Below are 70,057 nucleotides of genomic sequence, written 5' to 3' on the forward strand. Positions count from 1 at the left end.
GGTTGGATAGTGTTCTCGAAGCCACCAACATGAGTCTGACCAAACTGCGGGAGGCAGTGGAAGACAGGAGTGCCTGGCGTGCTCTGGTCCATGGGGTCACGAAGAGTCGGACACGACTAAACAACTAAACGACAACAACTCCAGGCTGAAAAGGCAAGCGTCTCCTCCAACAAGATTCCCCCGAGAGCACTTCCGGTCTACAACGGAGCGCGTTTCCTGCACGCTCTCCCGAGAAGTCCCACCATAGAGGCGCTGCGCGATAGAGCGGCGTCCCACGGCCTCTGTAGAGAGTCGTGCCTTCTTCTTCCATTTTCTTTCTTTTTCAAACCGGAGAGGCAAGAGAGCACTAAGCGACTGTGCGATCGAAAGCCAACGGCCCCGGAAGGAGGAAGTGAGGTGAGCTTTCCAGAGAGGAGGGGAGAGGATGTGACTCGTGTTGCGCAGGCGGGAAAGTGCGTCTGGTGAGGGGGGGGATTCAAAGCGAGGGAGGGGGGGCAATTGTCTTCAGTTTAAGCGCGGTTGGTATGAGAAACTGAGGTAGTAGTAGCAGGAGCAGCAGCAGGAGTAGACGGCTGGTGTGCGCTGTTGCTGCTCCGTAAGTAGGCGAGTTTTGGCTCCCGCAAATAGACAACGTGCGTGTTGCGCTGTGGCGGCACTGAACATCTTGTGGGTTGGGGGCTCCTGGGTGCGGGGTTTGGTGTGTGTACTTCTTAGTAGGCATTGTGAGGCAGGGGTTGTTTTTAGCCGAGTTGGGTGAATAACAAGGCTAGAAGTCGTCTTCTTCCCGTCTCCCATGTATAAACAAACATTTTCTGCTTTCTCCCCAGGTTGTTCCCGCCCCACACCCACCAAGTGTTTTCTAGTCCTCTGTGTCTTCGTGTTCCCTTTGCTTCTGTTAGAACTAGATGGAGAAGATCCCACGTTCCAGGAAGGACTAAGGCATCTTGTCTTCTCCCTGCCTGGTTCCGTTTGCAAAACTTTCCCCTAAGAACAGCTCTGCACGGTTTGCTGGTGTGGCCTCAGCCCCTGCCATAGTGGGGTGAGGGGGGTGGAGGTGCTGTCAACATGGCGGATACATTGGAATTCAATGAAATATACCAGGAGGTGAAAGGATCGATGGTGAGTTAATGGGGTGGTGGTGGTAGCCTGAAAGGAGGAAAGTAACATATGTGAGGAACAAGCAGTATGTTTGGAGGAAGGTTGACCTGTTGGATGGGATGCCACCTTGCCACTTTAGAAACCTAGTGCTTTGGCACAAGTTTGTTGTATGATCTGTGGTGTTCTGGTGTGCCATCTTTTAAAAGGGAGTAAGAAATAATATTGCTCTGTCCCTTAAGGGTTCAGTGAGGTTAGCCGTGCAACAGTAGGGCCTATGAGAATACATCATTTAGGACGGTGAACAAATGTTTCAAGAGTGATGAAGCCCACATTTTTGCTTTGGACTCCCAAGAATTGTGGAGAAATAACTTTTTTGGGTTGCAAATGCTTTACTCACTAAAATGCATCCTGAGACTTAAGCTGGGTATGAAACGTGCCTTAAAGCCTTTTTATTATTCAGCATTGTTAATGCCACTGGGGGGATTGCTTGGCAGGCTGGTTGTATATCACTTGGGATTATTTCTGGATGCAAAACAACAAAGACTCTTGTGGCAAACTGAAAGACTAACAAATGCTGCTGAGCTAGAGTCTATAAATCTATATAAATGTGATTCCTAGCCACAAATCTCTGCTTAATTTAAAACTGAATATGAAGCAAGGTTCTAAGGCTGACTTCTAAGGAAGTAACATGTACTTAAATAAATAAACAGGGCTTTACTTCTTAGCAAATATGGTTAGGTTTGTGCTGTAAATATTTTCTTTTTTAAGAAAATAGATGTCTGGACACTTTACTGTAGAAGCAGGAAACTAGATCTGGCCACTAGGTTGGATCTATATTCCTCCCACTGCCAAAGCAAAGTTTGACAGATGGGGAGGCTACCCACCTGTCAGTCACTTGACATCACAGCAACATCAAGTCACTGGTGTTTGCCAAATGGTTAGAAATCAAACTGGGCCAAGGCACATCACTTAGCAAAGTGCTTAGAAAGCACACTGCAAGCCCCTCTTTGGGCCAGCCACATTTTTATCTTTTCTATCCCTGAAAGCATATAGCACATCAGGTGTAAGACAGGTGGGTGTGGCTTGCAGGCCAAATGGGGAGGCCTGGTAACCTAATTAGGTCTGTGGGTTGGAAGTTCCCCACTGCTGCTTTACTGAGTGGTTTAAGTCCCATTCCAAATGTTTGGGGAGAAAAGAATTATAGCGGAAGGAATTCTTGTAGTTGTCAGATAGTTGCCATAAACACCACATCATATGTCTTGTCCAACTTGTTCTAAATAGTATTTTAAAAGGGGAATTTGGTGGCAGTTTGAGGAATGAATGGAGCTGTTTTAGGAGAAGAGCCTATCAAGCTTTTGAGAGGCCACAGTGCTAAAGCACCTGCTAACCTTCTGTCTCTTGTGGGTCAGAATGATGGCCGCCTGCGGCTGAACCGTCAAGGTGTGATTTTCAAGAACAGTAAAACAGGAAAAGTGGACAATATCCAGGCATCAGAGTTGGCAGAGGGCATCTGGCGACGAGTGGCATTGGGACATGGTCTCAAACTCCTGACAAAGAACGGTCACGTCTACAAGTATGATGGGTTCAGAGAGACGGTAAGGTTCTTTTTGGAATGCGTTTGCTTCTGAGCATGATACAGTACAGCCCTCAGCAGGTCTGCCATTGGGTGTTTATTTTTGCCTGAAATTCCACCAGTTTGCATATCCAGTTTGGTCTTGCAAATGTGCCTTTTCTCTCTTGCCTTATGGTTGTGGGTTGCCTTAGTTGCAGGCTGTTATAAAGGAGATGCCGGTTCTACAGTGGGATTTCTAGTTCCATGCATCTCTTGTAGCATGCAATTCTTAACCCTTAGCTTATATAAAAAATACTTGTTAGTACAGTATTGGCATTATTTTGCTCTAGCCTGTGATATGTAGCTTATTTTAATTTCCAAGGTGCAGAAAGCTACTCGCAGCAAAAGGCTACTCTGTATACCACTGCCTTACTGGTGCATTAACTGACTGTTCCCTGATTATGTGTTTTCCTTCCTTAGGAGTTTGACAAACTCTCAGATTTCTTCAAGACCCACTTTCACTTAGACCTTGCTGAAAAAGACTTGTGTGTGAAGGGTTGGAACTGGGGGACAGTGAAGTTTGGAGGTACGTTTGAGTGTGGTGGGTGGTACCCCGACCCCAAGGGAAATTGGAACACTGTGTCTCGAAGACAGAACTAAGAGAAAAGAATGGAGAAGGTTGTTTTTGTTTTACTTTGGGTGGGAGAGTGACTGAGAATGTATTATTATTTTCTCTTGGAAGATACCTTGTTGGTCTTTTGCAGGGCAGCTCCTCTCTTTTGACATTGGTGAGCAGCCAGTTTTTGAGATCCCACTCAGTAATGTCTCCCAGTGTACAACTGGCAAGAATGAAGTGACGTTGGAGTTCCACCAGAATGATGACACTGAGGTGTCACTTATGGAGGTGCGCTTCTACGTGCCACCCACTCAGGAGGATGGCGTGGATCCCGTGGAGGTGAGTGAGAACTGAGCAGAGATGATGGTGGGGTGGGAGAGAGAGCATTAGTTGACAAAAACTTCATTCCAATCTTTCCTGCAGGCATTTGCCCAGAATGTATTATCCAAGGCAGACGTCATCCAGGCCACCGGAGATGCCATCTGCATCTTCCGAGAGCTGCAGTGCTTGACGCCTCGTGGTCGATATGACATCCGCATCTACCCTACCTTCCTGCACCTCCATGGCAAGACGTTTGACTACAAGATCCCCTACACCACTGTTCTGCGGCTTTTTCTGCTCCCCCATAAAGACCAACGCCAGATGTTCTTTGTGGTGAGTAGCAGTGGAATTGGGGGGAGGGGGTTGCTTGTCAGGAGTAAGAATGATGGTTACTATGAATGGATGCAGTAGGCTCCATTCATAGGCTCTCTTCCTTCTCCCCTTTGTGCTTTACGAGAGAGGCCAGGTACTTTCATCCCTTGACAACTTGGGACCAGTTAACATAAGAGATTTCTTTACTCCCACATGCACTCACTCAACTGCTTTGATCGGTGGAATTGGCACTATTGCGGGTGCCACATAATACCTGTTCCAGATTTGTAAGAACTTGATTGTTTAGTGTGGCAGCACCTGCACTTCTGAACTTCCTGCCTATTGAGATCAATCAGGAACCTTCTTTTTTTGGCACCTGCTAAAAACATTCTTGCTTACACAAACCTATCCTGGTGCATTGAAAGTTAGTATTTTAAGTTTTTTAAAAATATGGTTGTGGTTTTTTTCTTGATTTTCTTGTTTTATCTTTTTGTAAACCACTTGGAGGTATTTTACAATCAAATGATGTATAACTTTTATGAAATAAAGTTACAAAGTTACTTAAGTTACTAATTCAAAAACCAGAAACAAAGCAAATTATCAATTTTATGTTGCACTCTGGGGAGAAGAATCAAGGTGTCTTTCTACTCAGTACACAGTCAGTATCTCAGATAATATTTCAGGGATTGTTATGTATCCTGCCCCTTCCTATTCTTCTGCTCTGCCTTGGTTCCCTCCCTGCAAGCGTTCCGGGCATAAGGAGAGCTGGCCTGTTGTTTTAGCACTGTGTCAAGGTGTCGGGCCTTAGGGCTCTCTCATTCCTTCTAACTGCAGCAGGTGTGGATAGAGATGCAAGAGCTATTCCCTCAGCATTGCATAGTTGCACATTCCTCTCTTCCTATCAGATGGAGATAAAGCACATAATTTTTTCTTAGAAAACAGCAAGGTGGTCTTGTGGCACCTGCCATTCCAGACTGCACATCCGTCCAAGTTATTTGTTGCTTAGAAGGCCATTGGCCTTTAAGGCAGAAGGAAGTCAGAGCTTGCATGTCCAGTCTGGCACAGCATTGCCATTGTCTGACATGTTATTGCAAGCAGAGCAACTGCATATACAGCCTGGGGAGGTTTGGCCCTTGTCTGCTTACCTGTGAGCACCTGCAGTTCTAGGGGAGTGGTCATATCTAAAGCTAGACCATGCTATTTTGGAGAAGGCCACATATAGTGACATTCTGCATGGTTTGTTTCTTTGTTAATAAAAAAGACTATATGTCTCTTAACATTTCTGAAAGGGTGTGAGAACTATACTCAGTTTGATGCAGCAGTCAGATCCTGAAGATCCCCGAAAAGAAGTGCAAACTCTTATTCTCCTGGTTGAGTCTGTAGAGATTGCTGCTGTCTAAGATGGAAATTGGATTTCTGTCGCTGACTTAACTCAGGGGGAAAGGGCTTTAGAATGGGTAGGTTGTCCCTTATGAAAGGGAGATGCATGTGATACCAGCGTGGTGTGGGTGGGTTAGGCTGCATGGGAATGGTGCTTTTGGATCAGGGCTCCTGCTGAAGGTGAAGATTATCTCTGCTTCCTTCCAGATCAGCTTAGATCCTCCTATAAAGCAAGGCCAAACACGTTACCACTTTCTTATCCTACTCTTCTCAAAGGATGAGGACATCTCCTTGACCCTCAACATGAATGAGTGCGTACCATTCACAATATTGTATTCCTTACAGTGTATCTGTGTCTGATTCCCCTAGATGCTTTCTAAGCTTGACTCTACCCATCATGCCCAAGTGCTTTTTTGTCCCAGTTGCGCAGACTGCTGCAATTAATTGGTGTCGCAATCTTTGGAGTCTCTTGCATTTCCATTTCTGTCAAACTTGTTCTGTGTGTGTATATATGGAGAGAGAGAGAGAAAGAGACTGGCTTGCACAAGGAGACCTTATAGTTTCAGATTGGGATTCCAGCGCAACATTCTAACTTTAAGACTGCCAGTTCTAGTCTCCACCTCCTCCGTATTATTACCTTTCTCAACCCACACCCCCATGTGTGCATATATGCCCGTGCACACCCACACACAGATGACTCTCAGCTTATGTAGGGGCTATGTTCAGGGACTGTTAAAAACCATAAAAGGCACAGTGCAGCATTTACTGCACTTTCCCAAGGCCCCTGCAGACTGTCCCTGGACCTCAGAATGCTCTCCCAGAGTGAATGCAATGGCAGGTGGAATTGCTGACTGTGCTTTTTCAGCATAAAGCTGTGATCCCTCAAGTCAAATGTGCATAAGTTGTGAGTCAACTGTACATACATAAGCATGCACACGTAGTATTTCAAACATCTTTCAACAGCCCCTTGAGTCTGGCACTTTCTTAACTTCTATTCTCTCTCTCTCTCTCTCTCTCTCTCTCTCTCTCTCTCTCTCTCTCTCTCTCTCTCTAACAGGGATGAGGTAGAGAAGCGCTTTGAGGGTCGGCTCACCAAGAATATGTCTGGCTCCCTGTACGAGATGGTCAGCCGTGTCATGAAAGCTCTTGTCAACCGGAAGATCACCGTGCCTGGCAACTTCCAGGGGTGAGAAATGCCTCCATGCTGGGCTAGAGGAATCACAAACCATTCATTGGCTGTCATTGTTTGACCAGGGCGTGAATGAGAAGGGTATGGCCAAAACCAGGCATCCCCAAACTTCGGCCCTCCAGATGTTTTGGACTACAATTCCCATCTTCCCCAACCACTGGTCCTGTTAGCTGGGGATCATGGGAGTTGTAGGCCAAAACATCTGGAGGGCCGCAGTTTGGGGATGCCTGGCCAAAACTGAGGATGGCTCTTATTTCCTTGTTACAGGCATTCTGGGGCACAGTGCATCACTTGCTCCTATAAGGCTAGTTCAGGCCTCCTGTACCCTTTAGAGCGAGGCTTCATCTACGTGCACAAGCCACCCGTTCACGTTCGCTTTGACGAGATTTCTTTTGTGAACTTCGCCCGTGGGACCACAACCACACGCTCCTTCGACTTCGAAATAGAAACCAAGCAGGGAATGCAATACACTTTCAGCAGCATAGAGAGGTGAGTGAATGGAACGTAGCAGAACCATAGAGACACAAGTGTACTCACCAGCTTTTGATCTCAGCCACCTCTTTAGCTGTATAATATTTTCCATTGTGGTGGAAAGGGGCAGAATTGCCACTGCCCTTGAGCCCTTCCCATTCTGAAAGAATGCTGCTTGCATATGTGTGACCTATAATTTTCAGATGTTTTCATTTTAATAGCTGCATCATGCATATATTATTATTTATTAATTTGTTACCTGCCTTTCACTCTTAAGGTCCCAGGGCAGGTTGCAGCATTAAAAACAATATTCAAAACAATTTAAAACCATAAAACTAAGGTAGGTCCTAAAAACACAATATTTCATTCTCCAGTTCCCCCCCTCGCCCTCACAATATAGGATTTATTTTCCCTGGCAGCAACTGATTCACTGCTGTTCTGTGAAGTTTTGTCACAGGCAAGTGAGTATTAGTTTTGTGCGAGATGATTGCATCTATGGCTTCTCTTCCTTGCAGAGAAGAATATGGCAAACTATTTGACTTTGTGAATACCAAGAAGTTGAACATCAAGAACCGAGGACTGAAGGAGGTACCTGTTACAAGAGGGTGGGCAAGAGAGAGGACAGGGAAAGGCAACTACTGTCTGGTCCTGGTCCTGATCTACTGGGGAAGGGTGGGGGGTTCTCTGTCTCTCCGGAGCTTTCTCCCTTCTCAATTTCTGTTCTCTCCTTGTAGAAGAAAAAGGTCTGTGCGATTGTCCCCTCCTCTTCCTCCTCCTCTTGGTTCAGGTCTCCTCTGCATGGCTGTGGTGAACATTCCTAATCACCATAGTATAACCTTGCATGAACCACAGGCAAGGGGCAGCAGCCTGCTCTGCTCAAGAAGTGGCTTCCACCTAATCCACCTTACTAGCATGGTTCTTCCCTTCCTCTGAGGAGAGAAGGTGTGTTCTAGCAGACCCAGGAGACAGCATGCATTCAGTTCTTGAGGAATCTGCTCTGTGTGTGGGTGTTTAAAACAGAAGCCTTTTCTATACAGTATGTGTGCAATAGCATGCTGGGAGTTGTGGTTTTAGAATCTGCATGCTTCAGGTGTGGAAAGTGTTGAGAGAGACTGTCTTCTCAAATACTGGAGTTGGGAAGCTTCCATGGAATGCTTTGTTTATGTTTCTAGGGCATGAAGAGTGTGCCCTATGATGATTATGCTGGTTCGGATGAGGACTCACATGATGCTTACTTGGAGCGTATGAAGGAGGAGGGCAAGATTCGCGAGGAGCATGCAAATGACAGCAGTGAAGACTCCGGGGAGGAGACGGGTAAGCCATTTTTTGAAAAAATTCAGGGTTTTGTTTTTTAAATAATTGAGCAGTATATATCTTTTAAAAAATATGTTTATATTTATTTTTCCTGGCACAGAAGATACATTTTGAGAAAACCATTGTTACAACAGTAAACAACAAATAACTTATAATATTTCAAACTTTTTTCATGTTATATAATAAAGTTGTGTTTGATTACACTAAAAGATCATGCCACATTTTCCCATGAATGTTCGGTGGATTTCTGCCACGGTCTCAACAATTTATGTATTCAAGAAGCATTTGCCATACATTATAAAAGGAATGTGGATTGTGTCTGCCCTTTGCCGCTCCGACCTGACGTGTCAGTTTCTCAGCCAATGCTATTGATACACTTGTTAAGCCCAACACCAGTTTTCCAGCATCTGACTATCTCCATACAGGCAGCTGTCAATAGAAAGGCTAAGAGATCAACATTAGGGTAATTTTGAGTGGGTGGGATCATAAGCCAAATACTGCTAGTGCAGGAGACATTTCACTTGTTTTGTTGTATGTCAAGCTTATTTCTATATCTGCCCATGGTTTGCTCTTTTGACTGTTCATCAGTGACATCAAATGTTTTAGTTGAAAGGCATTGTTAGAAGTTTGGAGGTGTGGGATTCCAAATCTGCTGCTATGAACACTTCCACACATTGTTCTGGAGCCTAGTTGCACTTTCCCCCTTGGTGTATGAACACTGCCAAATTATAAATTGGGTATAATCATATTTGGGTATAATCATATATGTTTGGGTATAATCATATTTGGCAGCACTTGAAAGAAAAACAAAAATTTCAGAAGGATAGCTGCTGTAAAGATGGTTATGCATCCTGACCATGCTAAATGTAAGTTTTCCCAAGATCTACGATCCCATCATACTTGTAAAAGTAATGGTGTAAAGTTTGCTTTCTTTACAGCTGACAGATTTTTTGTTACCCGGGCTCCCAAATATTTTACTACCTTATAGCAGATTTAAAAACCTATCTGTTTTTGAATGATTGATTGGTCAGATGGAGAAATGTCCATTTACATTATTTCTGATTAGGATTTGCTGATTTTTAATCCAGACACTAGCATAATTTCTTAGTTCTTTCCTTTCAATAACACGGACATGGCAACTTTTGGATTCAATAGCATAATTGATACAATGTCTGCAAAAAGGCTTATTTTATGCATTTCCTTTGTTAGGTATTTAAATGTTATGAAATAAGTAAATGAACAAATAGCTTTTCTGCAGCCTGGAGATACAGAGATTGGCCTATTCTGTCTTTGGTTTGTGGCCAAATCCATTCCTGTTTGCCTTTTCATGCCTTACATTTCGTTCTCATCATTGTGGGATTTTCTTTTTCCAGATGAATCATTCAATCCTGTAGAGGAGGAAGAGGATGTGGCAGAAGAGTAAGTAAAATGCTTCAGCCTGCTGGAGATTGTGTTGTTGAATGCTGAATTGAGGGCTCTGTTAGGAATCAAAAGGCATGATCTTAATATTTTAATAAATACTGGGGGAAGCTGTGTGCTTGGAAGGGACCAGTATAACATTGAAGGGTGCAATAACATCTGGAACTGTGACCAGGTCTCTGCGGGTTTTCAATATGACTGTATGGAAGCAGGCAAATAAGATGATTAGAAGACTTCCAACAGAAGAAAGTTTCGGAGTGTATTGGAGTGATGACAATAGTAGGGTGAAATGGGAAGAAGAACAGATTGTTATAATGTTGTGAGGATCCATTTGGGGAGTAGGAAATGGAGGTTGTAGTTCATGCTGCATGAGCAGGTTTCCACTTTTGCAGAGGTGGCGTGCTTCCTTTTCTCTGTCTCCTGTCAACCCACCCAGATCTGCTCAGGATGGTCTCCAAAACCTCTTGAGCAATGGTGATGGTGTGCAGTCAGAGCTGCAAGGGGGAGGGGAAGTCCCACTGCATTAGTGGAGGCCGGTTCCACTCGCATAGCAGCATTACTGGGTGCAACCACTGGTTATCAAAATGAATGGGGAAATCTTGAGTCCTAAATTTAAGGCAACACTTTGCGACTCACTTTGACAGTCTTGTGCTTTTTATCTTCATCTGTGAAATATGCTGTCCTTTCATCAGTCTAAAATTGTACACAGGGTTGAATATTCAAGAAAACGTTGGGAGCTAGTAATCTGGGCGTGCTTTCACTTAATCTGCTGGAGAGCATCTTTCAGGGTGGGCAGTCATGACAATGGACCCATTCTATTTCAAATGCTTTAAGAACATCAGCTTACTTAAAAGGCTTGTCTCGTTGGTCTTTGAAGTATGAACATTGGGGCAGGTTAGGCAGATGAAGAGTATAAAAGGCAATTGTTTTTGATGTTTGCACGCAATGGTTAACAGTCAATTTATACCTGCTGCTTTGTGCGCTCTTGCCAGAATATTTTCTGACAAGTCTATGCAGGGGCTTATTGAAGTTCTATATTGTATGTCTAACAATTTTTAGCAGTCATGGTAGGGCTTCCAGTGTTTGTAAATTTTATAAGTTGTTTATTCTAATAGGGCTATACTGTATAGACCTATGTGTTTATGATATTTGTTACTGACTTTAATGATCCTGCGGCATACAGTCATTCTTGGGACGTACAAATTTATTTGCTGCATTTATTTCCCAGTTTTTCTGTAAGGAGCTGGAGATGGTGTTTAATATGGTTCTCCCCCTCCTTATTTAACTCCCACAGCAACTCTGTTAGGTAGGCTAGGCTGAGTGGGGATTTCTAGTCCACTACACCACACTAATGTAGTGTAACTGACACATGAGAGTTAAGCACAAAAAAAGTTAGGATGAGGACATTGTTGCTCAAGCTTGAGTGTGTGCCCTCGTTTGTGGGTTTAGGAAGCTGTGAACCCACCTGTTTCTGTGGGTGTCTTTTCCTTGTGACAGGTTTGACAGTAATGCCTCAGCCAGTTCGTCTAGCAACGAAGGAGACAGTGACGAGAAGAAGAAACCTGCCAAAAAAGCCAAAATCGTCAAAGAACGCAAGCCTCGCAAGAAGCCATCTGAGGTGAGAGCAACCAGGATGTGGAGATCATTGAATTCAAGGCCGCTCTCTTCCTGGCTTTCTTTGAGTGCTTCCTGTCAGAGCTGGAAGTGCCTGTGAGAAAACAAACAAGTGCACAGTCACAAATCAGCAGCCTTGCACTGGGCATTTCTTGGGAGTTCCTAAGAAACCAAACAAATCAGTGCAGTTTTGGAAGGTGCACTCTGTCATCTTGATTCCAAAGGGCATCCAAACAGAGGGGAACCTGCTCCTCGAACTCAGCGGTGCCCAAACACCTAGCAAGCAGACAAATCAGCAGTTGATATATTGACAAGGGACCGTATTTTGAACTGAATCGGGACCAGCAGTGTTAACTTGTGCCTGTGTTAGCTGAGACTGGAAGAACTGTTTTAAAACGCTTGAACACATTCAAACATGAATTGACTTTAGTAAAGCTATTGAGGGTACCTAAGGAGAGTGCACTGCCGAAATCTCTTCTTACATGGAGAGGTTAACAGGCCTTTTCCCTGTGAATCTGTTCACATAGGGGAGAGCTGTGGGGGGATGGACTTCGAAATTGAGGGATGGCACTGGGGGCCAAGTTGGTCCATGCTTATTAGTGGTACAGTGAATATGAAAACTAGTCTTGGGAATATAAGGGGGAAAGGGGCCAATGTTTCCTCATCCAGTAGAAGAGGATTTGGAGCAAAAACTGTCTGTTGCAATTTGCAGAGCTGCAGATTGCTGGAAGGGCAGTTGGCTACAGTCAAAAGTCAAGTTAGAGGTCTTTATGGAGGTGGCGTTGGTAGACAGAAAGGGATTTTCCCCGGAATCTGTGGAATAGGCAGGGCTTCCCTTTACTAGGAGGTGAAGTGTTGTGCTTTTTCTCTCTTCTCACCCTCCCTTTTCCCACAGAGTAAGAAAGGGAAAGACCCCAATGCCCCAAAGAGACCTTTGTCTGCTTACATGCTCTGGCTCAATGCTAACCGTGACAAGATCAGGGCAGAGTGTCCTGGCATGAGTGTCACTGATGTGTCCAAGAAGGCCGGAGAACTCTGGAAAGGAATGTCCAAAGAGAAGAAAGAGGTGGGTGATGAGTTGATAATGATAGCATTTTATGGGTGTGGAAGTGTGCCAGTAACTTTTGGGAGTTGTCTAGTTTAAAATGAAGGCTAAGGAGGGTGGAAGAAAGGCAGAATAGGGGTTTATGATTTGTTCACCTGAATGCCATTTGCTGGGGGGCAAACAGTGGGAGAGGGTTGTTGCTTTGTGGAGGTTTCTCTGAAGTGTCTTGGAAGGGTGGTAGTTCAGTGGTGGACCACATGCTTTCCACGTAGAAGGTCAGAGGTTCAATTCCTGCCATGCCAGACTGGGATTGGAAAGGATTTCTGCCTCAAACCCTGGAGAGTTGCTGCCAGTTGGTGTAGACAGGGCTGTCTCAAGCATGTCGGGCGCCGTGGTGCGGAGATCGCTCCGGCGCCGCACGACTCCGCCATGCGGCGCCCCCCTACCAGGCTGGCGCCCTGGTGCCACACCACCACCCAGACTACCCCTAGAGCCAGCCCTGGGTGTAGACAGTATTGAGATAGATGCACTAATGTTCTGCCTTTGTATAAGACAACTTCCTGTGTTTCTACTTGGCTGGCCACTATGAGAAATGGTTGTTAAACCAAATTGACTCCTGGTCTGATCCAGCAGGAATTCCCTAATGTCCCGAGACAGTTAAATCCTGTTTTAGCCTGATGATCATGCGTTTCCACTTGGTCACTAAATCCAGCTCTGGGTTTTTGAACCTCAGTTGAATCCATTTGGGCCTTGACCCACAGGCATAAGGAAAAGAACAATGGGCTTAAAATAAAACCTCGGGACTCTGCATTCCTTGAGTTTTTGGATTTCAGTTTCTATTGCATGGGATACACACGCTCCTGGCATTAGCAGAAATGGTGCATGAGTTGTTCTTTTTGTGGGTTACATGAGTAGTGAGTAAAATGTCCTCTTTTTGGATGAAGGAATGGGATCGCAAAGCTGAAGATGCCAAGAGGGACTACGAGAAGGCGATGAAGGACTACAATGAAGGAGGGAAGTCAGACAGCTCCAAGAAGTGAGTAGCTGCGTCCCTCCCCCACAAACAAGAAAACAGACTCCCTTCCTCATTTCTCCATAGTGCTTCTGTTGCCCCAAAGGGATTCTGCCAATTCTGCCATTACAGCGCACTATCTCTTTCTTCAAAATGAACAGGGAAAAACCCAAGAAGAAGAAAACGCCAGAGAAGCCAGGGAAAGGCAAGCCGGAGAAGAAGGCACCTGCATCTGCAAAATCATCTGTGAGCAAGAGCCCTTCCAAACAACTTGGAGAGAGTTTCAAGAGCAAGGAGTTTGTCTCCAGTGATGATAGCTCCTCAGGCGAGGACAAGAAGGAGGTGAGTGGCAATGCATTCTGTGGTGGCAATGCAGTGCCACTGCCAGTGAGCTCGGGAGGAGGGGAAGGAAAACATGCTCTATTCAGGTCAGAATCCTGTTGCCAGTTCTTGCTACAGAAGTGCAACCAATTCCCCCAATGGTGTTTTCATCACAAGTTATAGCATGGTCCTTTTGTGGCCACTAGAAATGGAAGAGTGCCTCTAACCGTGAACATGGCAATCCATAATCTTCCTACTTTCATTAGTCTGCACACACGAGACATTGCATTGCTTCATGTGTTTTAATTTGCCAAATAAGTATTTATGGAATTTGTATTTGAGAGCTAAGAACATTTTTCGTGGTCCGTAGTCTTATAGGACAGTGTCAGGAGGAAAAGGCATCAGGAAAGATATTGAGGCAGGGATGATAGGTGGAGAGCCATTGGAAGAACACTGGACGTCTGGTGTTGGTAAAAGGCACACCACTGCAAAGACCTGCTTAAAGCTCCCTTGGTTTCTAAGCCTTTGCTTTACTATGCTCTGCAACCATGAAGACTAGAAATTTGCTATTTTTAAGAATACCAAGCCAGTTATGTATAAGTGCTCAAGCTGGAGAACAATATTGACTTTAATGATACATCATATAAATTCTATTTTTTCCTGGTTTCTCCACGTTTTCCTGTCCGTTTACTGCCACTTGCTGAACCATATCCATTCCCATTACATTGTACACAGTCCTGTGTTTCTAGCATAGTAAATAAAAGCACATTGCAGGCTTTTCTGGATTTCCCCATCTTCATGCAGCTTAAACATCCTGTTTGCTCCATTTACTGTATGCTTTTACTGCAGTTGGCTGTTGAGCTGAAGCTTAATTGATCTGGTCCCAGTGGTACCCAGCAGCTCCCCTTTCTGGAGCTGATTCTGTTAGCTTAAACTCTAAGGCATGCAGCTAATCTTGAATCTTTCCCCTGCTCTTAACAATACCCATGCCTCTTTCTTTTCTAGGATTCTGATGAGGAGGAGATCGCCAGCACCCCACCCAGCTCAGCAGAATCTGCATCTGGTTCAGATTAGCAAGAAACACCCACACAAACACCCTGGTTCCCCACCCTTTTTACAGGTGTTGTGGTTGTTCTATTTGTGGAGGTGAGGCCGAGAGGACTTTGTTCCAGGCAGGATGGATGGAGACCTGATACCATTACAATGCTTCAGTTGTTCCCCCTCCCAGTATTGCAAGTTGTAGTCAGGGCCAGTTGTCCCGTCCAGAGAGAATGGATTGTGCTAAAAGAGAGAGGACAGAGAAAGGCCATCACCCCCGCCCCTTTTCTGCCTTCATGTTGCCATAGATGCATTGTGTCCTGTTAGATGGCTCAGTGGGTATGTGGCATACAGCTGGAAGATGGGGGCACTGTGTTGCTTCCTTGGTCAGATTCAGTTGATGTCTTTTGGTTTTTCTTTTTTAAGGTTCTCTTTGCATTTTTGTTTATCGTGGCTAACCGATTTAATAAAAACCAAGTGAATTTGGACGAGACTTGTTCTTGTGTGACACCCCACGCTGCAACAGCCTGGACAAATGAAAAGCATCTTCCAGCACGGAGGTGTATGTCAAATCAAATCAAACCAATTCTTCAGCAGCAGAGAAAGATCTGTGCACATGTGCGCAACCTGCACCAGTGATCTTTATGTAGAGTTTTGTACAGGAGCTGCATCTTATGCCTTGGGCCAACTGTAGTACCTTCCATTAGCAGCTGCACTAATTGTGTTTAAAGGGCCATTGCGCGCTGATGGGACGTGGCTAATGCAGGCAAGCAGTCAATAGAGATGAAACCTGGCAGTGCCCGAGATTCCATCAGCAATAACAGCATCCTTGAACTTTGCCAACATTAACACTTGGGACAGCATCTGGTCCCGATGGATAACTGCTGGCACTCTTTAAAGAAATGTGAGAGCTTCTGTGCTTTGCTTTTCCTTAAAGACGAAAGACGCTTACAGGCAGCTTCCTTTCCCCCTTCTCCTCTATTGGATCATCTTATATCAACCAGTATGGAGACAGAAGGAATAGAGGTGTACTTGAGCTGGCCTTGGATAGATTGCCAATGGCTGTTTCCTTGGCAGGGATGTTGCTCGGCAAGTGGCTCTCTGGGAATTCAGGAGCAGTATTAAAATGAGAAGGGGCTAATTAAAATTGAATTTGACCTAATGGCTCAACCCATGGAAGTCATCATCCTCTTTTGAGTATAACCGGCGTGCTGGGCCAAAACAAAGGGGTATTGTGCCCCCTAGACAGAGTGGGAGCCCTTTGGGAAACATAAAAGGAGGGCATGATGATCAAATCCATCATGTTTAATCTTTTGCATCCTGTATTGTTATTAGTCATGAGAGTTGCTGCTTTGGCTAACATTTGTATTTCTCTTTAGAAAGCCATTCATGCTGTTGGCCATCACTGTATCCCCTGGCAGTAGGTTTCATATTTTAAATATGCATTCTTTTGATTACTTTTATTTATCTTAAAACCAGCTATATATCCTTTCCAATGAAGAACTGTGAACTCTTGTTTTTTTAGAATGGGCAACCTTTCAAAATTCCTTACCCAGTACTTCTCATAACCTTATGTGCCAATCTTGCCCCGCCTCAACACTTCCCACCAAAACAAAGCTAAAATCCCCAAATGATTAACACTTTCTTTGTAAGGTACGGTAGGTGGGCTCCCCATGATCATTTTAGTCATCTTTTTTTCTTTCAACAGCTGTAGGGCACCCTTTGTATTGAGGTTCCCAGAACTGCACACACAATACCAAATGTGCGCACGTACCATAGGTTTTTTATATGATGGGAGCTGTGTTTTTAAATTTTCCTCATAACATTTAGTAAATATTATATTCATGTGCTCATCCTGAGGTTCTGACCAATTCAGACATCATTCTGTAGTTATGTATACTTAAAACCATAATAATCCACAGGGAGTAAAAACAGGCCTTACTAGGGTAGCAGTTCAATGTATTTAACCAAAGAATCCCGCCCCCTTCCCAGTTTTGCCTAAGAAATGTGTCTGATTTTAACCCCAAAAGGTATACGTGGGTAAGGTCTGCAGAATGCTCCTGCACCCAATCACTCAACCTATTCTGGCTTCTCTATGTGATTGCTTTTCTCTGACATTGGAAGTTATCTTGGCTGCATGAAAGCACTTTTTGGGAGGGGTAGCGGTGGAGAAGAAAGATTAGCTACAGACAGGGTAAACCACGGTCTAGTGGGGAACGAGGATTTCCAGCTCCCCTCATGCACATGCTTCTTTTGCTTTTCAAATAGTCCCCTGGCCTGTACATGATTAAGGAGAATGCCATATCAAGCGTAACACACCTGCCACAGTCACATCTAGTTAAGCTTTCAACCTATCCTTTTCACCGGTTTGTTCACTCGGAGGACTATGTGATTTCAATCCTTCCCAAACTCTGTAAATATGGAATAGCTCTTGCCCCCTTCTCACTAAAAAGTCGAGCTTTTACTTATGATTTCCTGTCCCTTTCCCACTTCACTACTCTAGTTCCCTCGACCCCACCAGCTTTTGCAAATTTAACTGCTAGGTGGCAATTAGTAGCAAGGTGGATTTTCTATCTAGCTCCATTACTGTTAAAGCAGCCTGAAGTTCTTTTTCCTGAAAGGACAGCTAATTTGAGCTAGGGGACTGAACCATGATCCAATTAGTGTGGATTACCGGTCCTCTGCCATCCATTAAAATGGCTGTGGGAACCTTTTTGAGAGCTGTCTTGCAATCACCTGTGAGTCAGACAGCATTTTCTGCTTTGAGATAATTGAATAAGCACTGAATTGTTTTACTGAGACCTGGTACGAAAGAATCTATCTCCTGCTTGTGCTAGGAATTGAGCGCAGGAGTGTTCCAAAGGGTCTGTAAGTAAGTTTGCAATTAAAGCCAGCAGCAAATTCCTATTTGCACACTTGGAAGCAACACAAAATGTAAAATTCCTGAGGTCCTTGTGTTTGCTTTGGCCAAGCTTACGTAAGTCATTTACTGGAAATGTGCATAGGCTGCCAAGAATAAATGGGGGGCCGGTTTCATCTACCTGTAGGCTACCCTGCAACTGTAGTACCTTACCTCATGCTGCTCTTTTGACTGAACAGCTGAGGTTGGCAAGCAAATGGCCAGCCTCCTATTCTGTGGTCCTAGCAGCCCTTTTATCCGATGGTCTTCCTGTTTTCTGTGTTTTTGCTGGACAGCAGCTTCCATGGAAGGAATTAACTAGTTTGGCTTGCCTTTGTGAGTGTTGGCTACTTAGGCATTGACCAGATGAAATAAAGGATAGGGTTCCAGTATTTCTAATACTTCCCAAGCAAATAGGAATTAGAGATTTTAGGGAGGTGGTATATATGTGGGAAGGGAGGTTGAATGATATAGCTAGAGACAGTTGTAGACAAATTCCTGAGCTGAGGTTATAGTGGACAATATACCATGGCAATATTTGCAAGGCAGTAATCCAGTCCTGTAGTCCTGTACTTGCAAATAAGTCATGGTTTTCAATGGAATTACTGTCCTAGCAAAGTTGTATAAGATTTGTAGCCCAAGAATAAAAGATGGGGGGGGGGATGGATGGATAGATTATGGATGAAGTAGATTGTTGTGTATAGAAGCTCACGAGCCAGTGTGGTGTAGTGGTTAAGCGTGGTAGACTCGTAATCTGGTGAACCAGGTTCGTGTCTCCGCTCCTCCACATGCAGCTGCTGGGTGACCTTGGGCTAGTCACACTTCTTTGAAGTCTCTCAGCCCCACTCACCTTACAGAGTGTTTGATGTGGGGGAGGAAGGGAAAGGAGAATGTTAGCCGCTTTGAGACTCCTTCGGGTAGTGATAAAGTGGGATATCAAATCTAAACTTCTTCATGACACAATTTTTGGGGTGCTGCTTTGGCCACCACACAGCTGTTCTGGGGATTTGTCTGTTTTTTTGTGAGAGTCTCTCAGTCTTTATTCATCCCCAAGAAGCATTCATAAACCCAAAACCTTGGGGGAAAGAGGATGCACAGGATAGATAATGCTTCACTTCTAGGTCTACTCGGTATCGTCAATAAACAATGGGATACCCATTTCAGTGTTAATAATGTGGGCCTGTTTCTGAAGGGGCATGTAAATTGATTAGTTCTGAATTCAAATTAGATGATTGATGGTTATCTAGAGCTGAGGTAGCTTTAATGCACTCTGAGCATGAGAGAATTGACTGCTGATTTAGAATACAGCTGTGCCTGCTTCCAAAAGAGAGAATTCAAATACTCCGTTTAAGATCAAAACTTGGGTGACAGAAGATCCTCTACCTTTCTCGCTGTCATCTATCTATGTATCTCTCTCTCTCTCTTCACCTCAGCATCTTTCCACATTTGCAGCAATGACTGTGAATGGTCTAGAATCTCTAACTATTTTAAGGGAAAGACCTATTTTAAGTTTTTCAGACCTGTATATGGCTCAAAAATATATCCTTTCTGTTCCTCATTAACTTTCCATGCTGTGGGAGTGTGAGAGAATAAATAACTAAAAGACCCAGCCAGCAAGAGTGCTGAGGATTCCTAATTGCTAATACCTTAATATTCTAGTTGAGTGTGACTATTACCGGTCTTAAGTCCCCATCTAGTGGCCAAAATAATAATTTTAAAGCTTACGCCCAAGAAAGCAAAAGCGTGAGGCCGGGAAAGCAGAGAGAGGAAGAGGGAAGAGAGGGCGAGAGCTCCAGGCTTGATGTCTGCTGGAATCCAAGGCTGCGGCTATGGAAGAAGCAGGAGGATGCTTTGGAGTGTTAATGCACTCAGGTTGTATGCATGTGTAAATAAACCACATATCATAAGGACACCACAGTCTCTGCTGTGCCTCCTTCCAAAAGGGAACACAAACTCAGCACAAGTGCCTGGAACCCCTGGAATCTTGCGCTGCTCAAAGATTAGGGTAGCATGCAACAGTATTTACCGGTAATTACTCCTCTGTTACATTTACAGTACTCCCTTTAGGGCAATGTACCTTGGAAGGGACACAGCTGCAGCCATTCCTGGAGGAAACTGATTGTTTAGACCAGTGATTCCCAATTAGCTGTGGACTCCGTTTTTCAAATGCCAAGCCATGGATTCCTTACTTTTGGAAATGTTTGATATCTCTATGGTAGTTTTTATTATGAGAATGGTGCTACGGACCTCCTGAGTGCATTACGTGCAACCCACCCCCCGGGGGGTCCGCAAACCACCAATTGGGAACCAATGATATAGACCCATTCCAATCTGGGTCCAGACCAGGGTTATCTGCCTTGATAACTCTGATGGATGGCCTCCAAGGGAAGAGTTGTAGACCACCAACATTTGGATAGCATCATGCTGGCCACCTAGGGTTCATGTTTGTAACTGAGCCCAATGATAACTTTTATGTCTTTTGAGACTGACAATAAAGGGTTTGGTCCTTTTTCCTCATCTGGGGCCATACTGTGGCACTGTCAACACGTCAGTAAGTTGGGGGTGTTAGGGCTGCATGTGTGCTTAAGTTTCCTAAACTGTGTGATCTACTAAAAAAGAAACACTCACCCCACCATCCTGCTTGGGCTGACCCATGAAATATAATGAACTAGTAATAAAGACATGTCTCTGTAGTGCAGGCATCCCCAAACTTTGGCCCGCCAGATGTTTTGGACTACAGTTCCCATCATCCCTGACCACTGGTCCTGTTAGCTAGGGATCATGGGAGTTGTAGGCCAAAACATCTGGAGGGCCGAAGTTTGGGGATGCCTGCTATAGTGTGTCTGATTTCCTAAGAGCTCTGCTGTATCAGAGCCAAGGGTACGCAGGTTCTAGCAGGCTGTTTGATGCACTGGCCAGCCACATGCTTCTGAAAAGCCCACAAGCAGACCCTGAAAGTAATAGCCAATCCCTGCTGTCTGTCCCGTACTACTTAACCTTCAAAAGTATACTGCTTATGAGCATAGAGGTGCCATTTAACTGTTGTGCCTACTAATTAACGAATCTACCCACAGATTTATCGGATCCCCCTTTAAAGCCATCTAAGGTTTTGGCTATCACTACATCCTGCGGTAGCAACTGCCATAAAATTAATTATGCATTCTGGGACGAAGTATTATTTTGCTTTCCTGACTCTGTGGCTGTGCTTTTGAGTGGCCCCAAGTTCCAGAGAGGAATATTGTGATATTTATTATGTTTGACTTTGGTATGGAAATTTGTTCCTATATGTTTGGATGTAGATCTCTTTTTACTTCATGTCATTGTACTTTGTTATGTTATAAATAAATAGATGTAAATAAATAAAATCACAGAATTGTAGAGTTGGAAGGGACCACGAGGGTCATTTAGTCCAACCCCCTGCAATGCAGGAATCTTCTGCCCAATGTATGGCTTGAACCCACAACCCAGAGATTAAGAATTTCATGTCCTGCCAACTGAGCTACCCCAGAAAAAAAAGGAAATTGAATATTTCTACCCACTTTCTACAAGCCAAGCTTCATTGTTTCAGATAGATCTCGGTCCTGCCCCTTTTCTTGTTTCTAAACAAAAAAACACCCATTTACCCTTTCCTCCTAGGGAAGGCACCACAGCAGCCACTTGCCCCCTGTTATCATCTGTATTACCCTTTGCTTTGCTTTTTCCAGCTACAGGCTCTACTTTTGCAGATGGAATAATTACAACTGTAAACAGTATCCTAAATGCACCCTTGCCATGAATTCATTGATTTATTTTAGAAAATTTCTGCACAGAAAGTCTGTAAAGTGGCCTCTAGTTTTAATACAAAACTACCATAAAATAATGAGATAAATAATATTTTTTATTATACTTGTTAACATGCTTGTTACATAAAGGTCTTTGGGTGACACCTGGCTTGAGAGCAGTACATGTGAAAAGGATCTAGGAGTCTTGGTAGACTACAAACTGGACACGAGTCAACAGTGTGATGCAGCAGCTAAAAAAGCCAATGCAATTCTGGGCTGTATCAATAGGAGTATAGCATCTAGATCAAGGGAAGTAATAGTAACACTGTATTCTGCTCTGGTCAGACCTCACCTGAGTACTGTGTCCAGTTCTGGGCACCACAGTTCAAGAAGGATACTGAAAAGCTGGAACGTGTCCAGAAGAGGGCAACCAAAATGGTCAAAGGCCTGGAAACAATGCCTTATGAGGAACGGCTTACGGAGCTGGGTATGTTTAGCCTGGAAAAAAGGTTAAGGGGTGATATGATAGCCTTTTTAAAATATATAGAAGGATGTCATATAGAGGAGGGAGAAAGGTTGTTTTCTGCTGCTCCAGAGAAGTGGACACGGAGCAATGGATTCAAACTACAAGAAAGAAGATTCCACCTAAACATTAGGGAGAACTTCCTGACAGTAAGAGCTGTTCGACAGTGGAATTTGCTGCCAAGGAGTGTGGTGGAGTCTCCTTCTTTGGAGGTCTCTAAGCGGAGGCTTGACGGCCATATGTCAGGAATGCTTTGATGGTGTTTCCTGCTTGGCAGGGGGTTGGACTGGATGGCCCTTGTGGTCTCTTCCAACTCTATGATTCTATGACTTATGGCACAGTTAAGAACAAACATAAAGACATTACTATGTCATTAACAAATTCGTACAAACATTGCTAAATCCAGAAAACACCTACAATTCACAGGTAAGTCTTTAGTTGGTGCCAAAAAGATGTCTGAGAAGGTGCCAGGTGAACCTTGCTAGGGAGAGCATTTTACAGGTGGGGAGCCACAACTGCAAATGTCCTTTTCATTGATATCACCCTCTCAGGCTCCTTCAGAGTGGGAATCTGGAAAATATTAAAGCAGCAGCATTAGAGGAGCAAAACGGAGGTAGGGTGGCCGTGGCTCAGGGCCCTAGATCTCCTGCTCCTCTTAAAAAACCCGAAACTTTTAAACATTGCTTTCAGGGTAGTTGGACCCACTGCAAAGTGCAGTGCTGGGGAGACCACAGCAACTTTCCATCTTATTTTGCAGAGTACTTTACAGTATACTAGGCCTATAAAATCTTGTTGGTCCCTCATTAACTCACAGTAAACCTGGGGACCAAGAGCCAGAGGTCCTCCACCATCACCTCTTAAAATCACCCCAAATTTGCATGCACAAACATATACAAATGTGTGCCACCATTCTGTGCCCCAGTCATTTAAGTACCTTACAAATCCCTGGGCCACAAACAACAAGCTAAACATAAAGAAAGACCACAAGCTTAACATGAGTGAATGGTGTGATGCAGCAGCAAAAAAACCTAGGCTGTATCAACAGAAGTATAGTGTCCACTGTTCAAAGGAAGTAATAGTCCCACTCTATTCTGTCTTGGTCAGACCACACCTGGGGTACTGTGTCCAGTTCTGGGCACCACAAATTAGGAAGGATGTTGACAAGCTGGAATGTGTGCAGAGGAGGCGACCAAGGTTATCAAGGATCTGTAAACCAAGCTTTATGAGAAATGGTTGAGGGAGTTGGGTATGTTTAGCCTGGAGAAGACTGAGAGGCGATATGATAGCCACCTTCAAAGATCTGACTGGCTGTCACGTGGAAGGTGCAGCTAGCTTGTTTTTGCTGCTCCAGAGGGTAGCATGTGAGTCAATGGATCCAGATTAAAAGGAAGGAGATTCCACTTAAACAAGATCTTTCTGGTGGTAAGGAGAACACACTATCTTGGGAAGAGATGGATGGACTATCCTTAATTGAAGTTTGCTAAACAGAGGTTGGGTGGCCATCTGTCAGGACTTTAGCTGCAGAAGGGACGTGTTATAAGAATTTTAAGGTCATATATATATATAATAATTGTTCATAAAACATGTACATGAATGTACAGAAACATGTCTGAAGCAGCACAGGAAGACAGGCCTGACTGACACCATTTTGACTCTCTCTCTCTGACCAGGTGTTCCTCTGCAAGGAAGAAGGGGGGTGGGGGGGAACCTTCTCATTGTCTCAGGAATTAAAGTGATAATCCCTGGCATCCTGATACCTGAGTGCCAGACAAAAGGGTGTGATTAACTTGGCTGGGAAACAGGGAAATGTAAATATCTCTCTTTTTTGTTGATTAGGTTTTGGGGGCAGGGGGCAGGGTCCAGACTGCTCAGATTACTGCCACCAGACCTCCCCTTTCATGATGTACCTATGATGAATCTAGGGAGGGCGGTCTTGGGCTACACCCCTTCTGTGACATATGGATGATGCTTCTGGGGGGTGGGCTGAAACCAATTTCAAATTTCTTTTTAAGGGCAGGACACCTTTGTTTGGGGTTCCTTCCTTGTTCTCCTGCGTGAGAGGAAGGACCCTGTTGCAACAGCGAAAATAAAAGTGCCTTGCTTCGTACGTCCTGGTTTGGTCTCTGTTATTTGATGGGCAGGAGACGCTTAAATTCGTCTGCCTGCCAGGATACCTGGACTCTACCTGGGTCAAGGATCTACTTATTCCTAGGACCGTGTAGCTCCGCAAATTTTTACAACAGTTGCGGGTGGCGTTGTGGTTTAAACCACAGAGCCTAGGGCTTGCCGATCAGAATGTCGGTGGTTCGAATGCCTGAGACTGTGTGAGCTCCCATTGCTTGGTCCCAGCTCCTGCCAACCTAGCAGTTCGAAAGCACGTCAAAGTGCAAGTAGATAAATAGGTACTGCTCTGGTGGGAAGGTAAATGGTGTGTTATGAAAAATGTACCCCAAAATGCGTTGCCTTTTAAGAAGGACAGACGCGGGTCGGAAGCTCCAAAATTTGCACTAAGTTCAGCTCCGCCGGGAAAATGACAGAGACCACACGATGCTGTCAGGAAAAACAAACTGATCCCTTTATTGCAGAATGCAAAGCTACAGCTGTAGGGTCCCTGCCTCTGGAAAAAAGGAAGGCCCCCTGGGAAATGGTAAAGTCCCTTTTTATGCCCTCCTGTCCCTGCGTGGAAATCTCTGGACTGGGAGGGAGGGGGAGACAAGGGCGACGGGTGGGGGATCGGATTAGCTGGGTGCGGAGATGACTTTTCCTTTCAGATGGAGAGATGTCAATCTCTCTTCTCCTGTCGTTGATGGTGCTCCCTGTTGTTTGGCAGGAAGGGCAATCAGTCGAGATGGGTGCAGAGGTGGGGCAGTTCCTGGCGATTTCCATGGGGTGGAAGTCCGCCCGGCAGTGTTTTCCTCCAGGCCATGGAAGGGTGGGCTACGTTGAGGATGGCAATTTATTTGAATAAAGTTGTTCCAGCTAATCCCTCTATTGTCCGTGTGTCCTTGAATGGGTATAGGGTGGTAGTAGGGCAAGGTTCAGGTGGGTTGGGATCATACAGGGTTCATACAGAAAATATACCTGGAAAACATACCTAATGCAGGGATTTCTAATTAAAAGGTAGCAGTCCTGACATATACAGTTCTAAGATATAAAACAGCAATTCTAATACAGAGGCAGCGGATAGAGATTTCATGGTAAGAGAACATATAATAGGCTGTATTATTAACTTGAGTAGAAAAGTTTAACTTTGGATTTGGGCGGTTTCCCCCCCCCCCTTCTTCTGGAAACATTGTTTTGTTCTGGGCGGAGGGGAGGTGGAGAGGGGAAATGTGTGAGTTTATGCTAACTGTTGTGCATATGCAGATCCTTAAGCCTTCCTTCAGGCAGGGTCGAGTCCTAGCTGGAGGGGTGGGGAGACAGGGAAGATGGCATTGAACAGGATTCTGGGTATTGCAGCTGTCAAATTCTGTCACCCCTCTCTGTTCATTAATAATGGTGTCCTGCAAACCCCCCCCCCAATATGATTTTATAACAATTTTATAACATGGTGTTTCCATGCGCTGCTCTGGTTCGCCAGAAGCGGCTTTGTCATGCTGGCCACATGACCTGGAAGCTGTACGCTGGCTCCCTCGGCCAATAGAGCGAGATGAGCGCTGCAACCCCAGAGTCGGTTACAACTGGACCTAATGGTCAGGGGTCCCTTTACCTTTAACCTTTACCTGCATTGCAGGGGGTTGAACTAAACGAAATTCCTTACAACTCTACAGTTCCAGGATTCTAAATGGGTCAGTTTAAAAATACATCGCTAGCAGCTCAGTCCTATCTATGTCTAGTCAGAAGAAAGCCCGCACTTACTTCCACGGGGGTTAAGTGTAGGATTGCAGCCTTAAAACGAGGTGGAATAAAAAAGAAAGGAAGAAAAAGTGCCACCTTGATCCAACGAGAGAGAGGCCGGACTGCACCTTTTGCAGGAGGGAGTTCCGTAATCTGCTTGCCATAATCTGATCTAGCAGTATTTCCCTAGCAGGAAGGCGTGATGATACTGCTGATCGTTTTATGCGTAACGCAATAGCCGAGCTGCTCAGCCCTTCTCTGCAAAGCTTCCCTCGGGGTGGAGCTTCAGTTTCGGAGTACATTGCAGCACAGGGGTCGAGAGGCTCGGCTCGACTTCGGAGTTGTTTGTTTAGTCGTGTCCGACTCTTTGTGACCGGAGTAGTGCTGTTAATTAGCCAATCACTTGCAACACGTGGGAAAAGCGGGAGAAAAGTTAAGGGAGGTGCGGATCCCGCGCCAGCAGGGACTCCTTTAAAGTTTTGATCCTCAGCCAAACCCAAAACAAAGGGAACCAACAACAAGAATGAAAAGCAATTGTTTATTGTGTGTACATAAAACCACATGACTTCAAGCTCCTTGTGAGTCCGGGATGGGTTGCAAGGGTGGGGGGAATTAACAATGGAGAAATATTTCACATGCCGGTGAGGGGGCTGCGGGCTGGAGAGTGGCGTGGGATTTCTCCAAAGCCCCGCCCGTTGGCCGTGCTCGTAAACCTCTTTTTTCCCCTTAAAAAGGCGGAGGCAGCGAGGTTCTCATAAAATGTGTAAGCCGAAGCTTCCTTGCAAGGCCAGCCTCGTTTGAGTCCCTGCAAGTCTCGGGAATGTGACACGTGGGGGTGGGTGGCTCTGTATTTGCATGCGTCATGAATATGCATCGAAGTGGGCGGGGCGAGCCTGGCCTTGATTTGAACGTCATGAATATGCACAGTGCGAAGATCTGCTGCGCCTATGTCGGGCCGTAGATCGCCGAGCCTGGTAAGGGAGTCTACGCAGAAGCCCCCGCGAGCGGGGAGGGCTGTGCATTTTCGCCCACATCCCGAGGTGGGGCTGGCAGGAGATCCTCCTGGGGGGGTGGCTGGGGGGGGGGGAGAAAGATGCGTGCGGGGGGAGGCGTGCGAAGGGAACGGACCGCGCGGATAAGGAGGTGGCGTCGGAGGGCCCTGGGGAAAGGAGCTTAAGGGGAGGAGGGCCAAGTGCCCCTTCTCGCCCCCCAAATCGGTAGATCGGGGGAGCTGTGGGTCCGCGTGCGGGTGGGTCGTCTTCGACTCAGCCCCTCGCCTGGGATTGAGTCGAGGCGAGTAATGGTGGCCGGGGCAGCAATTGTTCTTTGTAGCCCCTTCGCTGCTGCAGGGATTGTGGAAGGCCTGGCCTGGAGCCCCGACTGCAGGATGGTCTAAGGAGCGGGGATGGCGGATTGGTCGTAGAGGGAAGGCCAATTAGGACCATATGGAATGCCCAAATGCTCTTAAAGATAGCTTGTATGCCTCCTCTGCTGTAAGCGAGAGGCTGTCATTTACACTGGCCAGGGGTAACTGCCCTCGGGCCGTCTCCCTGCTTCCTCGCTTCTGCTAACTGGCACCCCTGTTCGTCTCCTTTGTATGCTTTCTGCTTAATGCGTCCTGAAGCTGCTCTCCACCCCCTTTTGGCTGGAGTTTCCCGCAGTTTTTGCCTCTTACCACTCCCTCCCTTTCTTGGCTGTGATTCCAAGAACACTCAACTTAGAAATACTTAGCTCCCTTTAAATCTTGCTGAAAACCAGTTACTGCACACAGGCTTTATGACCCTGAAGTACACCCTGTGACCTCTCCTTGTACCCATTTCTGCACCAACACAAAACACTGCCTCATGCCTGCTGAGCTCCCATCTTCTTTCATGATATTTCCTTGTTGCTTGTGAGACTAGTGGTCTGAACTGGGCTATGAGGACATTCTAAGCTGGCTTTTAAAATTCTGCCATTTGTGAGTGTTGGTTGTTGCTTATTGTTTACAATGAAACTTATTCTCTGTTGGGAGAAATCCACCCCTCTCTTGTACTTTAATCACATGTCAACATTCTCCCACATGCCTTCTGTTTCCTGTATTTCTGCACCATTCTTACCCCAATAGAATTATGACTTTCTTTGACCATTAACTACTAATCTAATGGCCACCTTTCCAATTGCTCTTTCCTATCTGCCCTGGTTTCTGCTTAGGATTCTTTCTTTGATCTTCTCTGTTTGGAAATAGGGAGCAATACAATTTTAGAATAAATTCATAATCTGTGCCTTGTAACAAGCCAGTTTTGTTTCACCAAGGGCCAAGTTTATCGAAATACATCTGCCCTTGTGCTGTTCTTTTCTACCGCTGCTCCTTGAGGAAGAGCCTCCTTTTTATTATTATTCTGTGATGGTTTTCTATCCATTATTTTTTGTTAACATGGTATGTGTGCATTCTTTGGACGTGCTGAGATTAATGTCCCCTTCATATGTGGACTGTGCAGACATAAAGTGGCGGACAATGACTGCTGCAAGGGTCTTAAAGGCAGAAAAGGCAGGGTGGCATGGGAAACAATAGCCCAAAGATGGCAAGGGATTTGTCTGGATTCATTGAGTTGATCACTATGGCAGCTGGGATCCTTTGAATTACATTGTAGTAAGTGTGTGCTGTCTTTTTACTTTATTCATTCCGTCGACTGCAAACTATCAGAATGCCATCAAATGCCAACAGTGCCCTTCAGCTTTCTATATTGGACAAACAGGCCAAACCCTACGCCAAAGGATAAAGGTAAAGGTAAAGGGACCCCTGACCATTAGGTCCAGTCGTGACCGACTCTGGGGTTGCGCGCTCATCTCGCATTATTGGCCGAGGGAGCCGGCATACAGCTTCCAGGTCATGTGGCCAGCATGACAAAGCTGCTTCTGGCGAACCAGAGCAGCACATGGAAACGCTGTTTACCTTCCCGCTGTAGCGGTTCCTATTTATCTATTTGCATTTTGACGTGCTTTCGAACTGCTAGGTTGGCAGGATAAATGGACATAAATCTGACATCAGGAATCACAAGACAGAGAAACCAGTAGGAGAACACTTCAATCTCCCAGGACATTCTATACAAGATCTCAAAGTAGCTGTTTTATTACAAAAGAATTTCAGAAATAGTCTGGAAAGAGAAGTTGTTATTACCAAACTTAAAACCATGGAGAGACCTGGTCTGAATAGAGACATTGGATTCTTATCTCATTTTACATGATAAAGCTATTTTTAGCCATCTCACCCCCTGGCTTTTTCCTGTAAGGCCAATTGCAGTCGTTAACAGTCGTCAACAGGTTCACCACACCTATCTGCCAATCACCCATTCCCACCACCCTTCTGAGTAATACCTCTCCCCACCCTCTCACTATATATAAGGGCCTGGTGACTTCTGTTTCAGTGTATCTGAAGAAGTGTGCATGCGCACCAATGACAAACATAGTTGGTCTCTAAGGTGCTACTGGAAGGAATTTTGTTGTTGTTGTTTCGACTATGGCAGACCAACACGGCTACCTACCTGTATCAGAATGCAAGTGCTGACGAAAAGCTGTGCAAGTGGTAGTCTGATTCAGTGCTAATTGCATAATGGGTAGTCCCTGCACAATGGAGCACCTTAAGAGAGAGTGGATAGGGAAAGTTGCACCCATATTACTCTCTACCCCCGCTAGAGCACCTACAATTGCTTCTGAGATACCTTTACTTGCTCAGCTCTTTCCCCATAAGAGCTCCCTTGACACCATTGTTTCTGATGTTCTATGGCGGAAGAAACATAGCTGTCAATTTCTCCCTTTTTTAAAAGGGAAATTCCCTTATGCTGAATAGGCTTCCTCGTCAGAAAAGGGAAAACTTGACAGCTATGGGAAGAAAGCAGTTTAACTGATTTTTGTTGTTGTTGCCAAGTTTCAACTCCTTGGAAATGCAATTCAGAGGCTTTACCATCTTCACCTCTGCAGTCCTATTGCATCAGTGCTGGGAATCTGGTTATCCATATGAGGAAATAGTGCTACTTCTACTGAAACATGAAATATTTGTGATACAGTTGCAGTGGAAGCTTTAAAAATGACTACAAACCAGCATTTTAAGAAAGTACTGTAGTATGATCCTGGCATGAGCCGGGAATGGGAATGCAGCCATTTGGGAGACTTGCTGTCTGGATTCTAAAGAACAAATGAGTAGGCAACTTGTATTTATACTGGGTAGAGGGGCTAATGTAGAGAAGCATGTTATTGAGGTCCCAGATCTAAACCCACCTGTGGCATTAGAGACCCTTTTGTTCATGGTGCACAGCTCTAGAGGAACAGAGCAGAGTTATATCCCAACTTGATTGTGAATTCCTAGTATGTTGGGAGAGTAGTCATTGATGCCTAGCCCAGCCATGCAGTGTTAGAAACTGAAATATGAAAAGGAGCTAAATGACACCTTAAACCTAATCTATGGGCACAACAACGGAATGTCTAGGCACACATTTTTATCACAAGAAAACAAAGCTGAAAATGAACAAACTGCAGCTAAAATCTTATGTTCATTTTTCACATGGTCTAGTCCAGGCATCCCCAAACTGCGGCCCTCCAGATGTTTTGGCCTACAATTCCCATCTTCCCCAACCACTGGTCCTGTTAGCTAGGGATCATGGGAGTTGTAGGCCAAAACATCTGGAGGGCCGCAGTTTGGGGATGCCTGGTCTAGTCCTTCCCCTACCCACCCCCTAATAGTCTTAAGAGGGTCTCTTCTCCTGTCTTCAGAGAGTAGCTGGAAGTGGGGAGGCAGAAAAAGGTCCTCCTTTCCTTCCATTCTGCAGTTTTAACCTGAAATATTAGGTGCAGTACTGTGCCCAGAACTCAGAAACTGCTCACGCTAATAAAATTCCCTGTCGCAAAATGCGCCTAGAACAATGGGAGTTTTGAAACTACAGCCATGGTGTGAGGTGTATAGTTTCTTCTTCATATACCTTCTGCTTGAGAAGTTTTGTATAATGACCTGGAGCCTCAGTTCTACTTTCTTGGTTCAGCTTTTGTACTTTCTTATTTTTGCATACACCTATTCGTGCCTTCAAGTCGGTAAGATATTTTCCTCCCACATCATGTCTGTTGTTCGTTCATCCCCTGGTTTTACCTTAACCAAATCCCTATTATTGTCTTTCTGAGTGCTTTCCTTCCTGTGACATTCCAGTTGAAAATCTCCGGGTTCGAAAGCTCAGCTGTAATATTATGTGCTTCTTTCTTCCTAAGCATTTTCTAATTCTGTTCTCTCTGTTCCTTTCTTGAAACAATTATGGATTATCTTTAATAATGCATCACTGTTAAAGTCTGGTTGGCATCTGTCTATCCCAGGAGACAATGGAGGAGTGTGCCTTTGGGGGTGAGGTCAAGTTGTTGGAAGGTTGCATCGCCTGCTGTGGCTGTGGGAGAGACATGTTTTGTTGCAGCTGGGGCAGAAAGTACCATTTGAGTACGGTATATATGCCCTTTTCTGTTAGGGACATCCTGACTTTGTAGAAAGTCCAGGTGCTGAAACTAGGTTTTGCAGCTATCTGAAAAGATCATAAATGGAATGTCACTTTATCTTATGGGTCTTGCAAGTTATTATTATTTTTTTAAATCAAGTGTGAAAGAATTCTCCTCTCAGGAGTTCCTCATAACATGAGATACACTCTTCGGAAAATATAAATTGTACTGTGATAATTTCCATTTCAGGACTGAGGCTGCAATCTTATACCTGCTTACCTGAGAGTGAGCCCCATTCAACTCAATAGGAGTTGCTTCTGAGTAGACATGTATATAGGATGGGTTGTCAGTCAGTGTCTAAATATAAAACTGTTTTTTTCATTATATTTCCCCCCCCCACTCACTTTAGAAGCCAAACGTAACCTCCCTCGCTTATCTTTTTTTGTTTGTTGGTTTAATAGCTTATTGTGTGTATGCATATGGGTTTTCTCAAGGCATATACTTCCTCTTTGAAAGCTGCTTTACTCTTGATTTTCCTGCATTGACATTGTTGTTTCTTCAGTACAGGAACAAGCATATACCATCTAATCTGACAAATGTTTCTTTATATGTACCCGTGGCGAAATGGTCATGCATTCATTTTCCCACATAGAAATAATGTTTGTGTAGATAACAAAACAATATGTTGGGCAGTTTTAACTGCTTGATGAAATACAGTTTGTGTACTTCCTTGTATTTTGTAGAAAGGACTTGTCTGTTTCAGGAGCCTCTTTGCCTGACAGGTTAAAAACCATAGTTCATCTATGAAGAAAAGTAAGAGAGCTGAGGAAATAGGATTGGACTGTTTCTGTGCCTTTTTAAAAATTCTACAGTACCTTTATTTAGTTTTACTAGTTCTGAATTTGGAGAGAGTCTCATCTTGTCTTGCAGATTTCATTGTGTGCCAGGTATTCACTGCATTAATAGATTTTGGATGGGGTTCCAGGCACCTTAATGTGTTGCTGGTTTTCAATGTCCACTGAGGTTTCATCGGCTCTCCTTCAGCTATCTTCTCCACTAAATGAAACTCTTTTCCCCCTTGCAGGGAATTCTGTATTCAGAAGCAATAGTTCACTCAGGAAGTTCTTGCTGAGTAGGATAAACGGAATGGTACCTCAGACACAGGCGTGTGCAAAGTTGCAATAAAGATTTAAGTAAAGGCAAATGAATAAGAGGGGAGAGAGGTTACATGAACAAGTAGCTTAGGCAAAAATAAGGTCTGGGGTTTGCAAACGTTGGGCTTAGGTGCCACCAGGCTAGAAGTAAGGGATGGGACTAAGGCTCTGTATCCTTGTAGAAATGAGATACGGCCTTTTTGTGGCAGCAGCCTGTCTGTAGAGAGACTAGTTCCATTTCGACAGGCAGGGGAACCATTCTTATTCTGCATGGCTTTTAATGGTTTTCAGTATATGATTGAAGCTTTTAGCTCTGTTCCTTTTAAGTTTTTGGGTTTCGTTTGGCATGTTCTTGTATGTATACTGCCTCGGGGGGCCCTTGTTAGGGCTGAAAAATGATGTTAAGAACATATTTTATGAATCAAAATCAAACTAGTCAAAGGAGGGGCCTAAGTAGAAAGAGCAGAGGCGGCTGAACTGCCTTCCCTCATCTGAGGCACTGTGCCTTTAAATCCCCCTCGCTTTGGAAGGAGAGGCTTGATGGCCCTATTTTGGCATAATGTATAGATGGAGGCTGAGGAGGGGGCTGTTTACAATCTTGTGGCTATGCCTTAAATTCGGCTCTCTTGTGTTGTTCCAGCTCTTTCCGTCATACTGAGGGAGGGGGGGAGTTATTGGTAGGCCCCCCTTCCTCCTGCCTCATTTATGGGGATCAGTTCTGTTAGAACAATCTCTTGAGGCACACACTCCTTGTAACCAAGATGCTGGCTTTGCTTTTCTTTTTTTAGCCAGGGTTTGGCCCTCTCCTGAAATCTAGCGGGAGGCCGTTGCCGTAGTGACAGGAGCAGGCCCCAGCTTTACCTCATTGAATTCCAGGGGCTGTGCCAAACGATTGAGAAATCTGGTGGGAGGGGGAAGTACTCCAGATGTTTGCTCCCTGCTCAGTATATCCGGGTTGGGAGTGTATACAGCTGGGATTGGGCTGAGCAGAAACTCGGCTTTGCTGCTGCGAAGGGGTGGGAGCAGAAAGGGACTTGGGAAGAGAAAGGGAGATTCTGACTGGAAAAGCAGCCAAGTGTTATGGCAAAGTGACGGGACCTGGCAAGAGAACCGAGGCAGCATAAGAGGGGAAGGAGTTGGCTGGGAAGGACAGGGCGTGACACAAAGGTGGAGCAGAGGTGGCCCTATGGAGAGCGGAGCAAGCCAGCTAGAAAGCCAAAGTTTTATAAGTTTGAGATTCCCATCCTTTAGCGTGCGTGACTCATGGCCTGGATATTTGTGGGAGACTTGCTTCCTTCACCCTTGTTCCAGCCTGCCCTGGGAGTGGCATAACATGATACATTCTCTCTCTCTGTGTGTGTGTGTCTGGGGGGGGGGGGAGAGAGAGAGACCCAGTGTGTATTTGAGAGATAAATTCCTCTCTCAAGGGAACAAAGGAGGATATTGGAAAACTTGCATTCTGGGAGGAAGCATCTATGGTCTGACGTTGGATTGGAGGTCTTTGCTATCTTTACAAGTTTTGCAGACTGCCTAAACTCCTTTTCCTGTATCCTAGGGGCTGACATTTATGCTGAGTTCAGAATCCCAGCCCGGTGATGTGATGGAGTCTAATCCTCAGTCGCTGTGCTCCCCATTTCCCTGTACTGCTGCTAATGGCCGGAGAGGACCCAAACAACTTGCAAGCAGTCCTGAGATAGGTATGCCTTGCATTGTGAGCCTTCAGCTCAGCAGAACTGAGTTGATTGTTTTAGAGAGCTAAATATGGGAGATGGTGTGCCAAGTTGCTAGGTATTTAAATTTTTCTGTTTATGTTGGGTGGTGGCGCACCAGAGAATGAAGAACGGAGTCAAATAGCAAGCAGAAGAATCACTTAATGCAGCTCTTGCGGGATTGTATCTCTTCATTCTGAATGTGTGAAAAACAAAACTTGGAAGCTGGTGTGTTCAGGAGAAGGCTAACCTAGAACGATTCTTTCTGATGTGTTTGTTTTCTGTGTGCATGGGAGATTCCTCTTTGCCCCAGGAGGCAGCCCTGCACCTACTGTATAGTTAAAGTGGCGTCATCCCTAAAAGTTGCACCACACAGTTCTGCTAATCATGTAAAGGCTCTGATCCCACCTGAGAACAGCGGGTGGTATTCAACTAAGTTATATTCAGAGCAGAGCTATTGAAATTAATAGAGCTAACTTAGTAATGTTATTACTTTCAGTGGGTCTACTCTGAATACTACCATTTGCAATTTAAATGCATTCCAAAAGCATTTTCATGGCTTCTGTTGGTAATCTTTATTACCACTATTTCTGGTTTAATGGATCCTCTAGCCCAGGGGTAGGCAACCTCAGGCCTGTAGGCCTGATGTGGCCCAATCGCCTTCTCACTCTGGCCCACGGAAGGTCTGGGAATCAGCGTGTTTTTACATGAGTAGAATGTGTCCTTTTATTTAAAATGCATCTCTGGGTTATTTGTGGGGCCTGCCTGGTGTTTTTACATGAGTAGAATGTGTGCTTTTATTTAAAATGCATCTCTGGGTTTTTTGTGGGGCATATATTTTTTTCCAAAATATAGTCCGGCCCACCACATGGTCTGAGGGACGGTGGACCGGCCCATAGCTGAAAAAGGTTGCTGACCCCTGTTCTAGCCTGACCTGTGTCCAAAGCTGCATGCAGTTCTAGTGGCTTCTCTGTTGCCTGCAAAATGGTTTGGAAATTTAGCAAGGATTGTTAGTAGAGCTCATTTTATTTTTATTTTTTGTGTGCTTAGGCAATGGATTGTCATCATTTTGATCCATATAATTTAGTTGCCCTGTGTTCTGGTTGAGCTCTGTATCAAATGCATCTTTCCCCACATCCTTTTTTCCTTAGGGGATGCACGTCCAAAGCCACCTGTGAAACCCAAGCCCTGTGTGCTGCCAAAGCCAGCCATGCCAGTGAAGCCTGTTCCTGGACAGCGTCAGGCTCTCTCTGAGGTGCCCTCTGCTGAAAAGATCAACTTGTTGGCTGGGCCCAAGCCATATAGTGGTGGGGCTGGCAATGCTGTTAAGCGTCTTTCTTTTGGTCTAAAGACCTCTCCAAGAGAAACTACCAATGGGAAGGAGGTTTTGTATCCATTTTCCACCACAGCCAAACCAGCTGGAGATGGAGAAGGAACTGGGCCTGCAAATAAATCAAGTGCTGTGGAGGGAGCATCCGGAGAGGAGCGTGGAGAGTCCTCCAGTGTTCGCAAGGGTGCTGTTCCCTTCAAAGTAATGCCAGTGTCAGTAGCAGCCAAACCAGAGCGTTTTCCTGGGACCACAGTAGAGGAGATTTTGGCCAAGATGGAGAAGCCTAACAAAGAAGGGGCAAGCAGCCCTGACAGGCCTCGGCTGGTACGCTCCTTCTTCAGCCAGGATGGTAGCACAGCTGTCCACCGGGGGCCTAAGAGTTTTGCTGCATTCCGGAGATGTTCCAGTGGAGAAGGGGGTGAAACAGAGTCAGAGGGTCCTGCTTGCAGAGCCTCTTGTGAAGTTGAGGACAGCATATTGTCAAGGAACAAGGAGGAAATCGCGAGCTCAAATGGTCAGCATCTGCCTGAATCTGAGCTACCAGCAAGAGCAACGGAGAGAAACTTAGATTTACTCTCTAAGGACAGGTGAGGTTCAGATTCAGTCCACATAATCTTAGAAGATCAGCTTTGCAATATATCACAGAGTGCCCTCTGTCAAGGACTGAGATGGGATGCAGGTCAGCAACTATAGAACAGTGCTAGGAAAATGAAAGCAATACAGTAAATGTGTCTAGAAGGTGACCTGCTGGGAGTTCTTTCTTTCACATTTGGCTCTAGCAGAGCTAAATTATTGTGATTTAAGAATGAAAACTGAGGGTTGGCATAACTGAAGGCTACATTCCTGGGCATTACACACATGGCAATAAATACCATTGAATTAATCACAACTTGAATTCATTGGCTAGAATTGGGCATGCTTCTCCCAACTATAGTTTCTGTGAAATCTCAGTAATCTTAAATCCTACGACGATATGAGTGGTAGCAACTCTTGGGATTTATTTTTAGGTGAGCAGTTGATCAGGCACACGTAACTGCTTTTAGAAGAACTCTGATGATGCTTGGAGCATTTCTACATTGTGGGGGTTGGATTAGATGATCCTTGGGGTTCCCCTCCTCCCTTTCATTATGTGATCCTAGTGTCAGGCCGAAAACCCTTTTGTGACAAAAGTAGCACACAATTCTGTTGAGCAGGCATTGGGGAAACGACCTTCTGATGTTGTTGGACTTGCAGCTTCAATCAAAAACTAGGTAACATGGCTAATGGTTGGATATTATATAGGATTTGTAGTCCAGCGACATCTGGAGGGCCACAGGTTTTCCATCCCTGCCTTAGAAATATGTTTTTTCCATCAGTAATCAGGCTTGTTTCCTGACAGTGATGTAATCTTTCTCTCAGCAGCTCCAGTCAACCTAGCATGAGCTGTGATGGAGGCCAACCTGGATATAGCAGTCTACTGTCTCCTCCTGGCGTGAGTTATCTGCAGCACGGCAATTCCTCCGCTGGGCTCTCTCCTTCCTGGCTGTCCTCTGTCTCAGGGGTATCTGCCACCTCTCTCCTTCCGGGCTCCCTCTCTGTAGGGTGCGTGTCTCCTTTCTCTACTAATGCTTCTCTTCAAGAAGAGATTGGTAGCCCAAGCAAACAATGCACTAGCTTGCACTGCTATGGGGTTTCCCAGGCCATATTTGTTGCTTTTTCAGTAACTGGGTATGTCCTTGTCAAAATCCCATGGGTTGGCTTACGTAGGTGCCCACGGTTTGAAAGATTCAGCCCCTAACCGCATGTGCAAGATGCGGTGACATTGACTCTGAGGAAGTCTTCATTTTTCTACAGTTTTGAAAAATCCAGAGCATAATCTTGCCATTTGACAGAGCACATAGCCCTCCCACTAACAGTCCCAATACTGCCTTACACTTTTGGAAGAGTTAGAAAATAAATGAGAAAAATGGAGCTGTGACCCTTCAGCTAGCTCTTTAGAGAGCAAACTCTGGCCTAGGCTAGCTAGCTAGCCTGAGCCTAGCCCAGGCAAAGTGTGGAAGCCTAATGCAGAATACCAGGCCCTTAGCTGGAGGGACTCAGGGACTCACTGTGACTCAGTGAATACAATTTGGTGACCTACCAGGTATGTATGAAGCAGATCCCAGCAGCTGGGCCTGTGGCCAGATAATGTAGCAGCGAAAGCACTATAACCTCTTGCTGCTTGTTCAGGGATGGGTGATGGTAATGATTAACTCCTTTTGCCTCTCCCAGATGAGGAGGGTGGGTGGGGAGGAAGGCCATCAGCCTATTGTGTGATCTACTTAGCTTAGTTCTTCCCTTTTCTGAAGCCTAGTTTGGGAGGAGGCAAGGTCCTGGGGTGGGGCATACAAGCTTGTTACTGCAACACACTGAATGATTTCTTCAGCCTCTTTTCCTCTTCCTCCTCCATTCTTTGAATTTCCTTTCCTTCTGGCTTTAATGATTGGGCAGAAATATTGTTGGGGAGGGTCTCGTGGGGTCTTGTAGTGAAACCAGAACTTCCAAGACATGAAGGTCTAGAAAAAGAGGGAAGAGTTTAGGATTGGAGGAGACATCCTTTATTCTTTGGGGCTGGAGGGGACAGATTAGGATGCTTGGGAAGGTTCCAGGGAGCGAGGAATCATATTTAAAAACCCCATTCTTCCCTTGTTTCTCTCCAGGTCTCTCTCCCCAAGACCTATCAACTCCTCACGAAGCTTTCTTCTCGAGTCACTCCTGGGTCCCCTGATGCCCCTGCTGAATCAGCCCAGTCCCCAGAGAGCCCACATTTCCCAGCAGATGTCCCAAGTACTGAAGCTCAGCTTCCCCCAGGCTCTCCTGATGTACCTGCTGAACCCCTCAGATCTCCTGTTGAGGTCTCCCTTGGTCATGCCCAGGCTCCAGGTTCCCCTGTTGCCCTATCTGATCCCTGCCCCCCAGGATCCCCCAGTGGTTTCCTAGGACACTCCTTGTCTTCAGGTCTTGGGGGCCTTTCTGCAAGATGTGCTGAGGTCTCTCTTCCCCCTGGGCCATCTGCCAGTTTGACTCATCCTCCTGCTGAGCACAGCCTGGCACCCCCCTGTGGTCTCCATGGAGTGTCGGAGTCCCCTGGCTCCCCAAGCACTCCTTCTGAGTACCTTGCTAGTTCTGATAAACCTCCTGGCTCTCCCTCTCATGCACAAGCCTCCCCCTTACCCTCCAGGGATAAGGATTCCCTCGACAATCAAGCACCAACATTACCACTTGAGGGTAAAGACCCCCAATTATCTCAGCTGGTTCTACGGCGTGCCTCAGAAGGGGTGTTGCAACCACGGGGTAAAAAAATGGACAAGGAGGAGCTGGGAGGATCTTTGGCTGCCTTGCCAAGAGGAGGGGACCCAGCTTTAGAGCAGGCTGCAGGGGGAGAGTCCAACTGGAGCTTGTCACAGTCCTTTGAATGGTCGTTCCCTAACCGGGCTCTCGAGTTTGGTGGAAGGAGACTGGGTTCTCCTCCAAGGTCTCCTATTGAGGAGGCTGAGGCAGAATTGGATAGAGACAGCCTCAGCCCCAAAGGGTCTTATGAGGAAAGAGGTTCAGAGGGCCAGAGAGGAGAGGAGACTGAGGCTTATGGGAGCTTTCTCTGCCACAGCAATTCCAGGAGTTCCCCAGGGAGCAGGAGAAAGGCTGAGGACCAGCTGGACCCTTCAGCCCTTGAGATATCAGCACCTGGAGGTCCCTCAACTCTGAGGGAGCCTATTAGCCCCAAGCTGAAGGGCCCTATAGCAGCAGCAGAGGTTGGTTGTCAAGAGGAGCATGATGGTTCCTTGCCCTTTGTCCCAACCCCTGAGGAAGGGGCTTTAAGGGCAATGGAGCCGTTGCCAAGTGTAGAGCAGGCTGCCCCTCCTGCAGAGCCTTGCATCTTATTCTCTGAAGATGTCCAGGTGCAGACAGCTGCTTCCTGCCAAGAAGTTGATGGTGCTGTAGGTCTGGCACGTGAAGGCAAGTTGAGGGTCGCTGACCCCGAAAGGAGGGCTGACCCTGATCCTGGCTCACACTGGCTTGATGAACTGCTGGCCTCTCCTCCACCTAGTGCTGATGACATAAAGAAAAGAAGTACACCCAAGTCAGAAGACCCCACAGGACCGGAGGTAAAGGAACTGTATTTAGTGTGGGGATGGGTGGGTTGGCTGAAGACCACAAAACGGGTTGCAAGGAGACGGTGCTTCCTATTTCTAGTGCTTTTAGAACTTGGTAAGAAGGCATTAAATGGGCACAAGCATTCCTAGGTGAGTGTGCATTTCTGCCCAGTTAAATAACAGAGACTGAACTTGTCTTTGGGAAGGGCGGGTCTTGGTTTTTAAGTAAGCCGCAAAAGTGGCTGAACAGGTTATATGGTTGTAGAGCGTGCAAAAGAGGAGGCTGAGCCAAAAGGTGCTGCTGCGTGGGTAATCCTCCAGTCATCCTGGGTGGAGCAGCTTCTCTCACCTCCCTGAATCCAGCCTGCTCATACACATCAAAGTTACTTTTGTCTGTTTGGTTGGCCCTCTTGGCCACCAAGAAATTGTGCCTTGAGCTCCAGCAGACTCAGCCTAGGAATGAATTGGTGCTCCTTAGTTTGGTAGGCCTCCATAGCTATGTAGCTACAAGGCACCTGTAGCTATATACATCACTTAATGTACTGGGTTGTATACCAAAACTGATGTGCATACCTTGGTAGGCTCACGTGATCTAGTGAACAAGAATTAACTGTTCACTAGGTGGTTATAATAGGGGGTGCTTCTGAAAGCCCAAAAGTATCACAGTCTGCTCAGGCTTGCAAGGGGTTTCTTTGCCAGTGAACAATTCAGTACCAGTGGCTACTAGTTTATTTTCCTGGCCATATGAGTTCCTCTTTAATCTTCCTTGCACTCTACCAATATGGAACTTGCCAAAATTCCAAATTATTTTTGAAAACTAATTTTTAACAGACACGTCTCAAGCTATAATTTCCTTACATAGAAAACACTTCTATGTAGGAAAATGAGCAAGCATGAAAGACCAAAGAAATAATTGCCACATGTCCCTCTCCATACACAATTACATAAATAATTGTTTCTATACTAAATGCATGTAACTTGCTGCATCTACACATGAGTGGATGATTACCAAGTGCAGGCTTATCACTCTATGTATGGTCAATTTTTTGCCTTTACAATGGATGATAGAATAAAAGGAAAACTTTCCTCTAAAATCATATGTTTGGGTTTGATATATTTTTCCATCTGGAGGAGCTTTCTAAATAGAAAATTGCAGTATTAGGAAAATAGGAATATGCCTTAGATTGAATCAAGACCATTGATCCCTCTAGTTCATGTCTAGTTTAGACCTGGGACCCATTTTTAGTTCTAACATGCTTTTGGGCATAAGCATCTTAATTTTTTACCACATATTTATAAGGTTGTGATGTAGTTGTTGCAGCCCACCTTGTCATGTTGATCTGGTTGTAGATCTGGCCCATTTTTGAAGATATAATGGTCTACACTGACCAGCTGCTCTACAGGGTTTTGAACAAGGATCTTTACAAGCCCAGTCTGTGGATGGCAGGGATTGAACCTGCACTTTAACATGTAAAACGTGTGTTACTACTCAGTAATGGCCCTTTCCTAAATTGTGCACGTTAAGTGAAATACATTCAAACTGTTTTTTTTTTAATACAGGAAGGGCTTAGTGAATTTACATTTTCAGTTTCTGTCTCCTTAATGTATTTCTCATATTGGACTGTTTGGAGAAGGGACATTACTAGATCAAATCCCCACTGAATTTGGCTCACTGTCCTATGCCTCTCCAATGATGCTTTATTTTACTTGCCTTTCTTTATTAGGATCTTCTGGGATGGTCAAGGAAGGATCTTCACAGCGAGTTTGGCTTTGTAGAAGTTGATCGGTCTGCTTCCTTTGGCATGGGTTGGGCTGCTGGTGTTGGCAAGGTAGTTTGGCCTGGAGAGACAGAGCAGGATCAAGAATTTGGCACTGGCCCACAGGAGTGGCTGAGCTCGTACAGTGATGCCAAAAGGCAGGATATGGAATTTGGTTCCAGCCAGAAAGTCTGGACCAGAGGAACACCATTGCAGGACAGTTCTAATCCAGGGCAAGAAGATTGGATCACTGCCTATGGCAGCAGCTGTGGTGACCAGAAGATTGAGGAGCCAGATTGGAGCAGCACATATAGCATCAGCACTGCTGAGTGTCAGGACCGAGAGCCGTATGTGAGAAAACCAGGCTGGCCCAAACTCTGCAGTAATGAAGATGATCAGGAGAGCAGCAAGTCTGCTGCTGAGAAAATGGATTGGAGCAGCCCATATCACGTTGGTGCTACTGAAAGAACCGACTGGCCTAATAAATACAGTGAAGAAAAGGACAGCTGTCCAGAATTGGAGGTTAACACAAAATCATCAAATGAGTTTAGCAAATATAGTACTCATAGCCACCAGGATACAGAGCTCAGTGCCAGGCGTTTAGAGGGGCCCAGTGATCACAGTGCTGTCAATGTTGGCTCTCAGGATGCCACATCCAGTGCCAGCCAGTCAAGCTGGCCTAGTGATTCCAATGTTGACAGCAGGGCTAGCCCAGTGCAGTCAGAGTCCCATGCCAACCAGGTGGAGCAAACTAGTGAATATCGTGCCAATCATCCAGAATCCCAGGTTAGCATCCAACAGCGACTACGACCCAATACATATGGCTTTGATGATGACAGCTGTCAGGAGTCTGAACTGAGTGTCAAACAGTCTGATTGGCCCAGCAGATACGACATGGGTATTCCCCAAAGCCATGATGGTGTGTTCGGTGCTGAAAAACCAGATGGAGCCAGTGAATATGATGATAACCAAACACGCTGGGAAAGAGAACTCAGTATTGCAAGCAGAAGCAGCACCACTGAATTTGAGGCTGGTGATCTGGAGTACTGTGCCCGGAAGCCAGTCTGGGCTGATGATTACAACCTTAGGGAATCTGATCTACAAGATAGTGATTTCCACATTGCCACAAGAGAATGGGTCAGAGACAATGATCTCTCAGCAACTAAACAAAATAACCAGTTAGGTGCTATAGGGAAGGACCGAGCTGGTAGTTTTGGTCCACTAGAGTTACCAAGTCTAAGTGTGACCGTGGATTTGGAGGAGACAGCTGGCAGCCTGGTAGGTCAGGGTAGAGACTTAATAGCAGTTGCTATGGATGAGCCTAGAGGAGTTGGAGAGGGGCAGCCTGAGTGGACTCAAGATCTTGGCCTCAGAGGCATGGATCTCTCAAATGACTTGAAAGTTGGGAGCCCAGATGCATCTGAAAACCCTACAGAGAAGCAGCTTCATTGGTTTCCTTCCTTGGGTCTGGAAACCTTGTCTGCTTCATCAGATGTAAGGACTGTGAATCCAGAGGAGACCAGAGAACCTGGTGTGGGACAAGCAGATTTGGCCTACAGATCTGGCGCTGAAAGCATGGAAGTGTCTGATTTGAGGCCCAAGGCTTTGGATGGGGCTGAGGAAGTAGATCTAATACAGATGGACTGGACTGGCGCAACTGGGATAAAGCATAAGGACAGCAGCTATCAGTTTGGAGCGACACCTTTCGATGGTGATGAGATGGAGCATCCAAGAGTGGCTGGAGTCTCTGGAGAAAGGTAAAGGCTATATCAGGCATCCCCAAACTTTGGCCCTCCAGATGTTTTGGACTACATTTCCCATCTTCCCTGACCACTGGTCCTGTTAGCTAGGGATCATGGGAGTTGTAGGCCAAAACATCTGGAGGGCCGCAGTTTGGGGATGCCTGGGCTATATCCTAATGTGTTATAAAAAGGTTCAGATGTTTTCATGCTTCAGTTCACTTGGCCTCCAACAGGTGATGCTGTGCACTGCAGTGTGACAACAGACCTATGAAAGCTATCACAGCAGTATTGGAGGAGGAGGAGGAGGAGGAGGAGGAGGAGGAGGAGGAGGAGGAGGAGGAGGAGGAAGGCAGGCGGGTAGGTTGCCCAGGCGATCTGCAGAGGAATTGCCAGGACATCTTCCCAGCAACTGTCCTGCTGCTGCCGCCACATCCATTGCTATTTGCCTCACACCAGTGATGCCATTTCAGCCTCAGCAGTGTCAAACAACGAGGGAAGTGAAAGGAAACAGAAGCAGGTGACCTGCCCAAGTGAGTCATAGAGCAACAGTCGGGACCCCTTGGGCAGCTCCCCAGCATCTGTTGTGCTCTCTGCTTCCCCTCCTCCTTGCTTTGTACCACTGAAGCTTATACTGCATCATTAATGTGGGCCAGACAGTGGTAGTGGGGTTGGTGAGTGAAGCAAGTGATGGCACTGCCCCATGTCTCTTAAGAAAGTTAGAATGGAAGTGGGAGGATAAAGGAATACAGGTGGACAAATAAATTGAAGTACTGATTTTGCTTTTGCATTGGTTTCCTTTTGTAAATTCCTTTTGTAAAGTCAAAAGCACAGTAGCACACTTTTAATTGGTTTGCAACCATTCCCTTTTATCCCTCCATGTTACCAATTGTTAGTACAGCCAGTATCACATATTGTTGTTGTTGTTGTTTAGTTGTTTAGTCATGTCTGACTTTTTGTAACCCCAGGCATTCCTGTCTTCCACTGCCTCCCGCAGCTTGTTCGTAGCTTCGAGAACACTGTCCAACCATCTCGTCCTCTGTCGTCCCCTTCTCCTAGTGCCCTCAATCTTTCCAAATCAGGGTCTTTTCCAGGGAGTCTTCTCTTCTCATGAGGTGGCCAAAGTATTGGAGCTTCAGCTTCAGGATCTGTCCTTCCAGTGAGCACTCAGGGCTGATTTCCTTCAGGTTGGATAGGTTTTATCTTGCAGTCCATGGGACTCTCAAGAGTCTCCTCCAGCACCATAATTCAAAAGCATCAATTCTTCAGCTATCAGCCTTCTTTATGGTCCAGCTCTCACTTCCATACATCACTACTGGGAAAGCCATAGCTTTAACTATATGGACCTTTGTCGGCAAGGTGATGTCTCTGCTTTTAAAGATGCTGTTTAGGTTTGTCATTGTCTAGCTGTAAGGCCTACCTCAGCAGCTGTGCACCATAGACACAAAGTAATACCGGTATGTGGTACAAACCTAGACAAACCTACCACATATTACTTTATGTCTATGGTGCTGAGGTAGGCCTTACAGCAGGCATCCCCAAACTGCGGCCCTCCAGATGTTTTGGCCTACAACTCCCATGATCCCTAGCTAACAGGACGTGGTTGGGGAAGATGGGAATTGTAGTCCAAAACATCTGGAGGGTCGAAGTTTGGGGATTCCTGCCTTACAGCTACCTCTTAAAGCCAGAAATCTCTGTGGGAACCAGGATAGGCAACTTCTGTGGCGCTGCAGTGTAGAAACACTGCCCAGGCAATGGAAGCTTCTTTCCCTCACTCCCTGTGTGGCCCTTAAATCTACTATGGGTTTCCCCCCAGTTCTCCATAGCAGATTTGGGGATGGCATGGGTCACACTTGGAGGTGTGGGAGAGGGAAGAAGAGAGGGAGAAGGTTCCACCCAACAAGTAAAATCCTTGTGGTGATGGAACTTAAGCTCAACAGGTTAGTTGAATATGGCCCTGAGGTTTAGAAGCAAGAAGCATAGTGTGTAACTCTTGTTTCTTTGGTGAGAAAATCCAGTGATGCTCCACTTCTACCCTCCATCTGGTCATGAGAGCACCTGCACACGCAGTATGTGCACTGTTTTGTTTTCCTAACTCTGGAAACACAGTAGAGTACTGTGGCTGTTGCAGAGTGAAATCAGGCAGGTTTGTTTGTGTGTGGGGGGGCTGCAGCATGTTAACTGGAGGTATATTTTTAGTCTCCTTCGCTGACCAAACAAATGCCTAATGATACAGCTGCTGTTCTGCAAGTGCTGTTACCTTTGCTGTCATATGATCAATTCCACTGTCTTGTTTTGGGTTGGTGCCATGTTCAGTAAGAATGAGGAGAAGAGGACTGATTCTTTTATGAATTGCTTCTAGTGTTTGGCTTTCAATTAGCTGTCTTGCTTCAGCAACATCCTGTACCAGCAGGTCCCATGTCTTATGCACATAATTAGCACTCTCATTCAGTATGCTCTGAAGTCACGACCTCTTTGTTATGGGTGAAAATGAATGACAGAATATATAATTCTCTTTCCTATATTGTATTCTATAAACATCTCTCTTCGTCTTCACTTGTTTCTCTTCAGCCTTGGATTTGCTGACTAGTATTTTTTTAAAAAACGATTCACTTCCCTTTGTGCCCCCCTAGCCTATTGTGGCCCCCCATTTATGTGATTTTCTCCTGTGGCCCCCTTGGAATATCCTGGGCCATATGGCCCCTGGTTGAGAAACACTGCTCTAGACTGGAGTAGGAGTGCTTTTGTCAGGATGTGATAAAGCACATTGTGAGCATTGCTCCCTCCTTTGAGGGAATACATTCTCCACAACTAGGTACTTGAGAGACCAGCAGCAAGTATGGCTTAAGGCAGGCATCCCCAAACTTCGGCCCTCCAGATGTTTTGGACTACAATTCCCACTTTCCCTGACCATTGGTCCTGTTAGCTAGGGATCATGGGAGTTGTAGGCCAAAACATCTGGAGGGCCGCAGTTTGGGGATGCCTGGCTTAAGGATTGTGCTGATGTGGAAGTGGCACACTCTTTCAGAGGCAGGAACAGGTCCCATAACTGAAGTAGGTCTGAAGGAGTTGGACCAGGCCCTTGTGGTTTCATCCTGGAACGAAGTGGTAGCTAAAATATTTTTAAGCCCTCAAACCTGGATCCATACCTGTATTGCTTTCACTGGGGAAATAACATTTTTGATGACTGTCCAGCATCTTTGAAATGCAAAGCAAAGTTTGTCGCCTTTCTCCCATTTTCCTAAACTTGAAACAATTTTCTTTTTATATAGCTAATGCTGTTGTCATGTTTGTATCACTTTTTGTGGGTTTTAACCAGCATCTTTCTATTCTAGCATTCAAGGAACTCATATCATTGCTTGGAATAAGACTTTTAGATTGTGAGCTCTTTTAAACACAAAGTGCCCCTTCCCCAAATTAGATTGTGATTATGGAAAGCAAAAGGGACAAGACAGATAGTTTGTAGTGCTGCACTTTTTAAGCTACCGTAGCTATGAAACAGGGGCAAACTATTTTTTATTAGTCACCATTATGCTGGAGTCCCAAGTGGCCAACAGTGAAAATTTAATATATTAAATTTAATCAAGTACAGCAGCAAAAATGAACCATAGCAAACAAACAGACTAAATGCTAAACTCCTCTTGTGCATAAGCCTCATTGTCATCAAGTTTATCAAAACAAAATAAAATAATTTTAAAAGCACTGATTGGTAACATATGTTAAAAATACTGAAAAAGCTGGAAAGGAACTGAATTCTTCTCATCATGCCCTCCATATATGTGTAGAAATTGGGAAGAATTGTGTCAGTTTTAATCTCAAATAACATTGCCACCATCTAGTCCTTGTAATAAAAATGGGTAGTTATAGAGATGGCCTTGGCAACTATAGAGAGAGTTCAAGGAGAACAACAGGGTGTGACTTTCAATGTTATGCACACAAATCCATTTTAAATGGTGCAGGTTTCACTCAAGGACCCTTCTTAGCTAAATGATGTGCCTTTTGATTTGGCTAAAATGGGGGATGGGGAGAATTGAGGGCACACCCAAGGTCACCCAGTGAACATCATGTCTGAGCATGGATATTAACTCGGGGCTCCCTAGTCCAAGCTTAGCACTCTGCCTTTCTCTGATGTGGAATCCTTATCATGTGCATGTCTAGTCATACTCTTGTTTTGAAGCTGCCTCTGTCTGTCTTGGTTGCTGCGTAACTTCCAAACAAAGGCTTTCTTGTATATTGGGTAATTTTGTACACTTGACACCCTCAAGCCATGCATGAAGTGATTGAATCTCTCTGCTAATCCCTGCAACTCAAAATGAGAAACCAGGAAGTATCAGCATCCAAAGCAGTGTAAATTGAATGAAATCATTAATGTGTCATGTCTTTGGTACTCCCCCCCCCCCAAATACTTACATTCTTCAGGCCATGGAGGGAACAGAATGCATTTGTGCTTAGCAGCTCACTGAAGTTGATTAAGGCTGTAATCCTATTGTCCAGTTTGCATGTATCAGCCATGCTCTGAAATGAACTATACCTTATCTTAAACAAGCAGTATACTTTTTTTTTATTCCAACCTCCTGCAATGCAGGAATCTTTTGCCCAAAGTGGGGCTCAAACCCACAACCCTGAGATTAAGAGTCTCGTGCTCTACCAACTGAGCTATTCCAGAAGAACCATGGTGGTTGGATTGTGACCTCTGTGTTTGTCCTTTTTCAGAAGCAAATCATTGTTGGTTTAGCATTGCATGCAAACCAGCACTCATGGTTTGTTTCCCACTAAACAAACCACAAATGGCAGACCAAAGACAAACCTTTGTTTGAAGACACTCCAAAAGCACAGGGTCATGGTAAACCATAATTTTAGGCTATGGTTTACCATTACATGCTAACCTGGACTATGTGTGTTATGTGGGAGTAAGCCTCATTGAACAGAATGGGACTTACTTCTGAGTGAGCATGCATATGATTGTTCTTCTGGAGCTGCCCTTAAGGGAATGTAAAACCAGGGAGGTTGTCAAGCCAGGGTTTTGCAGGCTGTGGGTTGTAAATTGGGCAGACATGTCATAACGGCAGCCTTTGGCCTGAGGAATCTGTAGTCTGTGTGGTACCGTAGCTACAGTTACATATTCCACAGTCCTCATTACAGTCCAGCCTTTTGAAATGGTCATATAGTATAGCCTATATTTATTTCGGCAGTAGGGAAATGTCCAGGTTTATCTTTCCTCCTGTCTTTCCTCCTGTCTATAGTGTTGCTGCCTTGGATCTCATGAGCTTCCACTTGCAATGTGAAGTGGATATCCCTACGATTATTGTACCATGTGGCTCATGATTTGCAAGAGTTCTCTTTGAGGTATTTGTACTGTTTGACCAATGGCAATTGTAGGTTTGAATCCTCTGCTATGGGTTTGTCCATCTCTGATGCCTCCTTAGGCCTTCATCATGTTTGTAAGGCAGGCATCCCCAAACTGCGGCCCTCCAGATGTTTTGGCCTACAACTCCCATGATCCCTAGCTAACAGGACCAGTGGTCAGGGATGATGGGAATTGTAGTCCAAAACATCTGGAGGGCTGAAGTTTGGGGATGCCTGTTGTAAGGTATTCATTCTCCCTTTGGCTGTCGAGTGCTGACCTTCACACACTTTTATTGCTTTTGTATAGTGAGGAGAAAAAAAAGCTTTGGGGTGATTAGGAGATATGGAGATGCTTGGAGTTGGGAAGGGAGAATTTTGCTAGGTTAGTGAGAGCCCTGTTGATAAGACTTAAGAAGAACCTTACCCTAACTTTCATTATCTGACATCCAAGCAGAAGATTCCGTAGTGAGCGACTCTCCAGCCCCAGCTGTCTGCAGGAAGACATGGTTTCCAATAGTGCTGTCAAAGAGGTGGCCCAGCAGAAGAGACCTGCCTCCTTCCACAGCTGCCATTCAGAAGAAGAGAGGATACTGCGCAGCTTGCGTAATAACCAGGGGGCTCTAGCTGAAAGGGCTGAAGGACTGCCTTTCTCAGCAAAAGAGGATGGAAAAGCTTTGTCTGCTGCAGATGGTGGGGACAGCCAGTTAGACAGTGGAAATGGGAGTCAGCTACCTGTGGACCTGCAAGTTTTGAATCATCCAGAGCAAAATGGAAGTCAAGCTGCACAGCCCATATCACAGAAGGCTCCTGCTTCAGAGGGAGCTATTGCTGCTGAAGGGGAGAACTTCATCTTCTTAGAGGTAAGTAGTACTTAAGATGTTTCTGAGGTACCTCCATGACCCCTGAGCCTGCAAGATATGGGCTTGTACGTTCTCAGCAATTCTAAGGTTTGAGGGGCTTTTACCAATGCAATCATTTAAATGCGTAGCTGATATAGAAACATTGGTTCCTAATGCTTTCTTTCAGGCAAATGCTCCATTTCAGACCTGCTTTACAAAGGGTTTTGTCATCTTCTAGAATTGCTTCTGGATTGAGAGGGATAGCTAAGTCAGTAGAGCGTGAGACTCTCAGCGTGTTTATCTCAGGGTCATGGGTTTGAGCCCCACGTTGGGCAAAAGATGCCTGCATTGCAGCGGGTTGGACTAGGGGACCCTCATGGTCCCTTCCAACTACAATTCTATGATTCTGTGATTCTATGTATAAAGAATAGCTCATAACCTTGCCTTTTTTGGCTGGATTTTGGTAGCTGACTCCAGATAATATTTCAGGCTTCACAAGTTGACTAATGAGTCATGAGTCCTCCAACAAACATCTTATGTCTTGCTGCTGAAGTGGGAAATAAGCTGGAAGACTAGAGAGCGAGAAGAGAAATCTAAATTCTTTTTCTAATGTTGCCATTCCAGTTGAGCAACCTGAACCAAAATTATTTTTGTCCCTTGGTGTTTTCATGCAAGCTGTAAATCATTTGTAGGAAAGGTTTCAGCCAACCACCCATGCCAGTCTGCCCGGAAGCCCTCCCACACAGCCTGGTGATGCTCTTGTGTTGTGCTACATGGGCAGAGCTAGTGTGTCCAGGCTTTTGGTAACCAGTCTCATCCCACACTTTAGACTTGAGTGACATCCCTGGAAAATGTAAGCAGCCTGATGCAATGCGGTTCTCCCTGCCTTCCTCTACTCATAGCTGTCAGTAGTTCACCTAAAATTTAGAAGGTGAGCCAACCATGGAAGAGTATTTGGGGCAAGAAATAGAAGAAAACCGACACATACCGTGTTTCTCATATTATAAGACATGTCTTATATTAATTTTTTCCTCAAAAAAACACGACATGGCTTATTTTCAAGGGATGTCTTATTTTTTAATAAAGTGCACGTGGGCGCTGTTTGCCGGGCTTGTCAAGCCCAGCAAACAGCGCCCGCCGATCTTTGGTGACAGGCGGGGGTGGGGGGAGAGCAGAGAACGATCTCCGCTTCGCCCCCACCCCCGCCTGTCACACAGCACAGGGCCGAAGATCGGCGGGCGCTGTTTGCCGGGCTTGTCAAGCCCAGCAAGGAGCGCCCGCCGATCTTCGGTGACAGGCGGGGGTGGGGGGAGAGAGGAGAACGATCTCCGCTTTTCCCCCCACCCCGCCCGTCACACAGCACAGGGCCGAAGATCGGCGGGCGCTGTTTGCCGGGCTTGTCAAGCCCAGTAAACAGCGCCCGCCGATCTTCGGTGACAGGCGGGGGTGGGGGGAGAGCGGAGAACGATCTCCGCTTCCCCCCCCCACCCCCGCCCGTCACACAGCACAGGGCCGAAGATTGGCGGGCGCTGTTTGCCGGGCTTGTCAAGCCCAGCAAGGAGCGCCCGCCGATCTTTGGTGACAGGCGGGGGTAGGGGGAGAGCGGAGAACGATCTCCGCTTCGCCCCCACCCCCGCCTGTCACACAGCACAGGTCCGAAGATCGGCGGGCGCTGTTTGCCGGGCTTGTCAAGCCCAGCAAGGAGCGCCCGCCGATCTTCGGTGACAGGCGGGGGTGGGGGGAGAGCGGAGAACGATCTCCGCTTCCCCCCCACCCCCGCCCGTCACACAGCACAGGGCCGAAGATTGGCGGGCGCTGTTTGCCGGGCTTGTCAAGCCCAGCAAGGAGCGCCCGCCGATCTTTGGTGACAGGCGGGGGTAGGGGGAGAGCGGAGAACGATCTCCGCTTCCCCCCCACCCCCGCCTGTCACACAGCACAGGTCCGAAGATCGGCGGGCTCTGTTTGCCGGGCTTGTCAAGCCCGGCAAACAGCGCCCGCCGATCTTCGGTGACAGGCAGGGGTGGGGGGAGAGCGGAGAACGATCTCCGCTTTCCCCCCCACCCCGCCCGTCACACAGCACAGGGCCGAAGATCGGCGGGCGCTGTTTGCCGGGCTTGTCAAGCCCAGCAAACAGCGCCCGCCGATCTTCGGTGACAGGCAGGGGTGGGGGGAGAGCGGAGAACGATCTCCGCTTCCCCCCCACCCCCGCCCGTCACACAGCACAGGGCCGAAGATCGGCGGGCGCTGTTTGCCGGGCTTGTCAAGCCCAGCAAACAGCGCCCGCCGATCTTCGGTGACAGGCGGGGGTGGGGGGAGAGCGGAGAACGATCTCCGCTTCCCCCCCCCCGCCTGTCACACAGCACAGGGCCGAAGATCGGCGGGCGCTGTTTGCCGGGCTTGTCAAGCCCAGCAAACAGCGCCCGCCGATCTTCGGTGACAGGCGGGGGTGGGGGGAGAGCGGAGAACGATCTCCGCTTCCCCCCCACCCCCGCCTGTCACACAGCACAGGGCCGAAGATCGGCGGGCGCTGTTTGCCGGGCTTGTCAAGCCCAGCAAGGAGCGCCCGCCGATCTTTGGTGACAGGCGGGGGTGGGGGGAGAGCGGAGAATGATCTCCGCTTCCCCCCCACCCCCGCCCGTCACACAGCACAGGGCCGAAGATCGGCGGGCGCTGTTTGCCGGGCTTGTCAAGCCCAGCAAACAGCGCCCGCCGATCTTCGGTGACAGGCGGGGGTGGGGGGAGAGCGGAGAACGCTCTCCGCTTCCCCCCCCACCTGTCACACAGCACAGGTCCGAAGATCGGCGGGCGCTGTTTGCCGGGCTTGTCAAGCCCAGCAAGGAGCGCCCGGCGATCTTCGATGACAGGCGGGGGTGGGGGGAGAGCGGAGAACGATCTCCGCTTCCCCCCCACCCCCGCCTGTCACACAGCACAGGGCCGAAGATCGGCGGGCGCTGTTTCCCGGGCTTGTCAAGCCCAGCAAGGAGCGCCCGCCAATCTTTGGCTCTGTCCCCCGATGCGCTACGGCTCGGGGAAGCAGGCAGGGAGCTCCTGCTGGGTCCCGCGGCTTCGCCTCTCGCTCGGTCGGGGCTTTGCGATAGTGCTTATTTTCGGGGTATGTCTTATTTTTAACCAACCCTTTGAAATCCTGTCATGGCTTATTTTGGGGGGATGCCTTAAAATATGAGAAACACGGTATTAACAGTTTTTAATGAAAGGACAAGTTGTTAATGGTTGAGCTCAGGCTTTGTGGGAATATGTGGATGTTTTGCTAGCCGTGGTCCTGCAAGCTGTGCATGTCTCTGGAAAGTGTATGAAGTACTCTTCAGTTTCTGCTCCTTGAAGGAACTGAAGCTGAGAAGAATCTATGGGGGCACTCTGGGTGTTGCTGTGCATTCATCGAGGGAGAAGTGTTTCTCTGATCTTTGTTCTCCTCTTCTGTATGCTTTCAGGATACAGAGGTTCTTGACAACACTGTGTATCGTGACCGTGTTAATTTGGGCCGTAAGCGAGGTCATCGTGCACCAGCCACCCGGTCTGGAGGTGCTCTTTCCGAGAACGACGGAGACAATTGGATGTTCAGAGATTCCACAGGTAGCATGGAGTGTTGCATGCTGGGCCTGGCATGTAGCCACCTTTGGTGTATTCCCAACACCTGTTACTGAAGTGTGTTGGGTGTGTTATCTCTTTGTGTCTTATGTCATTTTGTGTGTGGCTTATTTTGTTAACTTACATTCTCACCTTTCTTCACAAAAAGCTCTAGGCAGCTTGCATATGATTCCCAGGCAGCCTTCACTACACAGGCAGTGCTTAGGGTCAGGCCATCTTAAGGTCGTTTATATTATGCCACCAATACAAGAGTTCAAGCTTCTATCTAGAGCTTGCAGTCTAGAATTTGACAGAGTGAAGAGGGGATAACCAAGGCAGCAGTATGTGGTTGCTTCAGTTACATGTACTTAGGCTTAGTTATAGGCTTCAGCAGATGTGCCACATATAGCATGACTTGGTGTGACAAAGGTTTCCAACAGGAGTGTCCTAGGTTGCCTGTCATTGCTGCTTTCTAGGCGCTGCACTTTAGATTATGTCATTCTTTTCCTCCTGTTGGGGCATGGATTAAAATGCGTCACATGGTGTCAGCATGGGTTCTTCTGCATTATGGTATTGTCATTTTATTCCCTGTTTAGAGCCTCGAATAGCTTCTGCGGTCTCTGATGAAGATGCCCCAGAGGAGCCAAGGAGCAGGAAGTCACGAACATCTCCACTGTCAAAGGGGGTAAAGGTCCCCCTCTTCCCAGGCCTGAACCCATCGGCATTGAAGGTAGTACCTGGAAAGGGGTTGGGGACAGGATGAAGAATGACACAATGCTAACAAATATGGGTTGGCTCATAAAAACTGAGTGGCCTTTGCTATCAGATAGTGGAATGTTCAATGTTAGAATTCCAAGCTGAAATCAAAGTACTGAATGAAAGGAGATGGAAGAAAAACTCATGGAGAATGAGACAGCCAATGCTTCCAAGTCATGGTGGATAAACATTACTTCCATCATGCCACTGAACATCATTTGCTGAAGATCACCAATGGTAGAATGCTATTTCACTCATATTTGATAGGCATCTGGTTAGCTACTATGAGGAACCAGGATGCTTGACTAAATAGCTGATGAACCTCTGGCCTATAGGCGGCCAGGGGTTCAGGAAGGGGTTTGCCTTGAAATCCTACTAAAATGGTGGAAAAAACATTTGTTTTAGCAGGAGTTTCAATGTGAACCCTTTGTGATAAGGAAGGGAAGTGTGTGCATTGAAACCCCTGCTAAAATGAAAGGATGAAAAACCTTTGCTTTAGCAGTAGGTTCAATGCAAATCTCCTGTTATAAAAAGGTGTTGGCATTGAAAGTCCTGCTAAAACAAAACGTTTTTCACTGTTTTAGTGAGGTGATTGACAAATGGGTGGCCTTGCAAGGCTTGTTTTGGCTCACAGACTTTTTCTGTCCAATTTGGCTTGCAAGGCAATCCTGGCCCATGGAGCTAAAAGCTTCCACACACTTGAGATAGGTCTTTTGCTTTGTCAGAGGGGATTACTATCTAACCTCCAGCCCCTGATGGTAAAGGAAGTGCAGGGGGCAGTTGTGAGAAAAAAACAGAAAATTGCCAGTGAAAGATCAGGGAGTAGGACAACTCTAAGCAAATTTTAGGTGTTTTGCTAAATGCCTGCTTTTGTAAACCTGTTGTCCTCAATCCCAGGCCAAGTTGCGAGGCCGAAACCGTTCTGCTGAGGAAGGGGATCCACAAAGTGAGGCCAAGGAAACCCATGTTCAGCGCTCTAAATCATGCAAGATTGCCAACATCACTGGGAAGCCTCTGGTGCTGCCACCCAAACCAGAGAAATCCTCAGGGTAGGTGTGTGGTGGTGGAAAATAACATATGTCGGTATGTCGGTGGTGGTTATCCTGCTTGCTGCAGAACGTGAGTGTACTGCAACTCTTTCTAGCAACTATAGTAAAAGAAAGGCAGCAGCCAACAATACAAAGAAAATTAGGATAAAGATCATATTTACTATCAGTGTTCTCAATTCTCCAAGTGCCATTGCTTAATGTAGTCAGAACATCACCACCCATGCACAAGAGGCAGCACCCCAGGTTTGCAGAAGTACGAAAAATCTTGATGGAAGAAACCTTTTTGAGGGGAATGCCTCCTTCCCAAAATAATATCCCATTGAGAACTAAGTGTGCTTAATGAGTACAGAATGTTCCTTGACTAGGGAAAACCAGGGATGGGGAAGAATGGAATGGAACAGCTGGAATCCCGAACGGAGAGCATTTGTCCAATCATATGGACTTTGCTGGCCTATTGTTGGTCAGTTACAGGTGTCTATATACCATTTGTCCCTCTAAGTCAGGCACCCCCAAAGTTCGGCCCTCCAGATATTTTGGACTACATTTCCCATCTTCCCCGACAACTGGTCCTGTTAGCTAGGGATCATGGGAGTTGTAGGCCAAAACATCTGGAGGGCCGCAGTTTGGGGATGCCTGCTCTAAGTCATGGATGTGCAATTATGGTCCTCCGTATGTTATCAAACTGAAACTCCCATTGTCCCTGACTGCTGGTCATGCTGGCTGGGGCTGAGGAGAGTTGCGGTCCATCCACATCTGGAAGACCACAAGTTCTACTCCCCCACCCTTCTCTGCTCCGAACAATGCATAGTCATTCTTAGTTGGTGGAATGTTTTGTCTTTTTAGTGCTGGCATTGAATGAGACTCTGACATGCCAACTAGTCAAGACCTCTTAGTGGTTGGCTTTCAGCTAGAAGGAGAGGGACAAAGGCATTGTGCGTTAGGACTCTTACCTGATGCAGACTCATGGCCTTTCCCTCCTCTTCTCTCTCTCCCCCTTTGTTGCATTTTCAACATCCAGCCTGATAAAGAGTTCTGGGCAACTTGAAAGCTTGTACGCTGTTTTGTGACATTTTTAGTTGGCCTAATAAAAGTATTGTCCTAAATCAGATTTTGGAGTTCAGTGATGTGTTCCCAGCAAATGACCTCATTTTCTCATTTTTAAAATAAACTTTGCAGTTGTCTGCTCTCTCCTTGAGCATTCAAAAACCGTTGTTACAAAAAGTTTGAAACTGGATGTACTTTTACTTTTGGAATTGCCTTCTCCCATGCGAACCTGCGCAGGAATGCTGTTCCGCTACAGAGACCCTCTACTATATTCCCTTGCTGTTAGAGATACAACTAATGGGCTTATGTCTGTGTGTGTGAGAGAGAAAGCCTTCTCTGTTGTGGTGTCCAGATTAAGGAACAGCCTGCCTAGGGAGATGCACTTGACTTCCTCATTGCTTGCCCTTCAACAAGCAGTGAAGAATATCTTATTCCAGCAGGTGTTCACTTAACCTGGCCTCTCTCCATGATGCTTTAATTGTTGTTTTCAACTGTTGTCTTACTGGTTTGTATTTATGATTTGTATTTTATGACTGTAGCCATGGTCTTGTTGTAAGCTGCCTTAGTCCACTTCTGTGAGCAAAGGCAGGTAGAAGTAACTGAAATAAATAAGAAACATAATAAATATATAATTTTGGGGCAAACCTTGTTACTTAGTGTTGTGATTTTGGGTTCTGCCATGGGCCACAGTACTACCTGCTCCTTCAGGCTTCTTGCCCACAACTCATGAGACATTTTAGATGGGGGAGGGATTAGTGGTGGAGGGCTCTTAGATCCTGTTCTCTGCACTCTGCCTCCTTGCCTGTGTAGTGTTGGAGGGGTTGGGAAATTGTATATAGTGGCATGTCTGTGTGGCTGCATGCTGAGCATTGGTATTCAAACTATTTCTGAGCATCCAGGTCCATCATTTTGCTTCTGGAATGTGGGTAACCCCATTTTTTTTCTATCGTACGGTAGTTCCACCTTTTGCTTTTAACCATTTCCTGACTCCCCTAGGTCAGAAACATCCTCACCCAATTGGCTGCAAGTCCTGAAGTTGAAAAAGAAGAAGTCTTGAAATAAAAACATTCAGGCAAGTTTCTCTTCTCAGACGCAGGGCTTATATCTAGCTTTCCAAATGGGCATCTGATCCCTAATATTTGTGCAAGTGGGATCATCGTTGCTTTCCAAGTGCACTACATTCAGCACAGCTGGCCATTTTTGTTCTGCAGCTGCAAGAAAAGTGTGTTGGAATTTTGGCAGTTTTTCAAGCATGCTCACAGAAAAATGTCTGTGGCTGTTGTACATCAAGCATTAAGACCTCTGTATTGTTATCTGAGAGAAGAGGAGGCATTTAGGCCTCCTGGAAGTCGAAGCTCTCTTCATAGTGGATGTCAGTTGGACAGAGGTATAGGAGTGGCTATTAAATCTCTTCCCTGCTAGTATCCATATACCCCAAATTCTCTTCCGCGAGCCCTTGCTGCAGTCTTGTCCAGATTGCACTCAGCAGCTTCAGGCTGCTTGTGTTAGCTTTTGCACAAAAGTGTGATTTCAAATGCAGTGCTTTTCAGTACACATTTATTTTTGTTGTGTTTGTGTGGGGCGGGGCTAGGGGATAGCTTGGGGAATCCTGTTCTTTTTGACCTTTCCATTTACCACTCTGGTGATGTATACTGGGTTAGTCCTGGTACTATAAGGGCAAAGCTATAGTTAGAAGGACTGCATGAGCCCAGAGGGCTGCACTAGTGGATTATCTGTGCTTGTATTGCGGTAATTGGCACTCTGGCATCCTACATAGGTGAATTATCATGCATGTTCATGATAATCATGCTCTTGCCTAGCTGTTTGTAACCCCACAGACCGCTGCAGTAAAGGAGCCTAAAACATTTGCCATTTGTCAGAGGTCCATAGCAGTTAATGTAAAATGACATGACCATCACAGGATGATTCATGTGCTTTGATTCCTGTGTAAATGGTATGTGCATACTGTATTGTAGGTGAGGAAACTAGCTGCCATGCTGAAGAGGTGTGACTGGTATAGAGCAATTCCCAATGAATGCTGCACTGGTTGACCTGGGAATTGTTGCAAAAACAACAGTCTTTCGTCACCTTCAAGACTTACATGTTTATCAAGGCACAAACATTTGTAGACTAGACTCCATTTCATCAGATGCATGACATATTGTCCTAAGTACGCATGTGCGCTTTTGGGCTGTGTGGGTTTATGAGGATAGAAGCAAATGAAATGCAAAAAGTACAGGCCGTGACATAGCACTTCCGTGTATTGGACAGAATGAACGCTAGTCTACAAAGGTTTAGGTCATAATACATTTGTTACTCTTTGGGCTGTCTTTGCTGCACCAGACTACCATGGCTATCCTTTGGGAAATTATTCCAGGAACTAGAGTAGCATTCTAGCAGCTGGAACCACATGTGGTGGGAAACATCCTGCATCTGCAACTTGCAGGTTATTCTAGGAACTTTTGGCCACCTTGTGGGCAATGCTACACATGACTTTCCATTTATTTTGGTTAGGGAAATGGAAGATTGGTTCCTTGGGAATTCTAATTGAAAGAGAACTGAAGAGGGAATTTGGCATACTAAAGAACTATGCAGTTACGAAAGGTCACCTTGATTCGAACGTGCTGCGCCAAAGGGTGTGTAGGCTTGTGTGGGAGACTAAGCCTTTAACATGTTTTGCCCATGAGCCAAAGTTGGGCGGTGATGCATAAATCTGTAGGTGGGATTCCTGCACTATAACAAATAAGCCTGCCAAGCTTTGTAATTCCTATCATATTCTTCTTTTTGTTGCAGGTGTTGCTCTCCTGCTACTGGGGCCCTGACAGCTGAAGTTCCAGTGAGCTGTTCACGGGTGGGAGGCAGCATGTTGGGTCTGGAGCCAGAATCCCCACCTAACAACTTAGAGGGATTGGGGTGGGGTGGGGGGTGGGGGGAGGTGGGGAGGGGAGAGGGAGGACGAGGCACATTTATGCACTTTGTATCACATTCAGTCACTCATGCATATGGTGGTCAGATCCTGTCTGCCGCTGTCCTGGCTATTTCCTCCTTTCTCCCCCTTCTTATACCACATACATTTTTATAAAGTATCTTTTTTTCTTTTTTTGTAACCAGTCAAGGAGCTTTGTGCTGGCCCCCTTTTCTTTCACCCCAAGGTAGGGAGGGAAGACAAAGAGGCGAGGCTTCAGCTTTCTCGGCTGCCATATAATGCATTTCAGACAAAAGAAGAATGGATTTCCCCCCCTTTGGCCACTTGAAACAAATAAAGGTTTTATGGTTAAGGAGGCACTGTGGTTCCCGCGTGCTTGTGTGTGATCCTCTGAGCTGTATCCTGAGCCAGCCTTGTTACTTGGCAACCTATCCTTTGAGAGGGGCAGACAACCAGGGGTTATAATAAAATGCTGGTGGTGAAATAATGATTTGCTTTTTAGTGGATAAAAACAGGGCACTTGTTCAATGTAGTTTTTATCTTTTTTAAAATTGATTTTCAGTTTTTACTACTCATTGGCTTAGTCCTGTTGGGAATGTAGGATGGGTGTAAATATGAAACTTGGTTCATTAGCTAGTTTCAATCTGAATCAATGTGGAGAATTTTAGTTCTGGGGAGAAACCCAATCATACCTCTTGGTGGGTATCTTAAGGCTGAAGATGTGCATGAAAAGATTCTGAGCTCTGAAAGTGCATTCACCAGTCTTCTTGTCCTGTCCTATGCACGAATAGTGAGCTCATTCTTGGTGTATTGATCCTTGTGTATCTAAACTACACTACACATACACGGGAACCACAAGTACAAAAAATCCTTAGAAAAAAAACTGAGTGCAATTCCCAAAATAGTCCAGTTAGAACTCAGTATGTTCAGTGTGCCCAGGATGCTGGTTAGTGGGTGGGTGTGGGGAGGAAAACCAAAAAGGGAGGTGGAATGGAGTACATTTTAAGAGGGCAATGCAGGCTGAGCTGGACCCCTGAGCAGGAGCACTCCATCCACAATGCACCTTTTTTTATTGCAAGTCCTACTTGTACATATGTAATCCTCTCCAGGACCGAGGTAACAAATAAACTCTTTGAGTGCTTAGATGTACAAGTGACGGTTTTTAAAACATATATATTTTTAAAAGTCAGATAGCTTACATTACCCACAGCAAGAGGGGAAGATCTGTGGCGGATTCAGTCATGTAAGTATGTGTGCTGATGGCACTGTAGGGAGAGATGAATCTAGGTTTGCTCTGCAAGGGGGGAAAGCTTTCACCAAATCTCCCCTCCCCCTCTTTTATATACATCAGCACACATCCTCACTCCTCTTTAACTGTCTTTCTCTCCTACCTCCTGAATCCACAAAGAGCAGTTGGGGTGGAGGGAATCGCCAACCTGTGAGTAGGCCTGTGAGGTTGTTTTAGGTGACCCTCTCCCACCTGCCCAACTCTTGACACCATTGTTCCTTTGCAGCCACAGCTTGAATTCAACACCATCTCAATTAAGTGTCTTTCACCTGTTTTGCTACTTATGGTAGGGGTTGGAAACACTTGCTCACTTCAGCTATATCAGAGCCTTGATGAAAGTAGCACCATGGGGAAATATGCAGTGTTCAGACACAGCCAAATTCAAGCCACAGCTGCAAAGGCACAATCGAGAATTCGCTCGAAGGCTTACAGTATTCTCCTAATTGTTCTTTTGCAGGCGTGGCTTTACCTTTCCTCTGCCTGATGTCTGGTGGTGGGCAGGTGGGTGTGGCTTGCCCACTTCCACCTTTGGAACAACAAATTCAGCCCTTGGGCCAAAAGTGGTTCCCCAGCCCTGATGATTCAGAACAGGTGTAAGTCATGTCACAGTCACAATACAGCATGGGGTATTTAACGCAGTTAATTTCATTAGGAGGTACTACAACCCCATTTTACACCTGGCACTGTTACACAGAGACTTTTCACATGTTGCCTGTGCCAGGAGAGGATTGGCCGCTCTCCAGTTTCATAGTAGCCTCAGTTATGCAAGACAAGTATTTCTCAATCTTAAATGAGTCTGGGGTTCCTTTTGGACACATACTAGCTGGCCTTAACATGTAGTTGTGCAAACATCCTCCTCTTCCTCCTAGCATACAGCCAGTCTTCAAATTTAAATTGGTACACCCTTCTCAGAACTGTGTGTTGTGTGTCTTGGCCCCTGGTGGGATCTGCAAGCAATGAGGTGAGAATGAGAGAAGCCATTCTTGAAGCAGGGGTCCTATAGTTTTCTTCTGGTCCGGCTGTTGCACCTTTGTTCACCATGGCCTGCAAGTCAGCCAGCTGTACTAGTGGAACAGAGTATTGAACTTGAGCCCACAGATAGTAGATTAGCAGCTTAGCCACAATATTTTCTGAAAAGAAGATTTATTCATTCTTGGACACAGGTTTACCAAGGAGGCACACTTTTGATTTTATACACCTCGATTTAACTACAGCACAATCTCGAAGTGCCTTTAACTTGATCCCATTTTTAAATGTTATAGTGTAATTATTATTATTTTGCTTTTCAAACATTCCGTTGCACATGCAGGATTTGCCTGAAACTACTGTGCCTTGCACCCACCAGAGGGCAATGTGGCACCTTGTAAACTGTCAGCAGACATGTCTTGTTGCTTTGTGCATTCAGTTGCTACAGATGGACAGGAGAAGCGAAGGCAGTAAGAAACAGCAAGAGAGTAAAAGCAGTTCTACCACAGAGATGGAAAAAAATAATAATCTCACCACATGCATCCTGAAGTGGGTTAAAATTGAGTGTGGCCAACAACATAATTCAATCTGTATGCAGAGTGGTTCAGCTCTATCCATGTGCACATTTGAATATGGTCAAAACACTATAACTTGCATTGGAGTGCACCAAAGTGGAAAAAGAAGAATTCCAGTACTGAAGTGCCAGTAAGGAAAGCAGTAAGATTGGGCTCTCTTGGCCTCTACAAGATTTATGTCTGAAGAGAATGAGATGTTTGGTCACTTCGAAATCTACATCATTTTTATTGAAGCATTTGGGGGGAAAGCACATGACTAACTCAAATATGTTTTCAAAAATTCAAATTTATATAAATTTCCAGTATTCTTGCTTATGGATATGGTTAGATGCAAGGGTTTCAGAAAAACGAGTGTTAAGTCTTAAATTGCCGCATTTTTAAATGAATGTTATTGCCTTAATAAAGCTTGAAAAATATTTTGAATACTTCACTTTCTCCCCCCTTGCCATCTTTTGAAAAGACCTGGGTAAGCATGAAAATGCCTGAGAATGTTGACCTGCTTTCCCCATCATCACAGATGTTGCAGATGCTCCTAAATCTTGCCAGCTTTCAGCCTGCACAAACATTCCGCATTTTCAGTATTTGTTCTGTGTAAAGTATGTGTTATGTGTTTGGCAGGGAGTGGGGGGGTGAAGAGGAGAGAGATGTGGTGTGATGTCATGGCATTTGTCTCATTTCAGTGTGGATTTGTGACTTGGATGCTGTCAAGCCCACTGTTGCTTTGCAATTGTCACACTTTACTCACCCACTCTTTACAGGGTATTTTATACGATGCCATTAAATCATAGTCCTGTGTTCCCTCCTCTCCGTGTTCTCCCCTCCCCCTGCCCAACAGCAGAAAATCTGGTTTTTTTGTTGAAAGAATGGAACAAAAGTGTGTTAAGAGCTCAATTTTTATACGTGCAGTGTCATGAAATGTGCAAGCTCAAGACCACACATATATATCCCCCACACATTGTCACTATTATGTTTCTGGTCAGCACTGTGCTAGCTGCATTTTTAAAACTCTTCTTTTGGCTATTATATTTAATTACTGAAATATTTGCAGAAGAGCACTCAAACGAAAAACCATGTCTGTGCTAATAAAAGCAAACAATTAAAAAACAATTTCTAATCAGCATCATTTGATCGTGTTTCATTCTCCCCTCCCGCTTCATGTGGACATAAACATACAATTGTGCTTAAATTTGTTTTAAAGGTAAAGGGACCCCTGACCATTAGGTCCAGTCGCAGACGACTCTGGGGTTGCACGCTCATCTTGCTGTATAGGCCGAGGGAGCAGGCATTTGTCCACAGACAGCTTCCGGGTCATGTGGCCAGCATGACTAAGCCACTTCTGGAGAACCAGAGCAGCGCACGGAAATGCCGTTTACCTTCCCACCAGAGTGGTACCTATTTATCTACTTGCACTTGATGTCCTTTCGAACTGCTAGGTTGGCAGGACCCGGGACCGAGCAACGGGAGCTCACCCCGTCGCGGGGATTCGAACCGCCAACCTTTTGCTCGGCAAGCCCAAGGCTCTGTGGTTTAATCCACAGTGCAAAATTAAAACTTGCTTGTTAAACTGGCAGGGAGGAAAAGCTTGGAATTGCATGTTGAGATGATTTTTTCCTTTCCTGCCCACAAGGCTACGCTACACTAAAGAACACTTAGCACATTCATTTACATTATGATTATGTTGTAGATAATCTTACACTGTTGTCGGACTCCAGCTCCCATCAACCCCAGCCAGCATGGTCAGTGGTCAGGGATGATGGGAACTGCAGTCCGACAACATCCGGAAGGTCAATGCTTCCTCATTCCTGGTGGACGATGACTGTTGCATCAGAGTCATAACTGCTGAATGATTTTTGTGTGCAAAATGGCTGATGAGAAGCAGCAAGCTTCCCTTGCCTATGCTAAGTTGAGACCCTTTTCATCTAGCTTTCAAAATTATTTAGAGACTACACTATAGAAATCTAGTGGAGAACGTAAAGTGGCAAAATAGGGAAGAGTTCAGTTTCTCAGTTTTTGAGGGCTGTGCACAAATCCTCACCTGTGCTCGGGAGTGCAAAGCATCAAGTGCTGCCTCCCCTCACAATAGCAAGACCACATACCATTGGAATTTCACTTCCCATTCTGGATGCTTCGGCTGAGATTCCTGCATTGCAGGGGGCTGGACTGGATGACCCTTGGGGTCCCTTCCAACTCTATGATTCTATGAAATTCTATTATTCTATCTGTTGTGCCGAGAAGGTCTATGGCACTCCAAGGATAATGGTCTCGGGGCCTGATTTACTTACTTGTGCTGCAATGCCTACAGTGGATAGTCATTCAGCTCTGGGTGGGAGGAAAGAGACGAGTTCTGTTGCCTCCTTAAGTTGATCTGCATCCAAGCAGAGATTCTCCACTGCTCACATCCCCTCATTGTTACAGTGAGACAAGCTATAAATACTTTGCTTACTGTAAGCTGGCCCAGCTCTCCTGTCCTTTCCTTCCTGTCTCCCTTCCATTTCCTCCCCCCCAATCTCAGCCAGGCATCTTCTCCCAACATCCAGGCGCGCTTGCAGCACTGAGGGAAAAGTGACGGAAATAGACAGGCGAGTGGCAGCCGGAGCTTTGGAGGGAGACCCCTCCAGCTGTTGCTACACATCTCAATCGGTCGAAAGCAGCCTGGCTGACTTTTCCAGGTCTGGCTGCAGAGAAGGGAGCGTGCCAGCTAAACGGGTTGGCGTACCTCTGTGCCAGTTAGGACATGCTTGTTTGTTGGCTCACTAGCCTAGCCCAGCACATCAAAACACGGACAGCAATCGAAGAAAGATATTTCTTTGACACAACATACATTTCTATTTATTCCAAAGAGTTCAAGGTAGTGGACAGGTGGTAGGTGAGACTGGGGGGACTGGCCCCAGGCTCCCCAAATGGCTTCATGGCTGAGTGGGGACTTGAACCGCTACGGAGCAATGGATTCAAACTTCAAGAAAGAAGATTCCACCTAAACATTAGGAAGAACTTCCTGACAGTAAGAGCTGTTCGGCAGTGGAATTTGCTACCAAGGAGCATGGTGGAGTCTCCTTCTTTGGAGGTCTTTAAGCAGAGGCTTGACAGGCATATGTCAAGAATGCTTTGATGGTGTTTCCTGCTTGGCAGGGAGTTGGACTGGATGGCCCTTGTGGTCTCTTCCAACTCTATGATTCTATGATTCTACATCACACTGGCTGTCATTTAAAGCCCAATGGCTTCCCCCATGGAATCCTGGGAACTATGTTTTGCTAAGGGTGCTGCGGGCTGTAGCCCTACGAGGAGTAAATTTGAGTTTCCAGGATTCTTGGTGCTTTAATGGTATGAGGGTAAGACTCTTAGAAGTTGAATCTTCCTTTGCATTTATTTATGGACCAGCCTTCCCCCAACCAGGTACCGCCCTCCCTTGATGTTGTTGAACCAAACACTTATTCCCACCATCCCTCGACATTGGCTATGGTGGCTGCTGCTGCTGCTAACAATTGTGGTCCAAAATGCCTGGGGGCGTCATGTTGGAGAAGGCTGCTTTAGACAGGTGAATATGATACCCCCAGGTATTTCTAGTTCCTCCCCTCTTCTGAGGAAAACAGGGGGCAGTTATTTGGACGTACTTGCTTGTATGAAATAATAAGGTAATTGACCAGGGCATGGCTGGAGAGATTGGGCAGCATGGAATCAAAGGGAACACCAGAGGCTGGAGATGCTGCTCTCTGAGTTTATTTATTGCATAGTCGCGTCTAACCCCTTTTTGCTGTGTCTGCTCCCTACTCTTTCATCTGTCTACTCTCGAATTCACAATCCTCCCTCTCCGAGCTTGATTTGTAATGCCAGTTTCTAGACTAGACCTGGCTGGAATTTGCAATTTAAAATACGAGTTGCTTTCCCCAAAGCTGTCTAACATCTAACATCGTGTCAATACCAGACCCATATTAAATAGTGATGATAAAGTCACATCATGCACACCTTTTGTTTTCCTAGAAAAGCTCCCACTCCCATCCATCGACTTAATTTGAAAGATATTTCAGAGTCTGGGAGTACGTGCAGTACTATGAGACTGAGCTAGATGAAGCAGGACCAATCTTGCACTTTGCCACAAACTCTCTAGGTGACCTTAATCAAGCCCCTCGCTCTCTTCACACTTCCGTTTGTTTCCTTCCATTTGTCCCATGATTTCTAGGCATGGGTCTGAAAGGTTTTTCCTTTCTCTTGCCGCTTTCCCCTGGAAAACCCAATGTTTACAATTGAATCAAAACAAATGTCAATTTGCAGGAAATCCAATGGATATTTGATCTGATTGAGTAGTAAAAACAGCAGGTTTTCTTAGGGAAAGTGGTGGGACAAAAGAAAAACATGGGGCAAACAGAAGTGTGGACCAGCCCTTACATAAGAACATAAGGAAAGCCCTGCAGAATCAGGCCAGTGGCCCATCTAGTCTAGCATCCTATTCTCACCAACCAGATGCCTGCAAGTAGGATGTGAGCACAATAGCATTCTCTGTGGTTTCCAGCAACTGGTATTCAGAAACTCCATTAGTCAAGGTAGAACATTGCCATCATGGCTAGTGGGAGTGAATCCAATATGTGAAGATGTCCTTCCTGGGTCTTCCAACAGTCAGCTCCAAACTACACGTGATATGGCAGCAATAGTTTTAGCCCTCTCCATTTATTATTATTTAAAAAAAAGCCAAACTTGGTCTGGGCAGGCTACAAGGTGGGGTGTGAGAAAGACAGGTGAAAGGGTGCTTAACCATTTTTATTCTGGCAATTTCTCAGCTCAAAATATCACCCCTGTTTTGTACTGAGCTGAATCCTAGAACAATAGGATCCAGAATGCAGCAGTCTGATTGGTCTACAGGAGCCACCCAATCCAGCTCCAGGTGGAAGTGAATCCACAACCTGATTGGCCGGCAGGAGCAGCCAATCAGGCTGCTGGCAGAAGTGAACCCACAACCTGATTGGCCTGCAAATGTAGCCCTGAAGTAGCCAATCACGCACGGCCCATTGTGTACATAATGTATATAAGCAGATGTTTTGGGGAAAGAGCCATTCTTCTCTTCTTCTCCTTTTGCTACTACAAGCTGAATAAAGAGCATGAAATTCACTCTCGACTCCGAGTATATTTCAACCCCCCAAGATGCTTTTTAATCTTGGAGGTGGGAAGAAAGATGTGCCATGCTGGGGTGAGGAACCAGTGATTGCCCAGACGTTTTTAGATTTCATCTCCCATCAGCTCCACTTGGTGTAGTGATCAGGAATGATGGGAATTTTATTCCAACAACATTCTGGAGGGCCACAGCCGGGTTCCTCATTGCTGGCCTAAATAGCTGTTTTGAGGATTTTTCACATAACATATATGTAAAGTGCTTTGAGAATTCAGTCATATTCTATTTTTTAGCTGAAGTTATTGTGTTTTTAAAATTAAACAATTGGGTGTTGAACAGAAAGATAAAGAAAGATCTGCTGAATAGACTGTAAAGTGGTAATGACTCAGGAGGTTTCTGAAATTTTGGCACCTTTACAAAACTGCTCTTTCCTGATCAAATTGCTGTTCTACCCTACCTGTTTATCACAGGCTTGAAATAGCAATTTAGAGGTGAAAAAAATGCTGTTTGTAGGACTCTCAGAATAATCCTGTTTCTGGTACAGGAACTGAAGTCAAGGTCCATTCCACTGTCTCTTTGAATAGCTCAAGCGTCAGACGTGATTATGACACATCTTTAACCTCTTTAAAATAGGATGGGATTGTTTTCACCTGCGCATCTCTTCCTCCAGCCTCCTTGACTCCCAAGACATGCCCTGACTAGTAGTGGCCTCTGAATTTCAGGAGATAAAGTCCGTTTGATTGTATGGAGTTACTCTGAGAAATGCTGGAACACGAAATCTCTCAATTTTTTTTTAACCTTGCGGCTGGTGATGGAGCATAGCAGATAGTAGACTTTATGTAGAACACATTTAGAGCTTAATATGGAGGGCATGAATGGGAGATGGCTGTTGCACTCATGTCTTGCTTGGGGGCTTCACAGAGGCATTTGATTGGCCACTGTGGAAAATGGGATGCTAGATTATATAAACCCTCTGTCTGACCAGCGGGCACCTATATTCTTATGCAATATGGAAGCCGTATAGATCCAGTACCAGTGGGATCAATGTGCTTTTCATCAAGAGACAGGCTACCCTGATATGATCTATGTGCCACTTAAAACAAAATGCTCCTGCTGACTGGGGCTGGTGGTTGTAGTCCCAAACTTTGGGAAGGCACCAAGTTGTGGGAAGACAGTGCTATTAGTTAGTTGCCTGTGTGTTTTAAAACATGATATTGAGGGCTTTATCACCTAAACTGGCTTTACTGCACAATGAATTTGGTTGTGTGTACATCTGCAAGCCCATGCGTTTGTCACATGTGACCCGCTCCATATGAGAGTTCCATAATTTCCTCCATGGAAATTCATTCATGGGTGAAACAACCCCTAATGGCTTAGCATTTCTGAAGAACCTCGCAGTTCCTTGATGAGCTTTCACAATATACAGCTTGCCTACCATAGAATCGTAGATCTTAGCTCATGAAGCACACATACCAAGGTTTATTCTAAATTGTGTTCTCAGTTCAAATGAGGCAAAAGAGAGGCTTGACGTTTTTGGCTAGTTCCTCACATGAAGTGGACATGTTTCCTAGAAATGATGATGTTCCCAAGGGCCACCTAGTGATCTACAATCACTGTACCCACTTACCTGGGAATAAGCTTCATTGCGCTCAATGGGACTTCTTTTGATGCTAGTATAGGATCACACCATGAAATACTGATACCCAAGTTCATCTAGTGATTTTGATAATGTTGGAAGGGGGCCGTGAACAGTGAACCAGGAAGTCTCTGGTTCAAATGTCACCTTTTGCTCACTAGTTAGTTAACCTTAGGCAAACTGATAGGCTCGGCCACTTGGCCATCTGCCATACAGGGCTAATGATTCTGACCTACCTTGCATGCTTCAGAATTACTGAAAAAAAGGTGCATGAATCAGTGGTGCTAAGTAACTTTTAAATATTATTGCAGCTGGAGACTTGGATCTCCCACTAACCATGACATCATGCTTATTCCCTGGTATGTGAAGAGGAGAATGAGATGGGCTACCCATTGGCAAAAGGATTTAGACTGAATGTTTTCCACAACAAGAATGGTATTTGATCATTTGATGATCATCAAAGCTGGCCTGCTACATCAGTACCACACAGCCTTTCTACTTTGCAACAAATGGCTTGCATGAATTGGGGAAATTGCTCCCTTGACTAAGCCAGACATGCTTTCTTGTTTTGAATTCCCCAGCTGTAGACCTGAGCAGATATCTGTTGTTAATCCTTCCAGAGTGAAACAATGAGAGAGGCAGTGTGTTGCATTCGTTGGACTAAGACTGGGAAGACCAAAGTTCAAATCCCCTACTCAGCCATGATGCTCACCTTAGACTGGCCACCGTACCCTACCTTGCAGAATTGTTGTGAGAATAAAATGGAGGTGGGTGGGGAGAAGATCTGTACGTCACCCTGAAGTCCTTGGAGGTAGGCAAATCACAGTCAAGATAATGTAAGCATTCTGGGTCTATTTAACTAGATCAAAGTACACCTCTTTCCTAGTTTTCTTAAGCAATTGAGAAGTCCAGCATTTCAGAGAGGAAAACTTAAGCCTGAACAGCATAGAGGATGTCTTGTTATACTGATGGTATCACAGCGCATGCACTATAAACATAAGAGAACTGAGGCTGACTAGGACAGATATCAGTAGTTATCAGGCAGACCAGCAAAACACAAAGAGCAGATAAAATGATCAGAGAGAGATCAAACACCAAAGCCATACGTGACCATAAGGCATGGCATTCTGGTCAGCACATAAGCCATTTTTAGTACAATAAGCCAGATGTTCTTGGGAATGCAGATAAAATCCAATAAGCAATGGCACTACTGTAGATACTTCAAAGAAACTGATTGTAGCTGCTGTTGACTATTAGCAAAGAGGGTCTGGTCTTGTCCTGAGATCTCCTGTGACCTGGGTTCAAATTAGTTTTCAGAGTAGTCTTTTTATATGACCTTTTGGCAAGCCAGGTCAGAGGTACCATTTCATGGGCTGAATCTGCAACTCTTTCTCAAAGCTCTTCCAGATTCTTCACATTTGTATTCATCTCAATCAAAGGTTTGTAAGTCAGTTTGTTTCCAATCAACACATGGAATTTCTCTTTTGGTTTTTACCCTAAGTATGAGGACATTGCCATTTTATGAGACTTGCGGTCCTACAAATATTTTACTCTGCAGCCTCATACTAGAAAGAGAGTTAGCAGGCTATAGAAACCATCGTTCTTTCTCCTGTACATCACCTTACTGGGTAGTGTCTGGTTGGAGTCACCATTTAGTTAACAAACTTCATTTTGGATTCCTTACTAGCACATGCAACATATGTATGCCACTCACAGCTTATGTGGTTGCTGCGGGAAAACTTTTACTGCATTAAATGACTGACGCCGGAGATGGCACGGATTGCTGCCCACATCAGTTACAGCCAATTTCAGGTAAATTATTTTGTTTGGAAAAATAGGAACGACCTGGATTTCAAAGTTCTAATTCAAGATTGCAGCAACGTTTTTATAAAAAGCTATTTGGATTATTTTTTTTAAAAAATAAATAAAAAGGTGCCATTATTGATTTCAGAGGTGCAGAACAGGTTAATCTGCT

The 70,057-nt window shown here is 45.6% G+C and overlaps 2 protein-coding genes across 10 annotated transcripts; both read left to right on the top strand.

The window, feature by feature from the left end:
* Positions 1-218: 218 nt before the first annotated feature.
* Positions 219-15,188, top strand: SSRP1 (structure specific recognition protein 1). Of its 4 annotated transcripts, none has more exons than XM_035125055.2 (17): positions 219-396; positions 828-1,119; positions 2,508-2,693; positions 3,131-3,236; positions 3,415-3,605; positions 3,690-3,920; positions 5,487-5,590; positions 6,337-6,465; positions 6,736-6,957; positions 7,455-7,527; positions 8,112-8,253; positions 9,627-9,672; positions 11,170-11,290; positions 12,182-12,352; positions 13,276-13,367; positions 13,505-13,685; positions 14,670-15,188. In XM_035125055.2, the coding sequence occupies exons 2-17, from the start codon at positions 1,066-1,068 to the stop codon at positions 14,736-14,738; spliced, it is 2,118 nt and encodes a 705-aa protein (XP_034980946.1). In that variant the 5' UTR covers positions 219-396; positions 828-1,065; the 3' UTR covers positions 14,739-15,188. The 4 variants fall into 4 exon arrangements, with proteins under 4 accessions (XP_034980946.1, XP_060133417.1, XP_060133419.1 ...); XM_060277434.1 differs by lacking the exon at positions 219-396 and adding an exon at positions 401-461; XM_060277436.1 differs by lacking the exon at positions 219-396 and adding an exon at positions 407-452.
* An 11,414-nt stretch (positions 15,189-26,602) lies between these two features.
* Positions 26,603-58,517, top strand: TNKS1BP1 (tankyrase 1 binding protein 1). Of its 6 annotated transcripts, none has more exons than XM_035125094.2 (12): positions 26,603-26,696; positions 33,880-34,021; positions 35,185-35,950; positions 36,762-36,834; positions 38,042-39,487; positions 41,200-42,989; positions 48,769-49,177; positions 52,606-52,747; positions 53,338-53,471; positions 54,395-54,546; positions 56,587-56,662; positions 58,384-58,517. In XM_035125094.2, the coding sequence occupies exons 1-11, from the start codon at positions 26,670-26,672 to the stop codon at positions 56,645-56,647; spliced, it is 5,142 nt and encodes a 1,713-aa protein (XP_034980985.1). In that variant the 5' UTR covers positions 26,603-26,669; the 3' UTR covers positions 56,648-56,662; positions 58,384-58,517. The 6 variants fall into 6 exon arrangements, with proteins under 6 accessions (XP_034980985.1, XP_034980959.1, XP_034980968.1 ...); XM_035125068.2 differs by having other exon boundaries at positions 26,637-26,762; XM_035125077.2 differs by having other exon boundaries at positions 26,637-26,762; positions 48,772-49,177.
* Positions 58,518-70,057: the final 11,540 nt, after the last annotated feature.

The sequence above is a fragment of the Zootoca vivipara genome, chromosome 1 (assembly GCF_963506605.1).
Source record: "Zootoca vivipara chromosome 1, rZooViv1.1, whole genome shotgun sequence".
Taxonomy (NCBI): domain Eukaryota; kingdom Metazoa; phylum Chordata; class Lepidosauria; order Squamata; family Lacertidae; genus Zootoca; species Zootoca vivipara.

Excerpts from the sequence above, each read along its gene's own strand:
- SSRP1 (XM_035125055.2), top strand. The coding sequence starts at position 1,066 with ATGGCGGATACATTGGAATTCAATGAAATATACCAGGAGGTGAAAGGA. Across the intron at positions 5,591-6,336 it reads TTGACCCTCAACATGAATGA|GGATGAGGTAGAGAAGCGCT; the intron begins GTGCGTACCATT and ends TCTCTCTAACAG. Across the intron at positions 7,528-8,111 it reads AGAACCGAGGACTGAAGGAG|GGCATGAAGAGTGTGCCCTA; the intron begins GTACCTGTTACA and ends TTATGTTTCTAG.
- TNKS1BP1 (XM_035125068.2), top strand. The coding sequence starts at position 26,670 with ATGTCGGGCCGTAGATCGCCGAGCCTGGTAAGGGAGTCTACGCAGAAG. Across the intron at positions 34,022-35,184 it reads TGCAAGCAGTCCTGAGATAG|GGGATGCACGTCCAAAGCCA; the intron begins GTATGCCTTGCA and ends TTTTTTCCTTAG. Across the intron at positions 35,951-36,761 it reads GATTTACTCTCTAAGGACAG|CAGCTCCAGTCAACCTAGCA; the intron begins GTGAGGTTCAGA and ends TCTTTCTCTCAG.